At 37.8% G+C, this 72089-nt stretch overlaps 1 protein-coding gene across 1 annotated transcript; it reads left to right on the plus strand.

Moving 5' to 3' along the window:
- The first annotated feature begins 12701 nt into the window (after positions 1 to 12701).
- Positions 12702 to 58257, plus strand: QRFPR (pyroglutamylated RFamide peptide receptor). The gene is made up of 6 exons (XM_044225875.1): positions 12702 to 13041; positions 48395 to 48553; positions 51543 to 51604; positions 55495 to 55730; positions 56909 to 57006; positions 57761 to 58257. Exons 1-6 carry the CDS (start codon positions 12702 to 12704, stop codon positions 58099 to 58101), a joined length of 1236 nt encoding a protein of 411 aa, XP_044081810.1. The 3' UTR covers positions 58102 to 58257.
- Positions 58258 to 72089: the final 13832 nt, after the last annotated feature.

Consider the following 72089-nt stretch of genomic DNA (forward strand, 5'->3'; position numbering starts at 1 on the left):
CCAATATGATAAATTCCTCCCAGTGTTCAGAGCCAAAAAAAGGTTGGTCTCTTCTGACATACCAATATGCTTCTTTTCTTTCTGAGGTAATGAGGACTGCTGTACTCCTTTATATTTTTCATTTGGCCCTGACTCTCTAGTTGTCAGGAAGCTGACAGCTAAACATTTTATTCACCCACTGTAGCTTCCGATACTCGAGACTTGCTGGTATGACTAGAGGCTTGGCTTTTCTCGTTACCAGCCTCATGCCTCCATACCCTCCCTCTCCTTTTTCTTTTGTCTTAATAAGTTTGCAGCTTTTTGTTTGGTAGTAAAGGCAGTATGGGCTTAAGAGTCTGACCTCCAGGAATTTTGAGAAACAAACTAATAGTTTTTAACTGTGTGACCTTGAGCAAGCTTCATAATATTCTCTATGCCTCCCATTTTCACTATAAAATGAGGATAATAAAAACACTTGCCTCATATGGTTGTGAATTTTTTTCAGTGATAAAGTATGTTTCAAATGATGTTATTAATGTGATTTTTTTCCCTTTTAAAAAATCATGGGGGTGCCTGGGTAGCTCAGTAGGTTAAGTGTCCGATTCTTGGTTTCAGCTCAGGTTGTGATCTCAAGAGTCGTGAGATTGAGCCCTCCATCTTCAGCATGGAGTTTGATTAAGATTCTCTCTCCCTTTCCCTCTGCCCCTCCCTGCTGCTCTCACTCTCTCATTATCTCTCTCTCTCTCAAATAAATAAATAAATCTTTAAAAAATAAATAAAATAAAAAATTGTGATCAAATTTAATAATATAAAATGTAGTATCTTAACCAATTTGAAGTATACAATTTAATAGTGTTAAATACATTCATGTTATTGTGCTACCAATCTCCAGAACTCCTTACTTCTTGTAAAACTGAAATTCTATTCCCATTAAACAGTAATCCATTCCCTCCTACCACTAACTGCTGGCAACCAACATTCTACCTTCCATCTTCATGAATTTAACTACTCTGAATACCTCAGATAAGTATTCATCTTCTTGTAACTAGCTTATTTCACTAAGCGTAACATCTTCCAGGCTTGTTCATGTTGTAGCATGCATGTGCTTCCTTCTTTTTCAAGGCTGAATAATATTCCATGGCATGTATATACCACATTTTGTTTATTCTTCCATTGATGGACACGAGTTGCTTCCATCTTTTTGCTAGTTTTTTTCATGATGAAAGAAAATTTGTGAATGTTTGTGTTTTTTAAAGATTTTATTTATTTGACAGAAAGAGAACACAGTGGGGGAGCAGCAGAAGCAGGAGGGAGAGAAGCAGGCTTCCTGTTGAGCAAGGAGCCCCATGTGGGGCTGGATCCCGGGACCATCAGATCATGACCTGAGCCGAAGACAGACTCTTAACTAGGCCACCCAGGGGCCCACAGCTTTTAGCTATTGTGAAAAATGCTGCTATAAATATGGGTGTATAAATATATTTTTGAGTACCTGATTTTAATTCTTCGGGGTATAGACCCAGAAATGGTCATCTGGATCATCTGGTAGTTCTGTTTCTAATTTTTTGAGAATTATCATTCTGTTTTCTATAGTGTCTGCACCATTTTACGTTTGCACCAACATTGCACAAGGGTTCTGGTTTCTTTACATTCTTGCCAATTCCTGTTATCTCCTGTTTTTGTTTCTTTAAAAAAAAAATAATAACCATTCTAAGAAGTGTAAGGTGGTAGCTCATTGTGATTTTAATTGATTTCTCTAATGATTAGTGGTGTTGGGCACCTTTTCATGTGCTTTTTGGACATTTGTATGTCTTCTTTGAAGAAATGTCCACTCAAATCTTTTTCCCATTTATTAATCAAGCTTTTTGTTGTTGTTTTTGAGTTGTAGGAGTTCTTTATACATTCTGGATATGAACTACCTATCAGATATATGATTTAAAAATATTTCCTCTCATTCTGTACATTGCATTTTCACTATGTTGATTGTGTCTTCTGATGCACAGGGGTTTTTTTGATGCACAGTTTTAAATTTTGATGCATAGTTTTTAATTTTGTTGTAGTCTTATTTTTATTTTGATACATGTGCTTTTTGTGTCATATCCAAGAAATTGTTGCCAAATCCAGTGCTCTTTAGATTTCTCCCTGTCTTCTTCTAAGAGTTCTATAGTTTTTGTTCTTATAGTTTTGATTCATTTTAGTTAATTTTTATATATAGCATAAGAGTCTAGTCTTTGTCATGTGACATTCAGTTTTACCAGTTATTTTGTTGAAAAAATTTCCCTTTCCCCACTGAATGGTCATCCTTGTTGAAATTGTTTGGCACATATGTGAGAGTTACTTCTGGGCTCTCTATTCTGTCCCATTGGTCTATATGTCTGTCTGTATGCAAGTACAACCCTGTTTGGATTAATGTAGCGTCGTACTAAATTTTAAAATTGGGAAGTCTGAGACCTCCCACTCTGTTCTTCTTTTTCAGGATTGTTTCAGATATAGGGTGGATTTTTCTATTTCTCAAAACAAAAGAAAAGTTTTGATAGGGTTTGCATAAAGTCTGCCAATCACTTTGGGTAGTATTGACATCTTAACAGTATTCGGTCCATGAACACAGGATGTTTTTCTATTTATTTGTGTCTTCTTTCATTGGTCTCAGCAGCATTTTGTAGTTTTCAGTTTCCCTGGTTGAGTATCTCCTTAAGTATTTTCTTCTTCTTGATGATCTTGTACATCGAATTTTTAATTGTTTTCTTAATTTCCTTTTAGATTGTTCATTACTAGTGTATAAGAATAGAACACAACTGGTTTTTGTGTATCGATTTTGTGTCCTGCAACTTTGCTGTCTTGTTTATTCTTACATTTTTTGTGTATAGAATGGTTAAGGACGATTTTTTTTAAGGCATACGGTATCTCTAATTTTCTTTTATGATAGTTAATATGGATATAAAAATATCCAATATATATAATTAAATGATCTTATTTCCAAATTAGTGGACCTAGCTTTTACTTATTCAACTTCTTGCTTTCAACTTAGAAAAGGCCCTTTTTCTGTCTCTGTCTTTCTGCTTCTCTTTTTTGCTGTAAACACTTTTTACAAAAATTAGTTTATTGTAGGCCTTCCCAAGACCACTTCTGTTAGGTATAATCAAATGAAATTCCTGCTCATAATCAAATGAATTTCAGCTCTGTAGTAGAGTTCAGCATATTGATAATATGAATCCGTATAATATTCTGGGCCTGCTTTTTTAGTTTTTTCTCATTGTGATACACAACTATGTTGTGAGAAATTTAAATTGTGGAGCTGCTCAGCCCTCTTTCATCAGTTTCTATTCAGACCAAGAGATCATAGGGACCTTTCTAAATATCATCAACTGGGTTCTAGAAGCTTAGAATTCCCCTCTGACTGTATGTAGCATGTCCTACCTCACCTCATACTTGTAGTTGACAACAGCAATCTTCTCAGCAAGCTTTCTGTCTCTCTCACATCGCCATCAACTCTTTCCATATTGGCCAGAATGGAATACCAGTTCTTCCAGATACCTCTTCCTTCTGAGTGACAAAATCCTCAGCCAGGTGAAGAAAACATTTACTATATATTATGCTTTTAGACTGCTTATACCTTTAGCCAATGTCTGGTTAATCCCTCATCTCTAACAATCTGTAATCTTTTCTAAAAAAGACTTATTACACCCTCTGTCTGGTAAGATAAATTAGAACATTCCATAAAAGTATTGCTTGCTTCTTCTTTTACATTTATCCAATTCCTTTCTGTTGTGGTTCCTACCCTAAAGGGGAGAGAGCTCTTCAATTCTTTCCCTTCACTGGGTCATCTGATGTTTTTTGTTTGTTTGTTTATTTTTTAAAGGGACACTCTTTCACTACTATCTTCTAGTCATGGGTATCAGAAGCCAACCCCACATCCCCTGCTTTATATTTCTCAGTATTCCCTGTTTCTGGCATAATAATTTCTACATCAGTGCCTTTGCGGAGGCTGTTCCCTCAGTGTGAAATGAGTAGTCTTTCTTTCATCTCTACCTTTTCTTCTAGGCACAAGTCACACTGTTTTCTCTATGCAGCATTTGTCGGTCTGCTTTGCTTGAATTTCTAGAACGTTTCTTTTCTGTATATGGGTCTGGCTTTTATAACCTTTCTTTGGGCTATGCATATTTGTGTCCATCCTGCCTCTTTAACAAAATCAGCGGTTGGCAAACTTTTTCTGCAAAAGGTCAGTTTGTAAATATTTTCTGCTTTGAGGGCCATATAGTCTCTATTGCAAATATGCAGTTCTTCCATTAAAACATGAAATCAGCCATAGGCAATATGTAAACAATGAACATGGTTGTATTCCAGTTAAATTTTTTTTATTTTTATAGACATTAAAATTTAAATTTCATGCAGTTTACTGTCATGAAATATGTTCTTCTTATTATTTTTCAATCATTTGAATATGTAAAAACCATTCTAATGTGCTAATGGGCTGTACTAAAGCAAGGAGTAAGCCATGTTCAGCCTGGGCTGTAGTTTGCCGACCTCTGGTCTAGATTGTGAGCTGCTGAAAGGGTGGCTATATTTTATGGCCCTGTGTGCAGGTTACAATGCTCTGTCCATCAGGAGTTGCCTCCTCAGAACAGGGGCTGGGTCTTTTTTTTCACCACACCCTCAATGGTAAGTGCAGTGCATCCAAAAGGGTTACTGAATAGAGGAATAAACATTAATTTACTTTTTCAGTCTTCTGGAAGTAAGCAGAGATCTGATAGAGTGGTCCACAAAGAGTTGGTGGGGTTAGGATGGAGGAGAAAGTGAGGAACACTGGGACTGCCTATGAGATCAGATTTGGGTTGCCTTAATAAGGATAATTTCACATGGATGGGGACTGGAAGTGGATGGCTGAGATGGAGTGTGGATTGAGAGGATGGGGAATGAGGGTTGAAGAGGTGTGGATAAGTGATAGAAATGAAGGCTTGTGCAATATTAAGAAAGAGAAGAAAACAGAGAGAGAGTTTGATACCTTAAAGTTGAACTTTATCTTTCTCCATATTTAGCTCTAATTCAACTCTAACATCAGTTATGTATTACTTCAATTAAAATTCTTTGTGGGGCATTTCAGTACATCCCAAGGAGCCTCTGAGAGAGTTAATCTTTCTTTTTCATAACCCTCTGATTCTCTACTACCCCTTCACCTATTTTGAAGAGTGCTGCACAGGCCTAGGGCTGAGGCAGCCAGGTCAGTACTACTGCTGTCCAGAGTAACATGTGTCTACATAGTATCAGGAATTGAATATGGTGACATCAGGCTCACTTCAGCCTCCAAGAGATCCTGAGACTTCTTCTATGAATCACCTAGAGTTAGAATTGGTGCGCAGCTGTGCTGCTAGCCTTCCTTGATCCCAACACCAAAGACCTGGGAGAGGGAGGGCTTATCCCCCATTTCTGTGGTTTCTGCACCATCTGAGGGCTGCCAGCTATGACCCAAACCTTCAACCCACAGCCCAGAGAACCAGGCTCACAGGTGTGGACTATCATTCCTATTAGAGGTTTAGGTGAGTTAAAATCATCAGGACATCTTTTGGTATGCTTCTCTTCAATAGTTATAATGTTACCTTTCATTTATCATTGCGTTTTTGAATTCCAGCCATTTTGTATATAATATTGTAACATTGTTGCTTGTTTTTAAAAATTGGCATAACAACATTCCCAGACATTTGCATTAATATGTGGTATATGCCAGGGCGGGGTTTAGATAATGCCAGGTGTGGGTCATCATGTGGATTTCTGAATATTCATATTCTGAGTTTTTATATTTCTCAGTTTTTATGTTATCTTGAAAGTTAATGAGAGAGAACAATAACTACAAGATTTCTATCAATAAAGAAAAGAATTGAGGCAAAATTAGAAAAATTGGAAGTGTCTTAGTCTATTTATGCCATCATAACAAAATACCTAGACAATGTTACTTAAATAAAAATTTATTTCTTCAGAGTTCTGGAGGCTAGAAAGTTCAAGATCAAGGTTTTAGCTAATTTAGTTTCTGGTGAAGACTCTCTTCGGGACTTTTAGATGACCACCTGCTCACTGTGTACTCACATGGTCTTGATGCATGCACATGAAGAGAAAGATAGATATCTCTCTTTTTTTCCTCTTGTAAGACCACTAGTTCTATCGTATTAGGGCCTCATCTCTATGACCTCATTTAACCTAATTACCTCTAAATATTCTGTCTCCAAATATAGTCACATTTGGGGGGGTGGTGAGGGTAGGGAGAACACAATTTAGTCCATAGCAATAAGTGTACATTATAATACTTATATTATTATTTGAATGTAAAAGATGGGGAGGCAGTGGGGGGGATATAATGAAACAAAATTTTCCATAAAATTTCATTACAGCTTTCTCAGTGTCTAGAGATATCACCGTGAATTGCCAAAACTTCTGTTGCAAAATGGGCAGGAGAGTACTCCAAAGCAAATTTATAAATTCTTATATTTCTGGACTTCCACCCTTGCCTGGAAGTAATGCAGGGTATCTTCTATTCCCTTGATAGATGGGTGTTGATAGATGTCAACAAAAGGAGAATTAAATTAGATTCAGAGTCTTGTAACATAATACCTCCAATTTCCAGTTTTAAGGAAAAAATAATCAAAAATAATCTTTATTTCAATAACTGGCAATATTTCAACTTAATGCAAAAAGATTGGCATGAACAATGAGATGTTAGGGATGTTAGATTTATCTGATAAGAATTTTAGGGGCACCTAACTGGTTCAGTTAGTAGAGCATTCAATTCTCGATCTGAGGGTTGTGAGTTCAAGCCCCATGTTAGGTATAGAGATTGCTTAAAAATAAAACCTTTATTGTGGACATTGCGGCTATAAACATTCGGTGCACCTGCCCCTTTGGATCACTACGTTTGTATCTTTAGGGTAAATACCCAGTAGTGCAATTGCTGGGTCATAGGGCAGTTCTATTTTCAACATTTTGAGGAACCTCCATGCTGTTTTCCAGAGTGGTTGCACCAGCTTGCATTCCCACCAACAGTGTAGGAGGGTTCCCCTTTCTCCACATCGATGTGGTATATATACACAATGGAATACTATGCAGCCATCAAAAGAAACGAAATCTTGCCATTTGCGACAACATGGATGGAACTAGAGCGTATCATGCTTAGCGAAATAAGTCAAGCGGAGAAAGACAACTATCATATGATCTCCCTGATATGAGGAAGTGGTGATGCAACATGGGGGCTTAAGTGGGTAGGAGAAGAATCCATGAAACAAGATGGGATAGGGAGGGAGACAAACCATAAATGACTCTTAATCTCACGAAACAAACTGTGGGTTGCTGGGGGGGAGGGGGGTTGGGAGAAGGGGGGGTAGGGTTATGGACATTGGGGAGGGTATGTGCTTTTGGGTAAATTGGAAGGGGAGGTGAACCATGAGAGACTATGGACTCTGAAAAACAATCTGAGGGGTTTGAAGTGGCGGGGGTGTGGGAGGTTGGGGTACCAGGTGGTGGGTATTATAGAGGGCACGGCTTGCATGGAGCACTGGGTGTGGTGAAAAAATAATGAATACTGTTTTTCTGAAAATAAATAAATTGGGAAAAAAAACCTTAAAAAAAAAAAGAATTTTAAAGCAGCCATCATAAAAATGCTTCAACAAGCAATTATAAACACATTTTAAGCAAGCAAAAGGAAAAAAAGAAAAAGAAAAAAAGAAAAAGTGTCAGTAATGAAATAGAAGACACATTAAAAAAAAATGGAAATTTTAGAACCAAAAATAACACAATAACCAAAAGGCAAAACTGAGTAAATGGGCTCAACAGCAGAACAGAGAGGGGAGAGGAAAGAATCAATGAGGTTTTAGAAATGTAGAAATTATCCAATCTGAATAACAGAGAAAATAGACACCCCCCCCAATAAAAAGATAAAGGAAAAAAAGGGTAAAACAGAACCTCAGGAACCTGTGGAATTATAACAAAAGATTTAGCCTTCATGTTATCCCAAGTCCTGGAAGGAGAGGAGAAAGAGGTCAGTGTTGAAAAAAAAAGTGAAGTAATAATGACTGAAAATTCCCCCAATATGGCAAAATACATAAACTTACAGATTCAATAAGCTCAGCAAATCTCAAATAAAAGAGGTCTAAAGAAATCAATATCAAGACATAACTATACTTCTGAAAACTAAAGATAGTAAAAAAATTTTGAGAATAATGAGAGAAATGACAACTTACCTATAGGGAAAAACAATTTGAATGATAGTGAATTTTGCAGGAAACCATAAATGACAGAAGGAAGAGGCAAAGGCTTTGTCAATGCTGAATAAAACAAAAGAAAGCAAAAAAAAAAAAAAAACCAAAACACTAACAACAGAAATATTATCAATTTAAAATTCTATAACCAGTAAAAATATTCTTCAAAAATGAATGAGAGGTCAATACATTCTCAGAGAAAAGAAAAACTAAGAGAATTAATTGCTAGCAGACCTACCTGAAAAAGAACAATTAAGGATGTTCTTTATACAGAAAGGAAAGGATAAGTAAAGGGATCTGGGAATATCAATGAGAAAAAGATTGGTAGAAGAAGGAAAAATATGAGTAAAATACAATAGATTTTTCTTCTTCAGAGTTTCTTAAATTATTTTGATAGTTGAAGCTAAAAATAGAATACTGACTAATGTGGTTCTAAATTTATGTACAGGCAATACTTGAGATACCACCCCACACCAATCAGAATGGCTGGAATTAACAAGTTAGGAAACAGCAAATGTTCAGGAGGATGTAGAGAAAGGGGAACCCACGTACACTGTTGGTGGGAATGCCAGCTGGTACAGCCACTCTGGAAAACAGTATAAAGGTTCCACAAGAAGTTAAAAATATAACTACCTAGGACCCAGCAATTGCACTACTAAGTATTTACCCCAAAGGCATAAATGTAGTGATCCAAAGGGGCACCCCAATGTTTATAACAGCAATGTCCACAAATAGCCAAACTATGGAGTGAGCCTAGATGTCCATTGATGGATGAATGGACAAAGATGGTGTGAAATATATACACATATATAGATATATGTATATATATGTGTGTGTGTATGTATATATATATATATATCTCAAGAGAGACAGAGAGAGAGAGGAATATTACTATATTACTCAGCAATTAGAAAAGATGAAGTCTTACCATTTACATCGATGTAGATGAAACTGGAGGATATAATGATGAGTGAAATAAGTCAATCAGTCAAAGACAATTATCATATGATTCACTCATATGAGACATAGATGAAACAGCCCAGAGGATCATAGGGGAAAGGAAGGGGAAAAAGGGGAATTGGAAGAAATCAAGAGAGAGACAAATCATGAGAGACTCTTAACTATAAGAAAGAAACTGAGTGTTGCTGGAGTGGAGGTGGGTAGGGGGATGGGGTACTGGGTGATGGGCGATTAAGGAGGGAATTTGATGTGATGAGCACAGGGTATTATATACAACTGATGAATTACTGAACTCTGCATCTGAAACTAATGATATTCTGTATGTTGGCTAACTGAATTTAAATTAAAAAAAAAAAAACAAACCTCTGTGTCAGGACCTAGAATCAAAGACCAAATATTAGAATAAAAAATGCTCCTAGTGCTCTTATTACTTAGGAAATTACAAGAATTTCAGGAGCTCTGTGCCAGGAACTGGAGGCAGAGAGCTATATATATTTTCTGTTATTTTAGAATACCAAAACCCAACAAAGATAGTGCAAAAAGGGAAAGTCATGGATCAGTATCACTCACAAAGATAGACATGAAAATTCTTCAAAAAAGAGTAGAATTCAACAATATGTAAACAATTATATACCGTGACAAAATAGTGTTTATTTCAGATATTCAAGGTGGGTTCAATACTCAGAAGTCAACCAACGAGATCTACATTAACAGGATGAAAGAAAACAACAACAAAAAGACATGATTATTTTAATTAGTGCAGAAAAAGTATTTGACAAAATTCAACATCACTTATGATAAGGTCACTCAACAAATTAAGAATAGAGAGGAACATCCTCAAATTGATAAAGAACACCTACAGCTAACATCACCTTAGTGATGAAAGACTTTATAGTGAAAGACTGAATGTTTCCCCCCTCTGAGACTGAGGATAAGGAAAAGATGCCCATTCTCATCACTGCCATTTAACATAGTACTGGAAGCTCCAGCCATTGCAATAAGGCAAGAAAAGGAAATTTAAGTCATACAAATCAGAAAGTAAGAAATAAAACTGCCCTTCTATTCAAATACTATGATTGTCTATGTAAGCAATCTTAAGAAATTTACAACAAAAACAACAACAAAGTCTCCTAAAACTAATAAGTGAATTCAGCAACATGATAGGTTTTGAGATCTAGATACAAATAAATCACATTTCTATAGTAATGAATACATAGAACTAAAAATTAGAAATATGATACTGTGCACAAATACTTTAAAAAGATGTACTTAAGTGCAAATCTAACAAACATATACAGGACTTATATACTGAAAACTGAAAAATGCTGAAAAGAGAAATAAAAGAAGGCCTAAATATATGGTTTGGAAGACTCAACAGAGTAAAGATATTATTTTTATCAAAATCCCAGCAATGATTTTTTGTGGACATAAATAAATTTATTGTAAGATTTGAAAAGCCACAGGCCTTAGGATATCTAAAATAATTTTGAAAAAGAAGAATATAGTGGGACAAATCACTCTATCTGATTTGAAGACTTACATAACTACAGTATTCAAGATTGTGTGGTATTGGAGTAGACAGCCATATAGAGCAACACATGGAACAGAAAAGAAAACCTAAGATGAAAAATGTAAAATTATAAAAATTTTTAGAAAAAGACATAGAAGAAATTTGGGGGAAATAGGATTTGATGAAAAGTTATTAGATTGACATCAAAAGTATAATCAATAAAAAATTGGTAAATATAACTTATTAAAAATTTAAAACTTTGATTTGTGAGAGTCCCTGTTGAAAGGATAAATAACAAGAAACAGACTAGAAGAAAATATTTGTAAACCACTTATTTGACACAAGATTGGTATCTAGAATATAAAAAGAACCCTCAAAACTAATAGCAAATAAACCAAACAGTTCAATTAGAAAATAAGCAAAAAACCTGAAAAGACATTTCACTGAAGAAAATACTAAGCAAATAAGCACACGAGAAGATGTTCATCATTAACTATTAGGAAAATGAAAATTAAGGCTGAAGGAAATATCACTACACACTTATTAGAATGGCTAAAAAACTAATGGCAGTGTCAAATGGTGGTAAGCATGTGTAGAAACTGAATCTCTCCTATGTTGCTGCAGAAAATGTAAAATGGTACAGCCACGCTGGAAGGTAATTTGGAAGTTTCTTCAAAATCAAAAGATATAAACCATAGATTCAATGGTCAAACTTCTTGGCATTTCCCAGAGAAATAAATATGTTTGCTTGCACAAAAACCTGTATATGATTCTTTATAGCAGCTTTATTTACAATAGCCCCAAACTGGAAACAAGCAATGTCTCCTAAACATGAATGGTTAAACAAAAGGTGATACATCCTCAGCAATAGAAAGGAGCAAGTATTGATATACTTAACAACTTGTGTGGATCGGAATAGCAATCGCATTGTGCTTGAGTGCTAAAAAATACCAAAAGGTATTATAATGTGTGATTCTGTTTAAATAACCTTTTGTCAAGAGTACAGAGATGGAGGACAGATTAGTAACTGGCAGGAATTTAAGCCTGGGGTGGGAGGTGGGACTTGGTATGACTACAGACGTAGCAGGAGGAAGATCATTGTGGTGACAGAATCTTTTTCTCTCCTGGTTTTGGTGATGGTTACAGGAATCTACACTTGGGGTAAAATGACATAGACTTTACACACACACTGTACCTATGACAAATTCCTGGGTTTGTGTTAGACCATAATTAAATAAGATGTAATCAATGGGAGAAAGGGAGAAACTAGATAAGGGGTACGTGGGACCTGCCTGTACTATCCTTGCAATTTCCTGTGTGCTGTAATTATTATTGAAAATGCAGGAAAAATTAAAATAATCCTATTTCGCCTTGGGTAGCTGTGGCGCCTATTACTTCGTCAGAGGAGAAGCCGTGAGACCGTAGGAACCCCAATATTCGGTTTTAAATATACGCATGACCTGGAGCAGAAGAAAGTCGCTGTGCAGCACAATGTGGTGAGCCAAAGAGGTGTTTTCCCGGCCCTGAGGATGTGGGAGGCGGCGTCCGCGCCCCTGAAGCTGGGAGGGGAGTGGCGCGCCGCAGAGTTCCAGCCCCTCCCTCCGCCGCCCTTGGAGCCAGTGCGGTGCGCCAGAAGGCTGGGGAGGCAGAAGCGCTGGGACTCTTGAGCGGCGTTCCAGCATTCCCCACCGCCCCAGTCCCTCACCTTAGAGAAGAGCAAGAGAACTTTCTTTGAACTGCGAACATTTTTGGTAAAGGGATAGTCTCCCAGCCTTTGACTTCCCGCCTCTTGATTGCGGGTTTGATCCCGCGCTGCTTTCCTTCTCCCGATCATCCTGGGGCGCAGCCGGAGTCCTTTAGCGCCCCAGAGTCTGGAACAGAGGCTGCCCTGGCCTCCGAGTGTGAAGCGGCCCTCGGCCCCGTCTCCTCGCAGCCCCCACCCCGCCGCGCCTCGGTGCGCTTGTGGGGCGGTGGGTGGCCCGGCTGTAGCGAACGGCGCTCCGGGAGCTCGCGGCATGCAATCATTCAACATTACGCGCGAGCAGTTCTCCCGGCTACTGCGGGACCACAACTTGACCCGCGAGCAGTTCATCGCGCGGTATGGGCTGCGGCCCCTGGTCTACACCCCGGAGCTGCCTGGGCGCGCCAAGCTAGCCTTAGTGCTCACGGGAGTGCTCATCTTTGCTCTAGCACTCTTTGGCAATTCACTGGTGGTCTACGTAGTGACCCGCAGCAAAGCCATGCGCACGGTCACCAACATCTTTATCTGCTCCTTGGCGCTCAGCGACCTGCTCATCGCCTTCTTCTGCATCCCGGTCACCATGGTCCAGAACATCTCTGACACCTGGCGGGGGGGTGAGTCCACGTCCGCACCTTCCTCCCTAATCCCCCAGCCTTCCACGGGACACCCGCCCCTTTGTTCCTTACATTTCTCTCTCTACCAAAAGAATCCAGAGCTCTTTCTTAGAACTTCCTCGCCTGCGCTCACTTGGAGAGTTTTTTTGGTACTTGGTTCGGTGCAACGCTTCTTCTCCTTGTCGTTTAACGACACAGGTTTCCTTGCATTGCCCGGAGGACCACGGGGAAAGGGAGGGAAAACTGAATGGGAAGAAATCCGAGAGGGAGACAAACCGTGAGAAACTCTGGATCCCGGGAATCAAACTGAGGGATGGGGTGGGGGCAGGTGGGAGGATGGGATAACCGGGTGATGGGTATGAAGAAGGGCAGGTGTGGTGGTGAGAAATGGGTTGTTAAAAGCAACTAATGAGTCCTTGAACGCTACGTCAAAAACTAATAATGTACTATATGCTGGCTAATTGAACATAATAAAATAAAATTTTAAAAGACACAGGAAAATGCTAGGAAAAGTACAAGGCAGTGAGATGGGGAGTCCCATTGCACACCAGTTATTTTTCCATTGCACACCAGCTCCTTTTTCCATAACTACCAGGATTTTTTTCTGTTTTTTTTTAAGTAAAATAAAAATATTTCAAAAATAAAAATACCGATATCCACTCATCCTCCCAACTTACAGTCTCACTCCACAGATGCCTCTGTGCCTTCCAAACAGGTGTTTGTAGGTATTTGTACATCCAATTTATATAGGGACTTAAAACTAATTTTGTGTGTGTGTGTGTGTGTGTGTAACATTTATTATATATTATATGTAATTGTTATGTAATTATATAGAACATATATTTAATAGGTATATCCCCTGCAAATGGATTATATATATATATATATAATACATATATAAATATATATATTGTGTGTATAGTCATTTTTTTCAGATTGGATTAACAGAAGCAAGCAGGGAGTGTTAACACAGAAAACTTATCCCCCTCTTGACTGATAAAGGAGACATTGATTCCTTCTCCTTCCTTTAAAGGGGAGTGGAAATGGTAGGGAAGTCATTGGGAGTTATTGAGCTGGGATCCCAGTGTAGAGGTTGAGAAACGCTAGACAGTGCATTTCCTTCCCCCAGGTAATTCCAGACACACAGCTACAGAGCATGCTCCAGTCTATAAGCAGTAATGCCTTCTGTTGTCACCTGTGTTTAATGGTGTGTCTTGGAGATGAAGCTCTGGTTGTGCCCCCATTGTCATGGATGGGTGCATTCTTGAAACCACATCAAAATTCATAGAAAGTGGCTGCAAATACAGAGAACGTTACAGAAATTGATCATTATGCCTTCAAGCCCTGCCATTTCCATTCTTTTGCTACTTCCTTTTAATCTCACGGAGTTTCTTTTATCCTACCATTAACAAGTTGAGCTCTTCAATTTCTTTCCCTGACATTTTTTCTTTATTAATTTACATCGGGTTTATCTTTAGTGCATCAAGAGGCTAAGATCTTTGATTCCCATCTCATCTACAATGTAAGTATTTCCAAAAATGCACTAACCATTAGAGAACATAGCACAGATGTGAGAGTGCCACATAATGCAGCAAGTGGCAAACCAACTTATGACTTACAGCCTTTCTTACGCACTCTGATGAAATCATTGTACTTGGACCTTTTAAAGTTGTCCTGTGCAACTAACCCCATAAAATTAATGGGGAAAATTTTGATCATCTCATAAACCTAGTTTTTTGAGAAAAGGGCATAAGAGTTTCAATTTCTACATGTTTGTGAAGGCAGATTTATGAAGCATATATGTATTTCTGGATGATTATAGCTCTGTTTGTTAAGGTGAACATAATTTTGAAAAGTGGGATGCTATACTGGGAATCCAAAGACCTGGGTTCCTATTTTGGCTCTAATACATGTTGATTTAACACATCTGGGCCTCAGTTTTTTGATAAAATATTAGGAATTCTATATGCTTGGAAGTGAAATGAGGCAGATGTTTAGCCTCTAAGCAAATTGGGAAATCATGCCTTGGGAAGACTACAGAGTAGATCTTCCTTCTCAAGGACTTTGGTGGATGGTGTGAAAGTTTTTCTTAAACTTTCTGTTTTCCTTGCTTCCTAGTCCATGGAGCACATTTCACTTTAGCTTCTAAATGCTGAAAAAGGGTAAGGCATTGTGTATATATTTCACACTTTAGAGTGAGGATAAAGTGTATTAGTAAAAGTGCTTTGAAAAAATTGATTATATCATGAAAGTGTAAGGTATTCATTATGTTAAGAAATGTTTAATTTTAGGTGGCTTATGTTTATCTGGGACTAGATTTATAGAATAAATATTCTTACAAATCAAGTAAGTATATCACCAAAATTGAATATCATGGAAGAGGAAATAGTTTGCAGAGTTTCTGGACTTAACAATGCAAACAGAATTAACTTGTCCTTTATAGGATAGGATAATAATTTTAAAGCTCCCTTGATAAATTAGCAAAAGAGCTTTCAACCCTGGGATAAAAAACATTATATGTTTATTAAAAAAATTTAAAAATTAATTAAAAAAAGAGCTTTCAAGGGAAAGTAATCTAATAGTTCAATGGTAATTCACAATTTATTATTTCATAAGGCTATTGAGGACCTTCTTTAAGGCAAAGCATTCTACCTTGGTAATACAAAGAAAAAAAAAGGAATAAAGCTAATCTAATCCCTTTTTGGACCTCTGAAAATAACAAATATCCTCAAATGAAAAAATACAGGATGTAATGGAACGGGATCCATTCTGCTGTGGGAGTATAAAAGTCAGGAAGGTTTCTCCAAAGAGGAGAATTTCGAGCCACTTATTGAAGAATGATTCAGATTGTTTTCAGCAGAGAAAGAAGGATGGAGTGTGTCCCAGGAACAGGGGTCAATCCGAAGTTTGGAGGAAAGAATGAAGGTGATGAATTCCAAGAACACTGTGTAAGTGTTTTCAAGTATATAGTTTATATGTGAGGGATGGTGGGAAATGAGACAGAAAGGTAGGATAGTGCAACTGGGGAGGGAAAAGTATCAGCTATGCTAAACTTAAAGATGATTACCCCTCAAATTCCTCCAGGGTGAAGGAGGAAATATAAAGGAAGCAGTGGGAACTACTAGGAGGCAACAGTGGCAGGACAAAGTCTCAGGACCTCCCTTAAAGGGGGCAGGACCCCTGGAGGCAGGACTGTGTGCCCTGAATTGTCAAATCTTTTGTTGTTGCTGCTGTTACTGCCCTTTTTCTTCTTTTCTTTTCTTTCTTTTCTTTTTTATTTTTTAATTCCAGAGAAGCTGGAAAAATGGAATTTTGGAATTTATGACTTTGGCATTTAGTTCAAAATAAAATAAAATGCAGTTGGGTAAAAAAAAAAAAAAAACCTCCCTGGCAGTTTGGCCACAAATAATTCATGGACCTCCAGTTTGTGACTTTTCTTCAAAGTCTTCCCCTCAAACATTTCTGACAGAGGTAGGGCTATAAATGACTATTTTCTTCTTCTTTTTCTAGTCCACTTATCTCCCTTGCTAGGGACCAACGTTGCCTGTTGAGTCAAAGCCTGCATTTGGACAAGATCTCCAGGTGATACATAAGCACATGAAAATTTGAGAAGCACCACTATAAGTAATGATTCTCAGACCTGGCTACACAGAGAACCTCCTGAGGAGCTTTAAAAATGTTTTGTGCCAGCCTGTGTCCAAACTAGTTACATCTGACTCTCTGAAACCAGCTTGCAGACTTAAAGAGACCATTGTGCATATCTCTACCCTGTTCCCCATTCAGAGTCATGTTATTGGCTTGAAATCAGTCATGACAGGAATATTTACATTGTGGATGACAGCAACAAAAAATGTCTTAAAAACAAAACAAAACAAAACAACAAAACAAAACCATACAGTTGTTTTCTAGCATACCACTGAGCAAAGACTTTGAGTTATCTTTGGTACAGTGATGGCACCATAAATGACAGGTGCAACAAAGTGTATCCATAAACATTTAGCTTAAGAGAATTACACTCAATTTAGAAGGAGATCTAAATTCAGAATCTAAGTGTTGGTCAGCACTGAGGCAAGTGTATGTGCAATTCTTGTATATGTCTGGCATATGCCAACACTCTGACCCACGAGTTGATGTACTCCCACACTACTCCCCAGAACATTCAACACAGAGCTAGCAGGAACGGGGATTCTCTTCCCACAAGAACAGTAAATAGCATTTGTTTATGGTTTTTTAAAATCACTAATATGAGGATGGGGTTGTGTTGTTATAGCAATTAAGATCAGGCTTTGGAAGATCTGTGTGCATTCTACTTACAAATCTATCTGATCAAACTCTAGCAGTCAACTTGCCCATTGTACTCTTGGGGCCATGGAATTTACCTCTCCTTAAGTGCAATCTGCTCTTCCTCATTTTGTCTCTTTGTTCCTCCTCCTTTAATCTCTTGCTTTGAAATATATACATGCTCCTCCAAATTCACTGTCTGATTATGTTGTTTTTTTCAACTAAATTCCACAAAATAGATTTTGCTTCTCAACGATGCTCCAGAACACTTTTCTCTTTCTTTATATTCTACCCTTTGATGGTTTTTGTAATTCCTCTTAGTTTTTGAGTGTGTGTCCACTGAAGCCTAGCATGCGATTTCGTCTTTCATCACCCATTTCTGCATAGAGGTTCCAACCAGGACTCTCCTTTCTTTGCTGATAATTCTGAAGTCAGTATCTAATTATCTTAAGCCGTAATCCCCCTGATCTGAGACTGGGCATTTACACACAGATCTCTTATTAGCATCCAGCATTCTCTCACCCTACCTTATCTCTCTGTGCAGGGTCTAAACTATTATCATTAATAGTCTGAGTCATTTTTGTATTCAGCATTTTCCGGGTATCTGTTGTTTGCGCTGGGATATTAAAGGTGTAGAGAAAGCTGAGTCCTTATGGAATTGCCAGGTTTCAGTTAGAGCAAGACGGGGAGTGTGGCACTCAAAGAAAAAATGGAGAAGGCTGGGGATTTTTTTGTCAGAGTTTCAGAGAGCACTGTGGAGAAAGCACAGGAGAAGTGTTGGGAAACTGGAGGCTTGGCTCAGAATGGGAATGTTTAGAGCCTCGATTGGGTTCAGGGGCAAGGGATGGTCTAGGAGAACAGGACTCATGGTGACTCAGGTAAATGTGAATTTACAAAATATGGGAGGATTAATTCTGAAGAATTCCCAGAAGGAGGTAGAACATCAGATCTCATTCTAGCCTTTTTATTGCTCTCAGCATTAATGAATTGAGATGGGGAAGGGCTTGTTGGCCTTGTGGGAGCCACAGGACTCTCTGCCTGCTTTTATCCTGTTGTGGGTAGGGTCACAGTCAGAGGAAGGGAAGATCTCCCCAGGTGCATCCAGAGCTCTCTGCACTTCCCTGCGATCCTGCTGTGGGCACTGAAAAGAATTTTCTAAGGATGACTGGTAAATTGACTTAAAGCAATTACAGAAAAGGAGTTCCCAAAATAGCCTAAGTAATGGCAGCCTCACTGGGAAAAGGGCACTTTCGCTTCTACTTACTATACCTGAAGACTGCTTGCTTGGGTAAAAAAATGCAAAAACTCATTTTCTCAGCGGCTGATAGGAAAATTCTGCCTAGAGCGGTGGCTCTCAGTCTTGCCAACACATAGAATTGCTCAGGGAGTTTTTAAAAGGATGCTTGGTTTCTACCCTGGGAGATTCTGATTTAATTGGTCTGAGCACCCAGGTATTGGATTTTCAGAAGTTCCCCAATAACATAATTTGTAGCCAAGGCTGAGAATCACTAATGTAGAGCAAATGCTGACAATACCAAGACATGGGCTGTTGTGAAGATGAAAAGAAATAAAGGAGGCCAGGTGCTTCCGTAGCACAGCACCTGCCACATACACCAGCGCAAGGTTGCTCTACAGTGTAGGGGAAAAAATCGCCATCGGAGTTACAGTGCTTGGAAAATCAACACATAAGTTGTATAAAATGAAGCTTGACATGGAACTTTGAGGTGATTTTCCCATTATACTCATCAATTACGTCTCTACACAAGCCCTAAAGTTTTTTGGAGTCTTTTGACGTGGATTTAGAAAGAAGCCGAAATGATTAAAATTTTGGGATACCTGACATATGACAAAAGACTGAAAGAATTATTCTCTCGTCTGGAGAATAAAACTCTAGTTTTATTATTTTTTTTAAGATTTTATTTATTTATTTTACAGAGATCACAAGTAGGCAGAGAGGCAGGCAGAGAGAGAGGAGGAAGCAGGCTCCCTGCTGAGCAGAGAGCCCAATGCAGGGCTCCATCCAAGGACCCTCTGCCGAAGGCAGAGACTTTAACCCACTGAGCCACCTAGGCGACCCAAAACTCTAGTTTTAAATGAGCACACCCCCACAGCAAGATTTTCAGGGCGAGTTACCCAGAGCCTTGGTGGCTGGTGTGCGCAGGTGTGGAGCAGGCAGGCTCCCAGGCTTCACCAAAACAGCTCCCTTCTTTCTTTTTAATAAATGGGATTTTCCATTAGATTTCATATTTATAGAAAAGGATTTTACTGGAATGAAGATTGAAGGGAAGGAGGGTAGGAAAGAAAAAAACACTCACTGTACACCACACAAAAATTTAGGTGGGGGGCACCTGAATGGCTTCCTTGGTTGAGTGTCTAACTCTTGATTTTGGCTCAGATCATGATCTCACGGTCATGAAATTGAGTCCCACTGAGCATGGAGTCTGCTTAAGAATCTCTCTCCCTCTGCCCCTTCCTTGGCTCTCATGTTCTTTCTCTAAATAAAGAAATAAAATCTTTAAAAAAAATTAGGTGAGTTTTTAGAGATTTCAACCTGATAAATTCTGAAATCAGTTATTAAAGGAAGTTGTTGGGGTGCCTGGTGGCTCAGTCGAAGTGTCTGCCTCTGGCTCCGGTCATGATCCTGGGTTCAAACCACCCCCCAACTACTATCCTCCTCATCTGGCTCCCTGCTCAGCGGGGAGTCTGCTTCTTCTTCTCACTGTGCACACTCTCTGTCTCTGTCATGCTTGCTCAAATAAATAAATTTTTAAAAAATTTTTAAAAAAGAGGTTGTTGAATTATGTGGTGAAAAGATCTTAATTTGGGGGGCCAGCCCAGAGCAGAGGGATTAGACTGGAACATCTTCAGGTCTATTTTATTTTTTGATTAGTGGTTGGAAAATATCACTTATGATAATAATTTTCCCTTTTCTATAACATTTTAGAAACCTCAGAGTTCCTGGGGGAAACTAAATATGGTGAAACTGATGTAAAATCAACAGTATCATGAGCCTTTAAAAAAAAAAAACTTTAAACAGGAATGATGAAAGCTGCTGACAAAGAATAGACTCACTGAAGTGAAGAAGTTTAAAAAAATAAAAGAAGTAAATTGAAGAGAAGACCCAATGACAGTAGTTTGGAAGTCAAATCAAAAATTGTGCCATAGGGCCAGCTTCTGGGTGGTCTCCTCATGAATCAATTATGTGCACACTTTAAGAAGAAAAGATGCCAGGGTCAAGAAATATACTAAGTTTTCTCAGGAGGCTGGAAGGTGGTCCTATCAGCAATGGGATTTGTATGAGTCTCTCTACCTAGGACAACAATATTTTACAGTTAAAATAAGGACACAAAGAATTTGGCAATGAGAAAATTTGAAAAATTTCATTGTGTACTTAGAAAGCATAAAAAAAAAAATCCCTTTTCCATTTGCTTTCCTAGAACATAGCTTAGCATGTTCTTTGACCAGTGATTGGTTTATTAAGATTCTTGTTTGCCTCTCTGCCTACTTGTGATCTCTCTCTGTCAAATAAATAAATAAATAATCTTTAAAAAAAAAAAAAGATTCTTGTTTGCAAACAGAGAAGCCTGTCTAAAACTAACTTATGTAAAGGTGAGGGGGGATATTCTGTCTCATGAAACTGAAAAACTGAGGATTAGGTCCAGCTTCAGGCATAGCTGAATCTAGATCTCCCAACAGTGACTCCAGGGCTCTGCCATTCTCCCCGTCTATGCCCAGCCTCACTTCCTTCTGTAGTGCAGTTTCATTCTTGGGTTATTTCTGTCAGGTATTATGAAAGATGGTCCTGGAACTATTGGCTCATGTTTTCTTTAAAACTCCCAATTTCAGGGGTGCGTGGTGGCTCAGTCGGTTAAGCATTCAAATCTTGGTTTTCGCTCAGGTCATGAACTCAAGGTTCTGGGATCGAGCCCCATGTCCAGCTCCACACTCAGCACGGAGTTTGTTTGAGATGTTCTCTCCTTCTCCTTCTGCTCTTTCCCCTTCTCTCTCTTTCTCTAAAATGAATAAATAAACCTTTCTTAAAAAAGAACTCCCTGGGGGCTCCTGGGTGGCTCAGTGGGTTAAAGCCTCCACCTTCGGCTCAGGTCATGGTCCCAGGGTTCTGGGCTTTTCAGTTCCATGACTGCTGTCCTTTGACGGCTCTAGAGTGCTGGCACAGATTGTTGGGATCTGGGCAATTCTGACTGCCAGAGCCTCACTTGCACTGCAGAGAGATGGAAATAATAATATCAAAATGACCACCAAATGCCTAGGACTCACTATGTGAGAAGTATATTATCATCCCTGTTTTACAGAGGAGAAAATGGAGGCACAAAAAGATGGGGTTAGTACACCAGTTATCTCTTTCTCATTGCAAATTAGTCAAACCCTTGTAGATTAAAAAAAAACACTGTTTTGTTTTTGTTTTTGCTCCTTATTCAGTGTCAGTGGCTTAGCCATTTGACTTGTCTCTGCTGGGCAGTTCTTCTGCTAGTCTCCCCTGAGGTCACTCACGAGACGATGATGTCCTTCTGGCAGCCTGATGGAGGCTCACCACTTTAGATGACCTCAGCAGGGATGGGCTATCTCTGTCCCATGTGGCTCCCTTCTTCAGCAGGATAGTCCACCATTCTCTATGTGGAAGCACCGCGTTCCAAAAGAGTGAGAGCAGAAGCTTCAAAATCTCTCGCCCAGGATTGGAAGTTGCACCAGTGTCCCTTCTGTGATTAAAGCAAATCACACCATCAGTGGGGAAGGAGTCTCTCCACTTGGCAAAGTCACATTGATGCGGGCTAGGGAAGCTTGCAGACAGTGACAGGGGAAACTGGAGCCTTTTTTTTTTTTTTTTTAATTAATCTATCACATTTAGGACAGTGCTCATGCTCATATAAATAAGAAGTGCTACTGCCAGGACTTGAGGGCAAGAGCTATGCTTCTGTGTCGGGCTTTTCACCACAGCAGGTCTGCTGGAATAGGGCATGATTGTTCTTTCTGCAATGCATTGTCTCATCCCCTGCTTCTGCCCCGTATGTGCACAGTGCTGCCTGCACAGTTAGACCGCAGATACTTATTTCTGGGACCTGGAGGACAAAGTTATGAAATGAAAAGTTGTTCTGGTCTTTTCCCTCAAAACCTTCCTGAGAATGGATTCCTGTTCTTTGACTTTTAGTGGCTCTGGCCACCTGTCTACTGACGCTTGCAAAGTTAACATACACCAATTCACAGAAGTCCATATTGACTCCGGTTTAGAAGTCCTGTCAAGCGAGTCTACAGACTGAGCAACATGCTTGGCTTTTTAAAACTTTTCCTTTACCGCATCATCTATAAACACTGAAGAATTTATTTTTATTAGGAGGAATTTTATTGGGTCAAAATCTAATCTAAGTATCAATATAAACCTGATCCAAGCAGTGATTTCCTCAGCGGGTCTGAGGAAAAGACAGTGAAAATGTATTTTACAAAGACAGTTTTATTTAAAAAAAATAAGTAAATAAAAGGCAGGGTGATGAAACCTTGGAGATTGGTACTGATCTAATGCTTAAAACAGATTATATGAAGACATAATGAAATAAAACTTCACTTTGGACAAGATGTAGGTCTTGTTAAAATTTTATATTACCTATAAATAAATCCTTAGGTATAAAATACACATCTTCACACTGTGTTTGCAAGATGCAAAAACAGCTGGTTAATTCAGTGAGCACACTTTTCAAATTAGATTTTCAGTATTGAGGAAATAATAGATGTGAATTTTATGACTTTGAAGATACAATCTGTGTGTCTGTTTTTGTCTCCTCCACTAGAATATAAGCTCCATAAGGTCAAAGACTTGATCTCTCTTGTATATCCACCACTTAATTGCATAGCTATTGCTAGGTTATATGGTAGGTTCTTAATAAGTATTTTTTGAGTTATTAACGTTTATCACCTTATTTGACATTTATACTAATATTTGAGGCTTTTAAGAAATCAGTTGTATATATTTTTGTGACATACTGAAGAATGAGATTGTATTTATCTTCATGTCTGCTTTTTTGGTTGCAAGGAACAAAGATTCAACTTACCTCAAGCAATTGGAGCTATGGCAAGCCTGTTTTGTAGCAGTGAGGAAGAGGGGGCTTTCTTGAATTTCAGGACAGTAACAGGTCAGTCTCATGGAAATTGAAGGGGAATCTGAAGCAGCAGCTGTGTGGAGCTCAACATGAAGAATCCATGAATCTCCAGGGCTCGGCCATAAATACGACTTTGCTCCACTCCTCCCGTGGACAAAGGCTTGTTTATTCAGTCTGATTGCTTTTTACTGCCATAGATTCAATTGTTCAGTTTGTTCAATCGTTCTCCTATCATATATCTTCCACCTTCTGCTTTATACTCTTGGACAGCCAAATAAATCCTAACACTGCAACTGTCAAATTCAAAGAGGCTTAGTTCAGTGACCAACACTAGTATAAAATAATTTTTGATCTTTACTTATATGTCTCAGAGAAATTTTAAAAGATTTTAATTCATTTCTCGCAAGACTCTCTCTTAAAACCCCATTCTTCCATTTTATTCAGGTCTTTACTGTTACACTTAATAGTGTTCCACAGAACTTTTTTCACCTTGCAAAGATCACATGTCCTTTCAGGCCACCCCAGACAGTAGACACAATGTTGCCCCACTAGTATTAATACAAAGCCCTCACTGACTCACACCCCCATCTCGTAAGGCTGGACTTCAAGGTCTCTCAACTTCCCCATCCCACCCCAAGGAAACCTCCGTTGACTATGAACATATGCTTCAGTTCCTTGTGGACATTCTTTTTTTTAAAAAAAAAAAAAAAAGATTTTATTTATTTATTTGACAGAGATTACAAGTAGGCAGAGAGGCAGGCAGAGAGAGAGGAGGAAGCAGGCTCCCTGCTGAGCAGAGAGCCTGATGCAGGGCTTGAACCCAGGACTCTGGAATCATGATCTGAGCAGAACTCAGAGGCTTTAACCCACTGAGCCACCCAGGCAACCTCCTTATGGACATTCTTACTGCCTCCCTCTTTCCCTCCATCCTCATCAGTCTATCTCCCCTTCTCTCTTTGTCTCTCTCCCTCCACATCCCACCTTTTCTCTCTCTCTCTTTAAATCTCAGTCTTATTTATGCAAATTTCCCATCCTGATACCTGACCCAAATTATTCCACACACTCTGGTTAATAAAATGGCCCAAAGAGGGAACTATCCTGCAGGCATGTCTTTTAGTTAAGGAGAGAAGGAAAGAATGGAGGAGAGAAAGAAGCTAGGAAATCTCATACACTGATTTTATCTCTGTTTTATTTTTTAGAGTTTTTACTTTCTCATAACCCTTGTAGCCCCCACTCTTACTAGTTTTTTTTTTTTTCTGAAAAAAAGATTCACAGCAGCCATACTCTCAGTTTTGAAGAGGATAAAAATACTTTCTTGATATGTTAAAAATCGAATAGAAACAGAAAGAAGAAAGGGGCAATCTACACATAGATGAGGGCAATAGTAAGCAGTAAGGAACGTAAGACAGAATTACATCAAATTGGGTACTTAAAACATCCAACCTCATCAGCTGGGGAAGCCCCCTGAAGACAGTCATGTTGGAGTCTGGATCGAGAGGCCTGGGCGGAGCGTTCTCCCCTCTGGTGAGACTTCCAACTGACTATCCCCAAAAGGGCCGTGTTTATGGGGCAAATGAAGGTGAACATTTGTTTGCCTATGTGCTGTTTAGGAGTGGCTGCATTTCTGTGTTACCATGTCTTGACTTCTTCAAGGAGCCTGGGTTAGGTGTGCAGATCCCGTTCTGCGGGGACAGGCCAGCTTGGAGCCAGAGGGCGTATTAGGCAAGAATTACAGCTCTCAGCATCCAGACTAGGAGGGCCATTTCTGACCTGGAGGCCAGCTAATGTCAATTAACCAGGTTCCCAAGGACACTCAGGCAGCGTAAGTCTCACCAACAGCATTCTTTAACCTGCCTGCATATATGCAAGTCAAAGTGGTAGGTTATGCAGGACAAATCACAGAAATCTTCATCCCTACAATACAGGCTTTTCTGTATATCCACTGGCTTCATCTCACAGTGCATCCTTATACTATTCCCTACATCTTATTCCAAAGGCAAGGAATTCGACTGGCTTAGACTTTGGGTTCAGTCGACAAAGGGCTAGGAGGAACAGGTGGCTTCATGTGACTGTATAGGACTTCTTCTCCCACAGAGCTAAAGACACTGCCTTAGCCTGGCAGGATTGGGCTGGGGTAAGATGTAGTTTGGGCTCCTTCATTAGGAAATCCCTAGAGGCTCCAAAATGCACTAGGCTGGCATGGATCGCAGAGAGGTTAATTGACTAATTAATTTCTTTAAATTATCTGTGAAATTCTCAAATTTTTGAAAGAACAGTTCTCTGTAATGTGTTTTCAATGTTATTTCATTAACAATGATGAGAACTTTAAGTCAGCTAAGTATGAACTTTGGTTATAAATTGGCTTTGCTTTATAGCCTTGTCAGACTTCATTTTCAATGGTTTTTCTTGTAGTAAACATGTCGAAGAAAGATTTTTTCCCTGTATTTAAGTAACTCTGTACACCTGTGCCTTTTTTTCTCTTCCTGGAGAAAGGTATATATCAAAAAGGAAATAAAAGAAAACTCTCAAGAAGGGAGAGACCTGGGGAAAAAACACCCACACTTTTCTAATATAGTTGAAAATCTTGACTTACAGATGTTACTGACAGATGGGAAACTGACTACATGAGAAAGGAATTTGATTATCTTCCATTAAAAACCTTCAGAAAAACTCTAACAGAAAAAGAATTATTAAGTGAGAGGCATGCAAGTCAAAATTCTATATAGAGCTAGTTGGGTTCCGCATGGCTTTTATACATCCTTTCCCCCATGTTTTCAGCTCTAGGTAGTAGCAATGTCGAGTACAACTAAAGTTATTAATTTCTTTTAAGTTTCTCGCATAAAGAGATAAATTTTAAAAATGGCTGCTTCACCGGTAACTGAAAGATACACTATCTGGGGACAAACTGTACTGGTTCCTTTAATTTGAAAAGGGAAAAGAAACTCCTTGTTAGAGAAGCAGCCTAAGAGAAGGAGAGGCTGCTCCTTTGCTAAAACAGTTCTGCTGGCACAGTAGGTCACGAGGTCAAGTAGTTGTAGGACCCACTTGTGGCCCAGTTACCTCGGTAACACGAATGTTTGTGTCAGGAAATCATGACACAATTTTGCTAGGAGCAAAACAGTCTTCGATATACTGTGTATTTTCTTGCCACTTAGAATCTGCTTCGTGGACGGCAGCATCAGTATCACCTCGAACCTTGTTAGAAACAGTCTCAGACTCCATCCCAGACCTACTGAATCAGAATCTGTATTTTAATGAAATTACCAGTGTGGGCCCTATGGGGAAGGAAGTTTGAGGCTGGTTTATAAATATACCATTGCTGTGTTCCACTTTTGCTTCTGATGAACACAGGATAGATTACTTTGACCAATGATGAAAGGCTACTTATTAGCAAATAGATTGGCTAAATAGTTCTCTTTAATTATCTATTATACCACAGAGGTAGTTACTACAGTAACCAGAACTTATGTCATTTCAGCTTATTTTTCCAAATCATCAGTATACTGAGAAGGGCACAGAATTTAATACACAGTCAATTTACTTGTGGGCTTGATTTATTGATGACAAAAATCAAACTGACCCATATTAAATGGGTGAAAAATTCCTGAGTAAATAAGCTTTTATGGAATGGATTACTCTGGTTTTCAAAAATTACAGTTTTCCTTAATAAAGCTCTGGGTTATTGAATGCTTTTTTTCTTTTTCTGTAGCCAATGTCTGGGTTTGCAGAGTGAAATCAGTGAGATTTTATTGCTAAAGTATATTCCTTACATGTTGAACTTTCCATCTGTTCATTTACTCATGCATTTACTCATCCAACTGATATTTATTGAATACAGTAGTATGCCAGCCACTATGTTGAACTTGAAAGACAAGGGTGAACAGTACGTGGTGTAGATATTGTAAAGATTAGAGAGACCTCAGTCTTCCTGGAAAATATAAGTATTTCTGTAGGCCTGGACTTTAGCATTCAAAGGTGGAATGGTGAGTGATGAAACTGGAGGGAAAGGAAGACAGATCATGAAGAGCTTTCTACTGCTGTGTTAAGGAGTTTGAAGGTCATTTTGGAGCACAGACATCTCTGTTCTGGGGCAGTAAATTTCAAAGTAGGAGTTACAATGTCTTAATGAGTCAGGAAATTATTTGGTGAGTCAGGATTAGCAATTGAGAAAAAAAACATATTAGAATACAGAATATCAAAGAACATTTACATGGTAAAACTTTTGGTTGTGTGTATACATATGTGTGTGTGTGTATATATGTATATATGTGTGTATATGTATATAAATACATGTATTTCTGTGTGTGTGTGTGTGTGTGTGTATACACACACATCCAAAAAGAAATAACTTTATGGGTGTGTATGTGTATGTGTAATGGAAAGGTACTTCTTATTATTGTGGATTTTGGTTAAATTCACTGTTGGAAAGGGAGTTGGGTTAGAGCAAGTACAGGTGACCATAGACAGGTTAAACCCAACAGGACTTAGCAATGCCATGACTGGGGCCTATTGCTACACAGTGACTAAACTTCCTTTCAGCCAGCTTTTACAACTGGGTTACTAAACTGGAGAAACTAATGGTGCAATTTATAAGGAACACAGATAATTGAAAAATTGATTTACCTGCGGTTAGTTGCTAATAAACTAGTAAGTGTTTTATTCATCTTGGAATGTGTGGGTATAAATGAGACTGTGACAAAGGAGAACTGTTTAGATTAGATTATGGCAGAAGACACAACTGGTGGCTGAGTGGAAGAATGGTTATCTTATATATGATTTTTGCTTAGGGCCTCCTAGCTCTTTTTTATTTTTTTATTTTTATTTTATTTTATATTTATTTTTTATTACTGTAATAAAAACAGAGTTTTTGTGGGAAAAAAAAGTATCATGTACTCTTTCTGGATACTATATTTCAATTTTTAGACTGTGTGAAGTTGGAGATCAATAAATTATAGCATAGGAGCCCCACCATTCAAATAAATTTTAGAAAAACATTAATCCAGGGGCACCTGGGTGGCTCAGTTGATTAAGCAGCAGCCTTCAGCTCAGGTCACGGTCTCTCAGTTGAGGGTCCTGGGATCCAGAACCCTGTCAGGCTCCCTGCTCAGCAGGGACTCTGCCTCTCCTTCTGCCCCTCCCCACCCACTCGTGCTCTTGCTCTCTAAAATAAAATAAAATTTTAAATAAATAATAAAATCTTTTAAAAAAAGAAAAGAGAAGAGAAGAAAAACATTACCTCAATAAGATTTGGAAAACTAGTGTTACAAAAACAAGGTGGGAAAGGAATAGAAAATGTGAAGAATTTGTATATTATCAGATGTATAATATCAGAATTGGCTCATATAGTTATGGAGGCTGAAGAGTCCCACAGCCTGTTGCCTGCAAGCTGGAGACCCAGGCAAACCCCTGGGGGTGGTAGTTCAAAGACCTGAGAGCCAGAGACCCAATGTGTAGGTAGATTCTAGTCTGAGTCTGAATGGCTGAGAACCAGGTACCTCCAGAGTAGATCAATTACTCATCTCAAGCAGTCAGTCAGAGAGAAAACTTAACCTTCCTCTCGGCATTTTGTTCTATTTAGGCTCTCAACAGATTATAGATAATGCCCACTCACATGGGGAGTGCCATCTGCTTTATTCAGCGAACCAATTCAAATGCTAATCTCTTTTGGAAACACCCTCACAGACACAACCCGAGATACTGCTTAACCAGATAAGTGGGCATCCCATGATCCAGTCAAGCTGACATCAAATTAACTGTATAACAAGAATTCATCTATATTCTGTCTTCTCCTTCATTCATGCATTTGTTCATTCATTCACCTGTAGGTCACATACTACTTAAGACTACTTGAATACAGAGAAAGACAAAACAAACACTCCCATCTGTTCTTCATAGAAAGACAGCAGACATTAATATCCCACAAATAAACATTTAATTACAAAGTAACATTCCAAACAATTCAGTTTCAATACAGTCAAGGATAAAGGAGTCAAAATATTTAAAACCAAAAGCAAAATGTTGAACTAAAGTTGATTGAGAAATGACAAAAGAAAAATATGTGTTAAAGCAATATAGGCAAGTAATACTTAGAATGCTGTCTGTTGCTTTTTGCTTTTAAACCCGAAAGTTTAACCTGGGATCCTTTAATTCTATTATTTGAAAGTATAATTATTGCCATTAGTGGAGAGGAAAAGAAACCAAATCAGTTATTTTTCTAAAATGGGATTTGTAGCTATTAGAGTAATGAAAATTAGAAGAAAAATATCAGAAGACACATGATTTTACTGTACTGAACTTATTTTCCAGCACAAATATATACCCAGATGATTTGTCTTGTAAAGTAATTGAAGGAAGCACTCAGAGCAGAACTGCAGAGTTAGTATGAGTTTGGGCTCCATTAAGGAAAAACCTGAATGTTTTTCATCTCTAAGGCTCTACTCATTCTAAATCAAAGTCTTTGGGGGGACCACTCCAGCCCATGTGAATAGGAAATGTCAGTTGTCTTTCACTCTGCCACATTCTTAAATATGTAAAGGCAACTAAGGATTCATAGATAGTTTGAAGAAGGTTTGCAGAATAAAAGGGAACAATACAGATAAATTAAACTAGAAAAAATGGGTTATTAATAGATAAATTCAGAAATAAAACTCCAAGTAGTATTTTCATATTTATAGACATATCCTGAAAAATGTTTTCTCATTTAATATTTTCCCAGTAGAATTATTATTTGTTTTGTTTTGTTTTTGTTTTTAAGTAGGATGTAGAACCTGATGCAGGGCTTGAGCTCATGACCCTAAGATGGGGGCCTGAGCTGAGATCAAGAGTCAGATGTTTAACCACCTGAGTCACCCAGGTGCCCTTATTTGTTTTGAAGTCTCAAGCTTCGACAATAAATGTGTCATTCAGGGCTCGCTTCGGCAGCACATATACTAAAATAAATGTGTCATTCAGTGCCATAATATTTAAGCTGATGTTTACATAAGAAAAACTTATGTCCCCCAAATTAATAAAACACTTTAAACAAAATAATACATAGAAAAATTCATTTTTTAAAAGATTGTATTTATTTATTTGACAGAGAGATAGAGAGAGAGAACAAGTGGGCAGAGCAGCAGGCAGAGGCAGAGGGAGAAGCTGGCTCTCCACTGAGCAGGGAGCCCAATGTAGGGCTCAATCCCAAGACCCTGGGATCATGACCCGAGCCGAAGGCAGCCACTTAACCAACTGAGCCACCCAGGCACCCCTACATAGAAAAATTATTATTTTTTTAGATTTATTTTTTATTTTCAGCATAACAGTATTCATTATTTTTGCACCACACCCAGTGCTCCATGCAATCCGTGCCCTCTATAATACCCACCACCTGGTACCCCAACCTCCCACCCCCCTGCCCCTTCAAAACCCTCAGATTGTTTTTCAGAGTCCATAGTCTCTCATGGTTCACCTCCCCTTCCAATTTCCCCCAACTCCCTTCTCCTCTCTTTCTCCCCATGTCCTCCATGCTATTTGTTATGCTCCACAAATAAGTGAAACCATATGAAAATTGACTCTCTCTTTGCTTGACTTATTTCACTCAGCATAATCTCTTCCAGTCCTGTCCATGTTGCTACAAAAGTTGGGTATTTGTCCTTTCTGATGGAGGCATAATACTCCATAGTGTATATGGACCACATCTTCCTTATCCATTTGTCTGTTGGAGGGAATCTTGGTTCTTTCTGAGTTTTGGCGACCGTGGCCATTGCTGCTATAAACATTGGGGTACAGATGGCCCTTCTTTTCACTACATCTGTATCTTTGGGGTAAATACCCAGGATTGCAATTGCAGGGTCATAGGGAAGTTCTATTTTTAATTTCTTGAGGAATCTCCACACTGTTCTCCAAAGAGGCTGCACCAACTTGCATTCCCACCAACAGTTTAAGAGGGTTCCCCTTTCTCCATCCCCTCTAACACATGTTGTTTCCTGTCTTGCTAATTTTGGCCATTCTAACTGGTGTGAGGTGATATCTCAATGTAGTTTTAATTTGAATCTCCCTGATGGCTAGTGATGATGAACATTTTTTCATGTGTCTGATAGCCATTTGTATGTCTTCATTGGAGAAGTGTCTGTTCATATCTTCTGCCCATTTTTTGTTATGATTGTCTGTTTTGTGTGTGTTGAGTTTGAGGAGTTCATTATAGATCCTGGATATCAAACTTCTTGAGCTATATTCCAAATATAGTTGGTAGAACATCAAAAACAAATAGATGTTTTGAAAAGTATGCCTAGTGTCCACAAAGGGATGTGTGTGCCACATGTTGCTGACACTGAGAGAAGCATTACATCATTTTATACATTCTTTGCAACTGAGCCATTCTTCGCAACTCTTTGTTAACTCTTGCAGAAAAGTCTGGCTTTGAGAAGATGTGAATGAAGATGTTGAAGAATTCTTTAAATGTCATGCTGACCAATTACAAGTACTGAACTTGTTTAGAATATCACTTAGGGGGCCCCTGAGTGGCTCAGTCCATTGGGCATCTGCATTCAGGGCAGGTAGTGATCCCAGGGTTCTAGGATCAAGCCCCTAATGGGGCTTCCTATACAACAGAGAGCCTGCTTCTCTCTCTCCCTCTACTCTTCCCCCTGCTTGTTCTCCCTCTTTCTCTTTATGTCAAATAAATAAATAAAATTTTTTTTAAAAAAAGAATATCAGCTGGAAAAGTTAATCATTATGGTAACCTAGAAAGCATATAATTAAACCCCTAGATATTACTTGCTGAAAATAATTTGTAGGCTATACAATACAATGATAGTAATTATCTCTGAAGGAAGAGGAGATATTATTGCTTGATATTTCTTATAGCACCATGCAAAGAATTCTATAAACATGAACTAGAAGAGAGTAAATAAAGCTCCATTCTGTAGTTTTTCATCCTAAAGTGTCATCTGCCTCTCTGAAAATCCACTTAGCACGCCCTACTAGAGCAATAAAAAATCTGTAAACTTCTGAGTTTCATAGTTTGCCTGAAATAGTACCTTTGCAACCCATTTACTCATGACATCACTTTGCACCACCAATGACAATGATTATACCTGAGCACCCCTCCCCTTTCAAGTTTCCGGGCTGTTCCTTTCTTCATAAGTAACGGGACATCCAAGGTATTTGTCTCCTTGTTATGGCAAAATTTACCTTCACTTTTCTAATATATTTATTAATGTTTGCTATTTGCTATGCCTTATTGGAAAAGAAATATTTATGACATACCATGAAAATGCTGCATACAGAGCAGCATACATACAAACAGTTTGATAACAACCATTCTGTTTTTCTACCAAGAGCATTATTTTAAATATTTTATATGGTAAATGATGGTTTTACTGTGTTTTAGTTACAACTTACAGTCAAAATGTGTTGGGAGTTTAATTTGGCTTTTTATGTAATGAGGAATAGGCTACCAGTGCACATTTCACACAGAATGTCTTCTTTTCACAAATGAGTTACTAATGTTGAGTGGGAGATGTCTGCTTTTAAGGAGATGCTGACTTCATAAATCACGAGAAGTGTCTCTGAAAATAAACACTTTTGAGAATAAGAAAAAGTTCTTAAAAGTGAAAATAAGACTTGAATTAATATGAATAATATGTAATTAATATGTATTAATATGTAATTAATATGTAAAGACAAAGACAAGAGAATCTCCATAATATGAGCAAATCGATAAAGAGAATTAATAAAGCAAAAAATTCATATAAACAAAGGTAGTAAGCATAGGAAAATCAATCCAGGAATTCCAAAATCTGATTAATAGGAGTTCCACAAAAAAGTGCACAAAAGAAAGCACAGAAATAAATGAGTTAGAAGTCTCAAAATTCAAAAGGTGTACACAGGCCAAACAAAGAATAAAAAATGAAATATGCTTCAACATTTTCCTACAATATTTCAGAATTCTAATTACAAAGAGGTCAACAAAAGCTTCTAAATAGTAAAGGAGGACTTGTAAGGGACAAAAAAATCAGATGGACAATCTTTACATTCATTCTAAGAGTCAATAAAGCAAGGTCTTCAATATTCCAAAGAAAGGTGATATTTGAATTTCAAGTCATATTATAGCCATTTTCAGATATACAAGAACTTAAAGAGCTTACTTTAAAATCATTACTTTGAAGAAATTGCTTGAAAAAATTTTCACAAAACATAAGAAATAAGAAGCCATGAAATTGAAGAAACAGTGGAAAAGGAATAAAAATAAAGACAGCAGTCTTTAAAAAAAACAACAAATTAAAAACTTCAGTCATTAAAATTGGAAGTCAATAAGGGCACCTGGGTGACAAAGTCAGTTAACCATCTGACTCTTGGTTTTGGCTCAGCTTGTGATCTCAGCTTTGATTCATGAGCTTGAGCCCCACATCAGGCTTCAGAGTCTGCTTGAGATTCTCTCTCCCTCTCCCTCTGCCCCTCCCATTCATGCTCTCTCTCTCTCTAAAATAAATGAATAAATCAAAAAAAAATTGTGAGTCAGTAGTCTTCTAGAAGAATCTTAAAAGAACAAATATTGATGAAGTCCCAATAATTCATTTTTGCTTTTGTTTCCCTAGTCTCAGGAAACATCTAGTAAGAAATTGCTATGACCGATATTAGAATGGTTATGCCTGTGTTCTCCTCTAGGATGTTGATGGTTTTCTGCCTCACATTTAATTAGGTCTTTCATCCATTTTGAGTTTATTTTTATGTATGGTGTAAGAAAGTGGTCTAGTTTCATTCTTTTGCCTGTTGCTGTCTAGTTTTCCCAACACCATTTGTGACTGATTTGCAGTAAATATGTTAATGTGAAAAGTTGAGATAGAATAGTAAAAATGATGAGGATGCCAGTGATGGTGTAAATGTAGCTAACATTAATGAATGTACTTTCACATAGTGCCAGGCACTATCCTAAGCACATTATACTTATTATTTCATTTAATCTTCTAATGGCTATATAGGATAAGTATTATTATCATCAACTAAAGATATGAAAACCCAAGACACAAAGAAGTAAGATAATTTGCTTTAGGTTTCACAGTCAACTAATGGTAGATCCAGGATCTAAACCTAGGCAGTAATTCCAAAGCTCATACGATAAACCCTTAGACTGTGTTGAAAGAAGGTACATGTTTCTTCTTCCAACTAGAAAAAAATTCAATCAAAAACTCCAGGAAAAATTAAATAAACAAAATTCTTCTGCAAGAAAGTTACGGCCCAGATTAAAATATGGCATACTTTAGAGCAATAAGTAAATTAATAAGGATCTTAATTATTAAATCAGAGAAAGAGAAATGTATTTACATTGCAACATATCTATTGGCTTTGTCATAGTATTTAGTCATAATAATGAAAATGCTGTTTATAGTTTTAATCTTTTATAATTAAAATGTAGGTCAAGTCCAGAAGACTTAATATGGTTATGAAACAGAATGAAAAGCTGTCCTGGTTGATAAAGTAAATGTAAAGGCAAGCTGATAGAAGTTTGAAGGAAGAAGACAAAAGAAAAGGAGGAAGAAGGTGAGGTATCACTATCTTGCAATGTGGGGAAGAGGATAAACTGTTGGAAGTTGATAGGCCAGTGAATAGGGTTTAAGTATATTTCTCTATGAGTCTAAGATAGAGGAAACTACATGCAAGAATTTAGGAAATAATCTCCCATAACCTTTCCAAAGAAGTTACTGAAGAGTGCTATTATAAGAAAATTAAAAGCTATGGGGAGAGGGAATAAGAGGTGATAAAAGTGAACCAAAAGTTCATCTATCTCAGAAGAAAGTCAATATATATCATGGTAAAGTCCATAAATGAAGAAAGGCTATCTAAAACAACTTGTTTTCAAAATGTGAAGTTACCACTAGAAGAATCAAAAACAAGTAGATGTTGGGGACAGCAGGTGAGCAAGGGTGAATAGAGACCTATTCTTTTAAATTGTAGCCCTTCTGATTTTAAACCATATGCTCAAAATTCTGTGATTTAAAGGACATTTTTGGGGGGTTCCTGGTGACTTAGGTAAGCATCTGCCTTTAGCTCAGGTCATGATCCTGGGATCCTGGGATCAAGCCCCAAATTGGGTGCCCTGCTAAGTGGGGAGTCTGCTGTCTCTCTCTCTCTCTCTGCCCCTCCTCCTCCCTTCCCCCTTTGGTGCTCTCTCTCTTGCTTGGTCACTCTCAAATAAATAAAATCTAAAAAAAAATTTTTTTAAAGACATTTTTAAAAAGAAAGTGACCAAATAATACTTTGCAGCTGAAACTCTCCCAAAATGAAGTCTCCAGGCCCAGATAGTTACACTGGAGAATTCTGTGGGACATTTAAAGAATTAATGCTACTTTTACACAAACTCTTCCAAAAATTGTAAGCCAAGGAAACAATTATTAATTCATTTTATGAGGCCTTTATAACACTGATAAATCAACCAGAGAAAGACAGTACAATAAAGGGAGCACTGCAGACTGCTATCTTTTATGAACTTAGATACAAAAATCCTTACTATGTTAGCAGATAGAATCCAACAACACATAAAAAGGATAATTAAGTGGGATTTAACCTACTTATATAAGACTGACTCAGTATTGACTCAGAATTTATTAAAATAATCAATGTAATCTACCATAGCTAATCAATGTAATTAGCTAAAGAAGAAAAATCATATATATCCTAGCAACTGGCAGAGGAAAAACATTTTACAAAATCCAATACCATTCGTGATGAAAATTCACAGCAAGTTAGAAATAGAAACTTCCTCGACTTGATAAAGAAAATGTAAAAAGTAAAATGTAAAAACCTACAAGTAACACCGTATTTAATGGTAAAAGACTGAATACTTTTGTTCTAAGATTGGGAACAGGGTAAGGATGTTTGTTCATACCCCTCTTATGTAACATAGCTCTCAAAATTCAAGCCACTGCACAAAGACAAAGAAAGGAAATCTAATACATGCACTTTGGAAAGGAAGAAATAATACAGATGACATTATTTTCTGCACACAAAATCCCAAGGAATCTAGTGAAAACTCCCATAATAAGTGAATTCAGCAAGGTCACAGTATACAAGATCAGTGTACAAAACTTAGTGGTATTTCTACATATAACAAGTAACATTCAGAAACTAAAATGAAAAATACAATACTACTTATAATTAATCCAGGGAAAATGAAATACTTAGGTATACTACAAAACAAAACGTACAGGTCTTATAGGCTGAAAATTATAAAATGCTGATAAAGGAAGTCAGAGAATACATAAGTAAATGGAGAGACATACTATGCTCATGGATTGGAAGACTCAGCATATTTAAGATGCTTGTCTGGTTTTGGGATCAAGGTAATTCTGGCCTCATAGAATGAGCTTGGAAGTTTTCCTTCCATTTCTATTTTTTGGAACAGTTTCAGAAGAATAGGTATTTTTTCTTTCTTTCTTTCTTTAAATTTTATTTTAGTTTTCAGTGTTCCAAGAGAAATTGCTTATGCACTACACCCAGTGCTCCATGCAATACATGCCTTCCTTAATACCCACCACCAGGCTCACCCATCCCCCTGCACTCTTCCCTCCAAAAAACCTCAGTTTGTTTCTCAGAGTCCACAGTCTTTCATGGTTCATCTCCCCTCCAATTTTCCCCAATTCACTTTTCCTTTACTTCTCCTAATGTCCTCCATGTTATTCCTTATGCTCCACAAATAAGTAAATGTCTAAACTGCTCAGAGTAATCTACACTTTCAGTGCAATCCCGATCAAAATCCCACTGGCACCTTTCAAAGTGCTGGAACAAACAATCCTAAAATTTGTGTGGAACCAGAAAAGACCCCAAATTGCTAAGGAAATGTTGAAAAAGAAAACAAAGGTGGGGGCATAACATTGCCTGATTTTAAAGCTTTACTACAAAGCTGTGATCTTCAAGACAGCATGGTACTGGCACAAAAACAGACATATAGACCAGTGGAACAGAGTAAAGAGTCCAGATATGGACCTGCAACTCTATGGTCAAATAATCTTCAACAAAACAAGAAAAAATATCAGTGGAAAAAAGATAGTCTCTTCAATAAATGGTGCTGGGAAAATTAAACAGCTATGTATAGAAGAGTGAAACTTGAGCATTCTCTTACACCATACACAAAGATAAATTCAAAATGGATAAAAAACCTCAACGTGAGACAGGAATCTATCAAAATCCTAGAGGAGAACATAGGCAGTAACCTCTTCAACATCGGCCATGGCAACTTCTTTCAAGACATGTCTCCAAAGGCAAAAGAAACAAAAGTGAAAATGAATTTTTGGGACTTCATCAAGATCAAAAGCTTCTGCACAGCAAAGGAAACAGTCAACAATACAAAGAAGCAATCCAAAAAATGAAAGAAGATATTTACAAATGACATTACAGACAAAGGGCTGATATCCAAGATCTATAAAGAACTCCTCAAACTCAACACCCAAAAAACAGATAATCGTGTCAAAAAGTGGGCAGAAGACATGAACAGACACTTCTCCAAAGAAGACATACAAATGGCTAACAGGCACATGAAAAAATGTTCATCATCATTAGCCATCAGGGACATTCAAATCAAAACCACATTAAGATACCACTTTATACCAGTTTGAATGACCAAAATTATTAAGACAGGAAACAATAAGTGTTGGAGGGGATGTGGAGAAAGGGGAACCCTTTTACACTGTTGGTGGGAATGCAAGTTGGTACAGCCACTTTGGAAAACAGCATGGAGGTTCCTTAAGAAATTAAAAATAGAGCTACCCTATGACCCTGTAATTGCACCACTGGATTTTTTCCCCAAAGATACAGATATAGTGAAAAGAAGGGCCATATATACTCCAACGTTCATAGCAGCCATGGCCACAATCACCAAATTGTAGAAAGAGCCATGATGCCCTTCAACAGATGAATGGATAAAGATGTCGTTCATATATACAATGGAATATTATACCTCCATCAAAAGGATGAATACCCAACTTTTGTATCAATATGGATGGGACTGGAGGAGATTATTAATTCTTCTTTAAATGTTTGGTAGGCCTCCACTGGAAGGCCATCTAGCCCTGGACTCTTATTTGTTGGGGGATTTTTGAAACCTCTTTTTGAAATTTCTTTCCTGGTTATTGGTCTGTTTAGATTTTCTATTTCTTTTTGTTTCAATTTAGTAGTATATATGTTTCTAGGAATTCATCCATTTTTTCCAGGTTCCCTAATTTGTTGGCATATAATTGCTCATAATATTATCTTATAATTGTTTATATTTCTGTGGTGTTGATTGTGATCACTCCTCTTTAATACATGGTTTTATTTATTTGGATCCTTCTTTTTTCTTTTTGATAAGACTAGCTAGGGAGTTATCAGTTCTTGTTAATTTTTTCAATGATCTAGCTCTTAGTTTCATTGATTGGTTCTACTGCTGTTTGTTTGCTTTATTTCTAGATCATTGATTTAAGCTCTGTTCTTTATTATTTCCCTTCTCCTGCTGCACTTAGGCTTTATTTGCTATTCTTTTTCCAGGTCCTTTAGGTGTAAGTTTAGGTTGGGTTTTTGAAACGTTTCTTGCTCCTTTTTCATTTGCTTCTGTGTATTTTAAAAATTATTCTTTAATTTCCTGGCTGACCCATTCATTCTTTAGTAGGATATCCTTTAACCTCCATGTATTTGTAGTTCTTCCAAGTTTTTTCTTGTGGTTTATTTCAAGTTTCATAGCATTGTGGTCTGAAAATATGCATTGTATGATCTCAATCTTTTCATACCGGTTGAGTCCTGTTTTGTGATCTAGTATGTGATCTATTCTAGAGAATGTTCCATGTGCACTTGGAAAGAATGTGTATTCTGTTGCTTTATGAGGAAATGCTCTGAATATATCTATTAAGTCCACCTGGTCCAGTGTGTCATTCAAAGCCCTTGTTTTCTTGTTAATCTTCTGCTTAGATAATCTGTCCATTGCTGTGAGTGGTGTGTTAAAGTACCCTCCTATTATTGTATTATTATCAGTAAGTTTCTTTAAGTTTGTTATTAATTGTTTTATACATTTTGGCTGTCCCCAGTTAGGAGCATAAATATTTGCAATTGTTAAATATTCTTGTTGGATAGACCCCTTTATTATGACACAGTGTCCTTCATCTCTTATTACAGTCTTTAGTTTAAAATTGAGTTTATATAAATAAGGATGGCTGATCCAGCTTTCTTTTGATCTCATTGGCATGATAAATAGTTCTCCACCCCCTCACTTTCAATCTGAAGGTGTCTTTGGATCTAACATGAGTCTCTTATAAGCAGCATATTGATGGGTCTTTTTTTTTTTTTTTTTTTTAATCCTTCCTGGTACTCTGTATCTTTTGATTGGGGCATTGAGTCCTTTACAATCAGAGTAATTATTGAAAGATATGAATTTCCTGCCATTGTGTTACCTATAAAGTCCATGCAGATTGTCTCCATTTTTGGTCTTTTTTTTTTTTTTAAGATTTTATTTATTTATTTGACACAGAAAGAGAAAGCACTAGGAAGGGGAGCAGCAGGCATAGGAAGAGGAAGAAGCAGGTTTCCCACTGAGCAGGGAACCTGATGTGGCCTCAATCTCAGGACCCTGAGATCATGACCTGGGTTGAAAGCAGACATTTAACAGACCAAGCCAATCAGGCACCCCTTCCCTACCCCCCATCTTCATTGCTTTTGGTATCTCTTTATGCTTAAATGGTCCCTTGTAATATTTCTTGCAGAGCTGGTTTAGAGTTCATGAATTCCTTTAGTTTTTGTTTGTCTTGGAAACTCTTTATCTCTCCTATTCTGAATAACAGCCTTGCTGGATAAAGTATGGCTGCATATTTTTCTCATTTAGCACATTGAATATATCATACCAATCCTTTCTGGCCTGCCAGGTCTCTGTGGACAGATCTGCTGCCAGCCTTATATGTCTACCCTTGTAGATTAAGGACCTTTTTATCCCAAGCTGCTTTCAGGATTTCCTCTTTATCTTTGTAATTTGCAAATTTCATTATAATATGTCTTTGTGTTGACCTGTTTTTATTGATTTTTGAGGGGAGTTCTCTGTGCTTTTTGGACTTGAATACCTGTTTGCTCCACCAGATTAGGGAAGTACTCAGCTCTAATTTGTTCAAATAAAACTTCTGTCCCTTTTTCCCACTCTTCTTCTTCTGGGATTCCTCTAATTTGAATATTATTTCATTTTATGGAATTACTGAGTTCTCTGAATCTATCTTTGTGATCTAATAGTTTTATTTCCCTTTAAGCCCAGCCAGTATCTTTATAATCATTGTTCTGAATTCTAGTTCAGACACCTTACTTATATTGTATTGATTAAATCCCTTGCTGTGAGTCCTTTTGGGATGAATCTCTCTGTCTTGTTGTTTTGTTTAAAAAAAAAAAAGAAGAAAGAAAAGGAAAACAACAATAACAACAACAATAAAGGAAACTTCAGGAAGTGTTTCTGGTGTATGCTGTGTGCACTCTGCTGTTGCACTTTGGCTGCTCTTTCCTACTAGCCCATCCTCTAAAGAGTTAGTCCTTCTTAAGAGTGGAGAGTGTTTGGATATTTAACCAGGTGTGATTTGCTGGTCTTGGAGCTAAAGTAACTTTAACAAAAAAGAATACAGTGGGAGGACTCCCTTTAACTGATATTAAAGCTTCCCATGTACATAAGTAACCAAGACATTATGGTATAGAGAATTCAAAAATATATCTATACGTATATGCCCAACTGCTTTTGACAAGGGTGCATGTCAATGGAGGAAAGACTTACCTGTTCAACAATTGTTGCTGGAGCAATTGGCATTTGTAGGCCAAAAGAAACAAACAAAACACACAAGAACTCCTTAATTCTAAACACACAAGAACTTATATTAAAATTTTCTCAAAATGGATCATAGACTTAAATGTATATGCAAACTATAAAACTTATAGAAAAAAAAAAACGAGAAAATCTTCAGGATTGGACACAGAGTTCTTAAAATTCTTAACTAACACCAAAAGTACAATGCATAAAAGGAAAAATTAATAAACTCACCTCATCAAAATTAAATACTTACTCTGTGAAAGTCCTGGTGAAGAGATGAAAAGATAAGCTAAACTGGAAGAAAATACTTGTAAAGCATATATCTTTGGCTGATAAAGGACTAGCATCTAGATCCATATTAAGTACTCTTTTTTTTTTTTCTTTGAAAGAGAAAGAGTAAGTGAGAGGGAGAGCAAGCATGAGCAGGAGGAGGGGGAGAAGCCAATACAGGGCTTAATCCTAGGACCTTAGAATCATGACCTGAACCGAAAGCAATAGCTTAAGTAACTGAGCCACCCAGCCGTCCCCATATTAAGTACTCTTAAACCTTAGTTATAAAAAGGCAGTTTTTATAGAAAATGGACAGCAAAAGATATGAAGGGAATTTTATCTAAGAGAATATACAGACACACATGAAGACAGGAAACACATGAAAACATGTTCAGTATTATTAGAAATAGAGGAAATGAAAAAAATGCTAACACTCTGCAGCTAACAGAGTGACTAAAATTTTAAAAAATGGCAAATCTAAATATTGACAAGAATATGAAGAAACTGGGGTGTCTGGGTGACACATTTGACTCTTGGTTTCTGTTCAGGTCATGTTCCCAAGGGTTGCGGGATTTTGTCCCATGTCAGTTTCCATACTCAACACAGAGTCTGCTTTAGATTCTCTCTCCCTCTCTCTCTGTCCTTCCGACCTGTGCACTCCCTCACTCTCTCTCTCTTTCTCTTTCAAATAAATAAATAGATCTTGACAAAAAAATAAAAAAGACTGTAAAGAAACTGGGTAATTCATACTTTGCCAATAGGAACACAAAATGATACAGTCACTTTGGAAAATAGTTTGACAGTTTCTTATAAGTGTAAACGTGCAATTATCATACAACCTGGAAATTACATTCTTGACATTTGTCGCAGAAAAATGAAGACTTGCATTCACACCAAAACCTGTACACAAATATTCATAACTATTTTATTTGTAGTAGTAAAAAACTGAAGTAGCCCAGATGTTTTCAATGAATGAGTGATTAAACAAACTGGAGAATATTGGTAAGCAGTATAAAAGAATAAACTATTGATACATGCAAAGACTTGGATGAGTGTCCAGTGGATTATGCTGAAAGAAAAAAAGGACAGTCCCAAGAGATTATTTATTATATTACTCATTTTATGTAACATTTGTGAAATTTTAAAATTTTACAAATGGAAGACAGATTAAAAATGGAAGATTGTTTTCCAGAGTGGTTGCACCAGCTTGCATTCCCACCAACAGTGTAGGAGGGTTCCCCTTTCTCCGCATCCTCGCCAGCATCTGTCATTTCCTGACTTGTTGATTTTAGCCATTCTGACTGGTGTGAGGTGATATCTCATTGTGGTTTTGATTTGTATTTCCCTGATGCCGAGTGATATGGAGCACTTTTTCATGTGTCTGTTGGCCATCTGGATGTCTTCTTGGCAGAAACGTCTGTTCATGTCCTCTGCCCATTTCTTGATTGGATTATTTGTTCTTTGGGTGTTGAGTTTGTTAAGTTCTTTATAGATTTTGGACACTAGTCCTTTATCTGATATGTCGTTTGCAAATATCTTCTCCCATTCTGTCAGTTGTCTTTTGGTTTTGTTAACTGTTTCCTTTGCTGTGCAAAAGCTTTTGATTTTGATGAAATCCCAAAAGTTCATTTTTGCCCTTGCTTCCCTTGCCTTTGGCGATGTTCCTAGGAAGATGTTGCTGCGGCTGAGGTCGAAGAGGTTGCTGCCTGTGTTCTCCTCAAGGATTTTGATGGATTCCTTTCTCACATTGAGGTCCTTAATCCATTTTGAATCTATTTTTGTGTGTGGTGTAAGGAAATGGTCCAATTTCATTTTTCTGCACATGGCTGTCCAATTTTCCCAACACCATTTATTGAACAGCATGGAGGTTCCTCAAAATGTTGAAAATAGAACTGCCCTATGACCCAGCAATTGCACTACTGGGAATTTACCCTAAAGATACAAACGTAGTGATCCAAAGGGGCACGTGCACCCGAATGTTTATAGCAGCAATGTCCACAATAGCCAAACTATGGAAAGAACCTAGATGTCCATCAACAGATGAATGGATCAAGAAGAAGTGGTATATATACACAATGGAATACTATGCAGCCATCAAAAGAAACGAAATCTTGCCATTTGCGACAACATGGATGGAACTAGAGCGTATCATGCTTAGCGAAATAAGTCAAGCGGAGAAAGACAACTATCATATGATCTCCCTGATATGAGGAAGTGGTGATGCAACATGGGGGCTTAAGTGGGTAGGAGAAGAATCCATGAAACAAGATGGGATAGGGAGGGAGACAAACCATAAGTGACTCTTAATCTCACGAAACAAACTGTGGGTTGCTGGGGGGAGGGGGGTTGGGAGAAGGGGGGTAGGGTTATGGACATTGGGGAGGGTATGTGCTTTTGGGCAAATTGGAAGGGGAGATGAACCATGAGAGACTATGGACTCTGAAAAACAGTCTGAGGGGTTTGAAGTGGCGGGGGGGGTGGGAGGTTGGGGTGCCAGGTGGTGGGTATTATAGAGGGCACAGCTTGCATGGACTACTGGGTGTGCTGAAAAAATAATGAATACTGTTTTTCTGAAAATAAATAAATTGGGAAAAAAAAAAGAATAAATAAAAATTAAAAAAAAAAAAAAATGGAAGATTGCCTGTAGTTAGTGACAGGGATGGGCAGAGGCAGGAGGGCCTTGGGTGTGCTTATTAAAGGGCAGCAAGAGGGTGTTGGAACTGTTTAGTATCTTGACTGTTGTGGCAAATACCTAAATTTACACAAGTAATAAAATCATATAGAACACACACACACATACACACACAGAAAAGACTTAAAGCAAAACTGGAAAATCTGAATATAATCAGCAGATCATATTAATGTGTATATCTTGGTAGTAATATTTTACTGTAATTTTGCAAAATGTTACCATTGAGGGTAACTGGAAAAACTACACAAGTAATATGTCTGTATTATTTTTTACAACTGCATATGAATCTATAATTATCTCATAAAAATTTCAATTAATAAAAAGAAAGAAAAAATGAAAAATAAATCAAAGAATGTCTGTTACAGCGATTGTTATATACCAAACAACCCTCTTTTATTTCAGGCAGCATTATTTCAGTCATGTAAACCCAATCATCCCCAAGGGTTCTGTACCTCTGAGTTGACAATCTCCCCAAGCGATAGGCAGCACTTACAGGGAGTACCTCTGTGTGCCTTGTTCTAGGAAGGGCCAGAGTGCTGTTAGAGAGATTACCAGAATAAGAAGCTGAAAAAGGAAAGGAGGGTTGGAAATTTAATGAATGACAGAGGGGGAAAAAAAAAAATCTCTTCAATGCCTATTTTACTTTAGTCTTCTAAACCTTGGGAAAAAAATGTCCAAATTTAAAAAGAGCATACCAAAAATGGTTAGAATGAAAATAAAGATCCAAGATAAGACAGTAAATAGGAAAAGAGCATCTATTTATTTATTTTTAAAAAACTCAAAGTTTTAGCCTAAATAAGTACCATGCCATAACACTGAAGAAACTTGGCAGTGTGATCAAGAAAACACTGTCAGTATCACCTGGGTGTCTCAATTGATTAAGCATCCAGTTCTTGATTTAGGCTCAGGTCATGATCTGATCATGATCACGGGATTGAGCCCCACATTGGGATCCATGCTCAGCCCATGGAGTCTGCTTGAGATTCTCTCTTTCCTTTTTCCCTCTGCCCCTCCCTACACTTGCACATGCAAATAAATAAATAAATAAATAAATCTTTTTTAAAAAAGAAGAAAACATTGTCTGTAATTTCTTAAAATATTAGTTGAAGAAATGTCAGAAATAATGAGTTAAGCTAATGCTATCTGGGTGCCTTAAAAGGATAAGAGGACAGATTATAGAACTAGTACAACTTGGTGCAAAATTCTCAAGTAGATTATAAAATAAGATTATTAAACATTAATGAGACAAGAAATCTATGCCACATAACACGAGTGCATTAAATTAAGTGAAGGTGGCATAGAGAAAAGAACTAGATTCAGATGACCTAGTCACATGCCCTCATCTGTCAATAAACAGCTGTGTGGATGTAGGCAAATCACTTGAGTTTTTTGAGCTGCACTATCTTTATCTGGGAAATGTTATAAAACTAGCTATCCTTTCATGCATAGTTTAGAATCTATTCTCAAAAAAAATCTGTTAGCTCTAAACATACCAAATTTACCTCAATTCTTTTATGCAGGTAGTCTGATGTTAAAAGAGCTTTCATTTAATTTTTTTAAAAGATTTTTATTTATTTGACAGACAGAGATCACAAGTAGGCAGAAAGGCAGGCAGAGAGAGAGGGGGAAGCAGGCTCCCTGCCAAGCAGAAAGCTCGATGTGGGGCTTGATCCCAGGACCCTGAGACCATGACCTGAGTTGAAGGGAGAGGCTTTAACCCACTGAACCACCCAGCTGACCCAGAACTTCCATTTATTAAGTAACACATCTGTACTGGGTGTTTATGTGATTTTATAAAGCACACACTTCGGTCTTATGACAGATGGGTGTTATTAATCCCTTTTTACAAATGATGAAATCAAGGCTCAGAGTGAATCAGGTGACTCAGGATCACAATGTGTCCTGATAGCACAGAATCAGGTGACCAATTTCCCATGCTGTTATGATAGACAAGATGAATATATTTGAGATGGATAACACTACCATGATATAAGACTACAGTGAATGTAGTCTTATCTACTTATATAAACGTATATAAATATATATATATAAAATGTATATAACATATGTAAATATAATGTTTTTATATACAGTAAATAACATTACCGTAATAATTCTTAGTTGCTTGGATAGTTATACCTAAGCTGTGCTGATAATGAGTCTATGTTTATTTCATGGAAAATTTTTTCTGATGTTTCTTTAACCTCAGCCTGTCAAACTTTTTTATTTTTTTTTAATAAACAACTTGGTTAAAAGAATAGAAGAACTCATCAGATTTAAAAACAAAAACAAAAAAAGGAGAAACATTCAGATGAATAATTTATTCATATATTCCTCTATTCAAGTGTCACATCCAAAACAGGATTTAAGCTAATTTAATTCATTCACAGTGTGATCAGTATTCGAAGAGTGAAATACATTAGAATTGAAAGCAAATTTCTGCACTTAGCATATAAACTATCTTGCTAGATAAGGAAAGACCTTAACATTGAACAGGGTTGGGATTTGGGGAACAGGAACAGAGGAAAAGAGTGAGTGTGATTGACTTTTGGATTGAAATTGGAAGCTTCCAAAAAGGACTAGAAAGGGAATATCTAGTGATATCTACATACATTTTTTTTCTTAGTCACAAGATCTTGGATTAACAAAAATTTTCTTTAAAAAACAGTAGTTTTCTATTAGACCAATTTAGTTTATTCCAAGTTGATTTCAAGTGCAATGGAAACCAACCATGTAAAAATTCTAACATCAAAGGCTGATGTAAATTTTAGTTACAGTCACAGAAGAGGGTGTTCAGACCCAAGGAGGCAATATAATCTTGCAGTTTCTGCTTTGGCCAGACTGCATCTTGAGGATGGTAGGTTTCCTTCCTTTCTAACCATGTGTTTACTAACAAGAGGAAGTCCTTGGAAGGTGTCCAAGGAACTGAAAGTTTGAAAATCATGTCAAATGAAGAACAACAGGGACAATCCAAAAAGAAAAGACCTAAGAATCACATGAAAGTTTCTTTTGAATAGAAGAGAGGAGGTTTGGAAAAGATAGTTGGTTAGTTCTGAAACTTTCAGAAAGCGAAACTGGAAGAAGTGGGTAGAACTATTAAAAAGCACTTTCTCTAGTGAAAGAGTTATAGGAAAAGAGTAAAATAAGACCCAAGGGATGAGAGGAGGTGGAAAGGGAATGGGGCAAACCTTAGTTAAGGATATGCTGTCAGAGCATATGAGCCTCATTGAAGAGGCACTTGAGTGAAGACCATGGTGAAGGGTGGGAGGCAGTTCTCTGGGGGAAGAATATTCTAAGCAGAAGAAGGAAAAACAACAACAACAACAAAAACCAAAGCATCAGCTTGAGATGGAAATATGCTGGCCAGGAAGCCTCCTCTGCAGGTGTGTTAAGCAGAGTTTGGCAGAGCATCTGTGAGAGAAGCTGAAAAGACGATTTCTGGTTTTGGAGAGAGCTTGGATTCCATGACTTCTGAGGTTTCTTCCAACTTTTCATATTCCCTGAGCTTCCGATTATCTGATAAAAAGAGTCATGAGTTTGATAGCCATGAGTAAGATGGATTCAAGAGCAGAAACATCAAATCAGCGTTACAAATAAATGGTGAAAGGGCAAGACAAGTGGCGTAAACATTTCAAATGCTGATGATGTATTCACGTATTGCAAGAATATTGTGTAAATCATGCAAATCATGTTTGCAGACCGAATCTTGCCCAGGAGCCACCAGTTTGAGGCCTTTGCACTGGAGAAAGTGAAATCAGTTAAGAGTATAATGATGTAAGCCACACATAAGGTTGTGGACAGAAAATCAAAGGAGACTAAAAAATAAAAGAAGAGATTTTAGTCTTTGGTGAGAATTCTTCCTTTGTCATGATTTGACAGAGAACCAAAAAGGAAGAAATAATCAAAAATTACTGTGTGGTTGTGACTCTAGGAGACTGCCTTTGTTCTTTCTTAAGCAAGACTCACATTGCTTTTTTTTCCTGCCTATTATCAATGACCAGATATTTACTTGCCTTTTCATTGTCCTCTTATAGGTAATCACCTATAATTTAGGTACTTAGAGAAAATGTCAGCCAGTTCCACCTTTGTCAATTATGTTGAATCTATAATGTAATTATAGTCATAAAACTTTTGAACAGAGGCTCAGAATTAATTAACCGCAACAATTACAGAAACACAGATAAAACTTTCCCTCTTGATGTTTGACTGTCCTGTTTCTTTTTGCAGGTGCCTTCATTTGCAAGATGCTGCCATTTGTCCAGTCCACTGCTATCATGACAGAAATTCTCACCATGACCTGCATTGCTGTGGAAAGGCACCAGGGACTTGTGCATCCTTTTAAAATGAAGTGGCAGTACACCAACAGAAGGGCTTTCACCATGCTAGGTGAGGATGTACCAGTGGCAGTATGGCCATTCTTTATTACAGAGCACACTGAACTTCTTCAAAGTGAACTGTGTTGATGAACCACACAAATAGCGTCTTGTCCAGCTTGTAGGCATCACAGTGTAACTTCAGGATTTCAGACCTCTCCCCATTTACCTAGAACTTGGCTCCTTTTCTCCTTTAGGCCCACCCCCACATTTAAAATTTCGCATTTCAGAGTTAGTTCTTCAGTTCAAGTCTTAACCTTTTAAGCCCTACTTTCAGCTAATTTAAGATCACCCTTCAGTGGCATTATCACATTAACATTTGTTAGATTTGTAAACTGTCATCCTCAGATAAGAGGCCCTTCTTAGAGCAGGTAGATTTTGATATGGGAAGGAAAGATGCTTTTCAGAAAGGTAGAGAACTGGGGTGCTGCTCAGAGGTGACCCCAGTGGTGAGGCCACAATAGTAGAAGTTCAGAGGACTCATGAGAACCCTGGGTTTTGAGTGCTAGAGGTGCCTGATGAGCACAAATTCTATCCACTTCATAATTTTGCGCAGGCATTCCTGAATCCTCAGGTTTATGTAACCATTCCTGAGTGAACAAGTCATGATGAGCAGGTACCTCCTGATACGTGGCGAGCTCAAGGTGATGTCCTAAAGCCTAGCACAGTAAGATGGAAGAATTTCTCTATCTGATTATTATAACCAAAGCATTTAAAATCTTAATGTGCTTCCCAGTGGTTTGAATGTATGACAGCTCACCAATGAGAAGTCGAGGGAGCAACTAATGCGATAACTAAAGAGAAATTTTTACTAATATCTCACTTGCGAGGAATCAGTAAACGTTTATTACTGCTGTAAGATTCAGCCAGCATGGGAGAGTAGAATTACAGAAAGAGCTCCTGAAGGCTTTGCAATGCCAAACCCATTTTACATAGCTTGAAATGAACAGATAAATCAACAGGAAAAATATTCATTAGTTTTAGTTAGTTTCAAATGTATGGCATATCCTCCCTACAAGGAATTCAAAGGCTTCGTTGCTTTTAATAATTGACATCTTTCTACCTTCGAAAAATCTGAAAGGTGTGTGTGGGTGTGGAAAGCGGGTGAAAAAAGGAATATGTGGAGGAGGGAAGTTATTAAAAAAGGAAAGAGAAGGGACGCCTGGGTGGCGCAGTTGGTTAAACGACTGCCTCCGGCTCAGGGCGTGATCCTGGAGTCCCGGGATCGAGTCCCACATCGGGCTCCCAGCTCCATGGGGAGTCTGCTTCTCCCTCTGACCTTCTCCTCGCTCATGCTCTCTCTCACTGTCTCTCTCTCTCAAATAAATAAAATAAAATCTTAAAAAAAAAAAAAAAAAAAAATTAAAAAAAAAAAAATACATTATAAAAAAAAAAAAAAAAAAAGGAAAGAGAAGTAGAGAGTCTAAGGATCTGAAGGCAAAGTCAATAACAGGCAGTCAAGGCAATTTCTACTTGAAGGAGTCATGGGAGACAGAAAGGGTTTTAAACCAAGGAGTCTCATGTCCCTATGGGGCTTGCATGCAGTGTTGCCTGACATCTTTCTCTAGCTCTGTTACACTGGGAACCAGCCCTGTCCTCATGCCCAGTACCTCCTAGCTGAGACTGCCTTGCCCCCAGGACATCAGCAATGACCTGCTAGACTCACTTGCCCACAAGATTTCACAGATTATACCAGTAATATAAATCTAACCCTGCCCCTGCTATCCCAAAACAGGTAGTAGACACAGAAGGACTGTCAATGAATTAAGCCAATTAGACTCAATTCCTCCAGAATTTCTACTAAAGATTGGAGAAGTGATTGGACTTAAGATAATATAAGATAGTGATTGGACTAAAATAGAATAGATGTGTATGGCAATGTGGAGAGAGATTGATTTGTGAGTCTTAGAACCATTTTAAATCTTTGACTCTCTATAGACAGTGCCAGTTCATGTGTTTCTTTATAATAAGCCCCAGCTACAGCTTAAGTGAGTCTCAGTTTCTTGAAACCCAAGGCAATAGATTGTTTTCTACTCAATACAAAAAGCACAAGAAAAATTTGAGCTGAGAAATTGCTCTCAGAATTGATGTTGAGTCTCTTGGTTTTGGCCTTATACTAGTCTGTTCGAATTCTCTTTTGTTCCTGGCTCAGGACACATCACTAAAGCAATTCCCTCAACAAAAACATGGTGGATGGGGAATTTGGAAAGAGCACTCTTGTTTCTGATGTTTTAAGTGTTCGTTTTTGTAAATAAGGAAATAATACTCATGTTATGATGCTTGATCAACACCTACTGAGGGCCAGGAATTATCCTTGGACTCTTGTTTGGGGAACAAAGAAACAAAACAAGTAAATTGCATTGTCTTTGCCCTCAGAGAGTTTAGATGAAGTTGAGAAGAAATGACTAAGGGCAACAAATGACTAGAGGGCACATGGAGACAACAGGGAATTAGCGATCAGTTCTACCTGGAAATGATGGCGACCTTCAAAGATTCCCTAGAGAAAGTGACATTTGAGTCAAGTCCTGGAAAATTAGTGGAATAAGGTGCCATCTGGGGTGACAGTGTCAGAGCACCTCAATGCATTCTGAGATACAGGGCCTGAAAGCAAATCTGTACATTCCTCAGTAAAGGATGCTGTTTTGAAGAACATGGACAGAAATGTAAGAGGAAAGAGTGGCAAATGACAGAACCCCAGAAACCAGGTTAAGGGTTTGGGTTTTATCTTGAAGTCACTGAAACACTATTCAGGAGTTTTATTGTTATTGTTTTAAGAAGTTTTAATTAAGCATTTAAAAATGTTTCAGAAGACTGTTCCACCAGCAATTTTGAAGATGATGGAGGAGTGGCCATGAGAACGGGTAGACCCCTGCTCTGCTTGAGGGCAAATATGATTGCATATAAGGAGTCTTTATGTTCAGAGCATCTGCTTTATACATAAGCATACATGTGTTTTGCTTTGCTGTTGGAACCATATTCTGATGATTGTAATGTTTTGGCAGGTGTGGTCTGGCTGGTGGCAGTCATCGTTGGATCGCCCATGTGGCATGTGCAACGTCTTGAGGTAGATTGGGACTGGGATTGATAGTCATGTTATTGAAAGTTTTCCCAGCCCTCTCAGTGATAATCCAATTTCTTCCTGCAAATTTGTATGATCCCAATTATTTCACTGGAAATTTTCCAAGTGGAATAAAAAAATTTGTTTTAAGATCCTCCCCTTCCCCCATTTATTTAGCTCTCCCTTGATCTTGTATTATTAAGATTTTAATGCTTAAAAGAAAATTAACCAGGGTCACATTCTACATTTTCCTGCAAGCTGAGCATGCCTTTCCTAGTGGCCTCCAGTGTCTTGTTGCATTTGAAGAGTTCAATGGTTGCTCTAGATTTTTCTTTTGTTTTTGAATCACATTAAAAAATTGTCATCAATTATCTGCTTATTAGTTGATTCTCCTTCATAAGTCTTTTCTTATTCATCTCCCATACATTGACAAACTGAAATTTGAATTGGAGTGTGTGCCAGGATCATCTTATCTGACCTCTTTCCTTCCCTCACACCTTTATTTAATGGGCCCAGCATTGCATGGGGATTCACAGTGGAAGAAGCATGGTGCTGTTTTTGGTGACCCAGTCTCGCCAATGGGGCATACATACTTCAACGTGTCCTGCATACGCGATCTAGCCCAGATAGTAGTGTTCAAAGGCAGTAGGATGTTGTTCACACACCACTAAGATAATCTTTTAGACCATGTATCCTTTTTATACCTTTTTAAATTGACGGAAGCAAATGTGAAACTGGATTGGATATGAGGTGTCCAATGACAAGGATAACAAATGAACTCTCAGGCAAGGGTACATTGAAAACATGACTTGATTTTTTTATGTAACCTGTGTATTGAATGAGCCGGACTCCATAGGTGAGAGCAGAAGGTAATTTTATTCTGTCCATTGCTGCCTGTAAAAATGTGACCTGAGGACCTCCTAGTACTCTGATGCAATGCTGTGGATGAAGCCCTGGGTAGGCCCTGTTACTCTTCCAACCATTCAGAGCGCAACATTCCTCTGGTCACTTTCAGTCACAACAAAAGTGTTAGTTCTGTGGTTAAATGCCCAGCCCAGTGTCCCAACCACATAAATCCATACTTTCAATCAAAGCAAAACAACCCCTTCCCTCAACTTAAGCTATTTTAGGTCTAGAATCCTACAGTATGGAAAAGGGACATAATCCACTTTATCTCCCCTTCCTTACTGCGCATTTCTCCCTTCCCGTTCAATGGACTGCCTCTGGCTCTTTGGGAGCTTGTGAGAAGGGTGAGGGGAGGAAGGGGCAGGTGTACCCTGGTGTCAGTGCCCTCTGCCCGTGACTATTGCTCACGATCAAGTCTTTACTTGTGGGTTTTTCAAAGATAACATCACTGAGGCTTCTGACTGCTATTCCCTTCTCCAGCAGGCTGTTTATCATGCCCCTCTAGCTTCCACACACAACTGTATGTGGCCAGCTCTTTTCTCCAAGGCTGCCCTTATCCTAACAGGAATCCTGTAGCAATGGAGTCCTCTCCTAAGTGACCCAACCCAGTAGTCATTTGTGGGGTTCATTCCTGGCCCATAGACACAAGGGTATTTGTCTGTTTCTTTAAATAAACTTATTTTATCATCTGCTCTAAATATAGTTTAAATATGTAACTCATTCAGCTTGTAGAAAATGCATATGAAATGGGCAAAGCCAGTCCTCACTGTCACACCAATCAGCCAAGTCAGATTTGCTTTCTGTCAGGAAGAATTGTGATTTCATTTTTCATACCAGATAAATCTATTAATATGCATCCTGTGACCACCTTCTCACTCCTAAAATTCTACTAGAGAGAGTGTGTGTGAGCATGCAGAAAGGCTTGATGTCTCACCTGGGTGAAACGAAGCACCCAGACGTCACCATTTCCACCCACTGAAGTTCTCTTCACTTTGCTCTCACTGGGCTCTCTCTCAGGAGTGATGTATTTGACAATTTTTCAGGGGATGGAAGCAACGAGGTGGTAAAATTAAAATTGTCATCACTTCTGCCCCTTCACTGTATGAAAAATGTAAATTCACAGCATCTCAACATCTGTCAAAACACTTTTTCCTAATGCCAAGCTTTACCCTGAAAGAAATGTGTTTAATACAGGGAAAAGCACAAAGCCCTGTCATGTATTTATGGTTTCTTGATCATTGGTGGCTTCACTGACATCAGTAATTCTAGCCACCTCCTTTTTCAGTGCCTCATAGTAAGACTGTGGTTGGGTAAGAGATCTGGCTTTTGTAGCTGGGGAGAAGAGGGATTAGAAACAAGAAACTGGGAATATAGAGAGAGCACAACACTCTGTTTCAGGCTTCTCCAAGGCAGTGGAATCTTAAAGATTTTATTTATTTACTTTAGAGAGAGCTAGAGAGCATGAGTGGGGAGAAGGAACTGAGGTACAGGAAGAGAGAGAATCCCAAGCAGACTCCCCGCTGGGCATAGAGTCTGACAGGGGGGCTCAATCCCAGGACCCCGAGATCAGGACCTGAGCCAAATAAGAACCGGACACTTAAAGGCCTGAGCTACCCAGGCACCCCGAGGTAGCAGAGTTTTAGAGAACTGTGCAGTTGCTAATAGAAGATCTGAAATTGGCTCTCTTAAAGCCATCTGCCTGTGCCCTCAGAAAGTCTGTGCTTGTCTCCAGGGCAACATGCACCTATTTGGAGACTGCTGGGGTAGTTTGTGCCTTACCATGTGCCAGTGTGTTGCCCCCATGGCTGTGCCTTTGTAGGCTCTTCCTCCATTAAGTCAGAATGAATTTCACTTTATATCCGGTTCCCAGGGAGTTTGGATTTGAAATTATTATTCAGTAAGTGTTTTCATCCCTCACTATATTTGTAAAGAACAACCTTGATCAGAGCTTGAATTTTCTTAACTTTGATGAGTATACCAGAAAGGTTGTTTCCCAATTCAACTGACTAACAATTGATAATAAAATTTGCAGGAATGAAGGCAAAAATATGTCTAAGACCTAGGTGTTCTTCATCTGGAAAGCTCTAAAATGACCAAAATGGCAGTAGTTTTGCTAAATTCTCTTTTTTTCTTATTATCCAGTTAAATAACTCTTGAATATGCTTTTCTAAGTTTGTCCTTTATTAACATTTGCTGTTATTATTAATACTGCTATTAATAATATTTTGAACTCTTGAGTCTGTCAGAAATAATATTAATAAGGAGACATTGTCTTTCTGTAAGATATCTACCTCAATTGAGGTAGACATTATCATGCTCAGAGCTGAGTCTGAATATTTGTAGATTGACAATACTTTGAATCTCAATTTCTTATTCATCTCAGATCTTAAAGCTATCAGTTACATTTCTAAAATCTTTGCAAACAACCTGATCATTCCAATCTGGAATAGCTGTAACAAAATACAAGCTTTCACTACTATCAATTGAGAGATATCTGATGCCTTGCCAAAATTTGTCTCTTCAACAATTGAGGAAGCAAAATAATGTAACGTTAAACTAGCTGGCATGCAAGTACAAAATATTTTTTTCATACAATACTTTGGTTGTTGTATTTGTAGTGTATTCTCCACCTGGAAAGCAACGTTCTTCATCTGGACTCTATGCATACATACTCTGGTCAAAGAGCATAGCTCTCTTTTACCAAATTGAAAAAAAGTTGTGGGAGATTAAAAAATAAAATAAAATAAAGAGGTTATTGCCCTCAATTCCATTTTAAAATAGAAAAGAAAGTATAAAACTATTAAGAATGTAAGGAATGAAGGAAAAATGACACTTCACAACAAAAGAACAATCAAAAATATTTCTCATTTGAAATATGTCCCCACAGTAAATATGTAAGGATCTGAAAAATGCAGCATTACAATAGTAGTTAGCTGCTTTCTTTCGATGCTGATTCTGGTTCCTCTAACTGAATTGTTCTTGTATTAAAGATTAAGTATGACTTCTTATATGAAAAAGAACATGTCTGCTGTTTGGAAGAGTGGGCCAGCCCTGCACACCAGAAAATCTATACTACCTTCATCCTTGTCATCCTCTTCCTCCTGCCTCTTTTGCTGATGCTTATCCTGTATAGTAAAATCGGCTATGAACTTTGGATAAAGAAAAGAGTGGGGGATTGCTCAGTGCTTCGAACTATTCATGGAAAAGAAATGTCAAAAATAACCAGGTCCGTTTAATGAAATATTCACCTCTGTTTAAAATATTTGTAATTAGTTGTGCTTGAAGGAGCAGGTGCTAGAAATCTCTCAATTCCTGGGAAATTTAGCCAAAGTGCCATTTGTAATTCATGTTTAGGACATGGGCTGACTTTAAACTTTGGAGATTTTAGGTATGGCAGGAGTTTAGAAAATTTGGAAAAGTGTTACATTTTCATCTCCATGTCAGCATAACATGGGGGTAAGTGTTGTGGTCTTCTCTACCCCACAACTCACCAGCCACTGGAGTGGACTAAGGCTCCTGCTTTCCTCCTGTGTAGCAGGGAGCTTAATAAAAATCCATCCTCACTTCCTCCTACCCAAAAGTGATGCTCAAATGCATGAGATATATATATGGAAATCCTTTGGTGGTCAGTGTATGCTATTTACTTTAAATTAATATTATTGATATAACACTAAAAGCTTTCTTTTCTGAACATATTCACTAATAATAAAAATAAAACAATTTACTGATATGGCACTTGTAGTCCATATGTTTATTTTATAATCTACGTGGAATGGCTATTACAAACAAAAACAAAAACCTTCTAAGGAGTTTTGTGGTTTGGTGAAATTGTCTCATTTTTCAAGTGTGCAGCGACCTCTGGTGCCCAATTTGTATGAAGCACTCCTCCCTGTCAGCGTGGGTACTGGACTATTGAGCACTTGGGATTTACTGCTGATTTAGCTCTCCCACTTCCTCAGAAGAATGCTCTTCAGTATGAAGGGAATAAGAGCTTAATACTGAAGTTAAGCTGTATAACTTTAAGGCCACTCTACCCCTTACAGTTTAAATACCTTACTGGTCATCCGACTTTACAAGTGACATAAACTTCTCCATGCCTCAGTTTCTGCATCCATAAATGGCTTACTGAGAAGATGAATGACATAATCCACACCAAGCATCTAGCCAAGTGCTTGACCTATTATAAGCACACATCATAAAGATGTTTATAATATGAGAAATATAGGGAAATGGGTAAAAGCAATGGGAAAAATGAGCAACAGCCCACAATTAACCTGTCATGAGCTTTATTAATATTTGAAAAATTATAGTGGAGAAATTTAGGCTCAAACTTGAATAACTTTGATATCAATGTGACAAATTTTCCAAGAAGTTAACTAATACAATGTATCCTTATGGGTCCAGGAAGAAGAAGCGAGCTGTCATTATGATGGTGACAGTGGTGGCTCTCTTTGCCGTGTGCTGGGCACCTTTCCACATCGTTCACATGATGATTGAATACAGTGAGTGCTTTCCATTCTCATTTTATAGAAGTTTTAGTTCATTTCCTGCTAGAATGGATAATGTAATGAATCATAGAAATTTATTGTTATTCACTTGGGTAATCAAATATCAAACATTTTGTGGGTTTCTTTCATGTTTTCAAGACCACCAGATCATTACACGGTAGATAATTATGTATGACTTTGACCAAATTTTTAATAATTACAGAAGATACAGAAACATGTTTGAGTTTCTTTCATGCCATGCCTCCCATTCTCCATAAGCCATTCAGACACTGGAGAAGTGTGACATCCTATGAGTGTTCTCCATTTCGATTAGAATACTGACTTGAACCACATAAATTTAATAACACCTAGGATTTCAGTCAGACCCTCACTGTATTACCTTTGATAATCTGAGACTTAACATAATTCTCAGGTGATGTGTTTCCATAACACAAGCAAATATGTGAATGGTAACTTCTGCTTCCAGTTTATACAAAGCTTAGAATAAAGTAGAAATGCAGTAAGCTCCCTAATATGTGCTGGGCGCCAGGCTGTGCTTGTGAGGCAAGATTCTCTATGAATGAGGACACATCACAGAGCTTATTTTTCTTCTGACATGAGATGGCTCTTCCCAGAATTGTCTTGAGACTTTTACATCTTTATCCACTTGTCAAAGTGTAAGTGGTCAGTAAAGACAGATGATAAACAGAAATTCTATTTTCTGCTCGTTACAACATAATACATTCTAGACTATTAATTTTTATTTTAGGTAATTTTGAAAAGGAATATGACGATGTTACAATCAAGATGATTTTTGCCATAGTGCAGATAATTGGATTTTCCAATTCCATCTGTAATCCCATTGTTTATGCATTTCTGAATGAAAACTTCAAAAAAAATTTTTTATCTGCAGTTTGTTATTGCATAGTAAAAGAAACCTTATCTCCAGCACGAAGGCATGGAAATTCAGGAATTACAATGATGCAGAAGAAAGCAGTGTTGTCCCGGAGACAGAATCCTGTGGAGGAGACCAAAGGAGAAGCATTCAGTGATGGCAACATTGAAGTCAAATTGTGTGAACAACCAAAGGAGAAAAAATATCTCAAATGACATCTTACCCTGTTCAACTCTGAACTTTCTGAGAATTCTGCTTTAGGCAGCAGACTCTAATTATAACAAGGCCTTCATAATTAGTACCATTCATAGCTTAATCAGAAGAGAAACTTTTTATTTTTAATTAACACATAATGTATTATTTGCTTTAGGGGTACCTGTCTGTGAATCTTGAGTCTTACACAATTCACAGCACTCACCTTAGCACATACCCTTCCCAATGTTCATAACCCAACCACCCTAACTTTCCCTCCCCACCCCTCTCCTCCAGCAACCCTCAGATTGTTTCCTGAGTTTAAGAGTCTCTTATGGTTAATTGGCCACACTAATCCAAAAGAAACAAAAGAAAGCCCAAATTCATAAAATTATGAATGAAAAGGGAGAGATCACAACTAACGCCAAGGAAGTAGAAACAATCATCAGAAGTTATTATCAACAGTTAGATGCCAATGAGCTAAGCAACCAGATGAAATGGATGCATTCCTGGAAAACTATAAACTCCCAAAATTGAACCAGGAAGAAATTGACAACCTGAATAGACCAATATCTAGTAACGAGATTGAAGCAGTGATCAAAAACCTCCGAAAAAACAAGAGCCCAGGAACTGATGGATTCCCTGGGGAATTCTACCAAACTTTCAAAGAAGAAATAACACCTATTCTCCTGAAACTGTTTCAAAAAATTGAAGCAGAAGGAAAATTTCCAGACTCTTTCTATGAAGCCAGCATTACCTTGATCCCCAAACCAGGCAAAGACCCTACCAAAAAGGGGAATTTCAGACCAATATCACTGATGAATATGGATGCTAAGATTCTCAACAAGATCCTAGCAAACAGGATCCAACAGCACATTAAAAAGATTATCCACCATGACCAGGTGGGATTCATTCCTGGGCTACAAGGATGGTTCAACATTCGCAAATCAATCAATGTGATAGAACCAATTAATAAGAGAAGAGAGAAGAACCACATGGTCCTCTCAATTGATGCAGAAAAAGTATTTGACAAAATCCAGCATCCATTCCTGATTAAAACGCTTCAAAGTATAGGGATAGAGGGAACATTCCTGAACTTCATAAAATCTATCTATGAAAGACCCACAGCAAATATCATCCTCAATGGGAAAAAGCTTGTGTCCTTCCCGTTGAGATCAGGAACACGACAAGGATGCCCACTCCCACCACTCTTGTTCAACATAGTATTAGAAGTCCTAGCAACAGCAATCAGACAACAGAGAGAAATAAAAGGTATCCAAATTGGTAATGAAGAAGTCAAACTCTCTCTCTTTGCAGATGACATGATTCTTTATATGGAGAACCCAAAAGACTCCACCCCCAAACTACTAGAACTCATACAGCAATTGAGCAACGTGGCAGGATACAAAGTCAATGTGCAGAAATCAGTGGCTTTCTTATACACTAACAATGAAAATACAGAAAGGGAAATTAGAGAATCGATTCCATTTACTATAGCACCAAGAACCATAAGATACCTAGGAATAAACCTAACCAAAGAGTTAAAGGATCTGTACTTGAGGAACTACAGAACACTCATGAAAGAAATTGAAGAAGACACAAAAAGTTGATGTTCTTGGATTGGAAGAATAAACATTGTTAAAATGTCTATACTGCCTAGAGAAATCTATACTTTTAATGCCATTCCGATCAAAATTCCACCAGTATTTTTCAAAGAGCTGGAGCAAATAATCCTAAAATTTGTATGGAATCAGAAGAGACCCTGAATTGCCAAGGAAATGTTGAAAATCAAAAATAAAACTGGGGCATCACATTACCTGATTTCAAGCTTTACTACAAAGCTGTGATCACCAAGACAGCATGGTACTGGCATAAAAACAGACACATAGACCAGTGGAACAGAGTCCAGATATGGACCCTCAACTCTATGGTCAAATAATCTTTGACAAAACAGGAAAAAATATACAGTAGAAAAAAGACAGTCTCTTCAATAAATGGTGCTGGGAAAACTGGACAGCTATATGTAGAAGAATGAATCTCGACCATTCTCTTACACCGTACACAAAGATAAACTCAAAATGGATAAAAGACCTCAATGTGAGACAGGAATCCATTAGAACCCTAGGCAGTAATCTTCGATATCAGCCACAGCAACTTCTTTCAAGATATGTCTCCAAAGGCAAAGGAAACAAAATCGAAGATGAACTTTTGGGACTTCTTCAAGATCAAAAGCTTCTGCACAGCAAAGGAAACAGTCAAGAAAACAAAGAGGCAACCCACGGAATGGGAGAAGATATTTGCAAATGACAGTACAGACAAAAGGTTGATATCCAGGATCTATAAAGAACTCCTCAAACTCAACACATACAAAACAATCATATCAAAAAATGGGCAGAAGATATGAACAGACACTTCTCCAATCAAGACATACAAATGGCTATCAGACACATGAAAAAATGTTCATCATCACTAGCCATCAGGGAGATTCAAATTAAAACTACATTGAGATACCACCTTACACCAGTTAGAATGGCCAAAATTAACAAGACAGGAAACAACATGTGTTGGAGAGGATGTGGAGAAAAGGGAACCCTCCTACACTGTTGGTGGGAATGCAAGTTGGTGCAGCCTCTTTGGAGAACAGTGTGGGGATTCCTCAAGAAATTAAAAATAGAGCTTCCCTATGACCCTGCCATTGCACTACTGGGTATTTACCCCAAAGATACAGATGTGGTCCATATACACTATGGAGTATTATGCCTCCATCAGAAAGGATGAATACCCAACTTTTGTAGCAACATGGACGGGACTGGAAGAGATTATGCTGAGTGAAATAAGTCAAGCAGAGAGAGTCAATTATCATATGCTTTCACTAATTTGTGGAGCATAACAAATAGCATGGAGGACAAGGGGAGATGGAGAGAAGAAGGGAGTTGAGGGAAATTGGAAGGGGAGGTGAACCATGAGAGACTATGGACTCTAAAAAACAACCTGAGGGTTTCGAAGGGGCAGGGGTTGGGAGGTTGGGAGAACCAGGTGGTGGGTATTAGAGAGGGCACGGATTGCATGGAGCACTGGGTGTGGTGCCAAAACAATGAATACTGTTACGCTGAAAAAAATAAATTAATTTAAAAAAAAAAAAGAAGAGAGAGTCTCTTATGGTTTGTCTTCCTCCCAATACCATCTGGTTTCATTTTTTCCCTCCCTACCTTCCACAACCCCTGCCCTGTCTCTCAAATTCCTCATATCAGGGAGATCCTATGATAATTGCCTTTCTCTGATTGACTTACTTCACTTAGCATAATACCCTCTAGTTCCATCCATGTCATTGCAAATGGAAAGATTTGGGGTTTTTTGATATACATAGCATATATATTACATAGCATATATATATGCTATGCAGCCATTATATATGTATATATATATGTATATATGTATATATATATATATACACCACATCTTCTTTATCCATTTATCTGTTGATGGACATTTAGGCTCTTTCCATAGTTTGGCTATTGTGGACATTGTTGCTATAAACATTTGGGTGCACGTGCCCCTTCGGATCACTACATTTGTATCTTTGGGGTAAATACCCAGAAGTGCGATTGCTGGGTTGTAGGGTAACTCTATTTTCAGCTTTTTGAGGAAACTGCATGCTGTTCTCCAGAGTGACTGCACCAGCTTGCATTTTTACCAGCAGTGTAGGAGGATTCCCCCTTAGAAGAGAACATTATTTTGAGCGAATTTTGAAGATTTTTTTTATTCTTGGAATGATAAAAAGAAGTAAATCATTTTTTTCATAAAAATATGACAGACATGAAAGCACAGTTTTGAAAAATTAGTAAACTATCCTAGATCATGGATTTAAGAAAAAAACTGTACAGAAATTAATGTTCTTGGGTAGTAGTATTTCCCCGAATGCAGTCCATGTAATACGACTTTTTTAAAAAAAAAGATTTATTTATTTTAGAGAGAGAGGTGGGGTGGGGCGCAGAGGGAGAGAATCTCAAGTGGACTCTCCATTAGGTGAGGAGCCCAGTGGGGAACTCTATCTTAGGACCCATGAGATCATGACCTGAGACAAAAGCAAAAGTCGGGTGCTTAACCATCTGAGTCACCCAGGCACCCTTGTAATGTGACTTTCTATGTATTGCTAAATTAGATGAGAAAATGATTTTTAGAATTTAGAAATAAATTTAGAATTTAGAATTTAGAAATAAATTTAGAAATTACTCCTTCTTTCTTAAGTTAATAGCTGAATACAGTAATGTAATTTTCAGTGTAATTTTGGTAATACAGTCTTTTACAAATGACTTCTGTTCAATAATCATAAAGTCAGAGAAGAGGAAGAAGCTGCAAAATGACAGAAGAATGAGATTAAGAGGCAGATGCCCAGGTTTGAGCTACTCACAGGCCTATCAGCTACCATAGCCTTGATGACCGGCAAGCCACTGAACCACTTTAAGCCTCTGTATTTTCCCTTGTAACCTGGGATGGTGCGTCTTCTGCCTTGCAGGACCACTGCCAGTGCTTTGTATTCTAAAGCAACCTCAAGTTCTGAAGCATGTTCCAGGCCTCCCCATTCTGTTCCCTTTTGCTTCTCGAGAATGGCCCTCAACCCTGTCAAGCTTTCCACCTCTTCCTGGTTGGTAGCTGGATTCCCTCATCAAAAAAAAGGAGATTTCTGTGATCCTCATGTATAGGTTGACTGTAATATACATAAGCTAATCTATCTCAGCTATTTCTATTTTTAAACCCCTTATTTTACCAGAGGGATGAAAGACTGATTGTTATGTAAAAGGACCTATTGATGTGGTTAGTAGATGAAAGAAAATCAACTCCAAGACCATGAGATTTTACTGTGCCTGAGACTGACCCTCAGGAGAGCAAGGTCAGGAAGAACAACAGAGTTCCCCATCCCTGACCTAAATCTCACTTCAACTTAACCCCTTTTCTTTCCAGTCTTCTCTTATTACCTTCAAATGTCATGGAACTGGTGACCACATCCCAGGGCCTATCACTTTCCCTTTAACATCTGAGATTCCCAAAGTCCTTTCAGAGCCTCTTGGGTCAAGTGTTTCTTCTGCCTCCAGTTTTCTAGCACTTACTCCTTCTGTCAGGAAGGACAGAAAGGAAGAGAAGCTCAAGAATTCTCAGGGTATATTACTTGTGAAGCTTTAAGGTTTGGGAACCAGAGAAATCAGGCCATAAGGACCTTTCAAAATATAGGCATTTAACTTTATAGGTGTGTCACTATAAGGATGAATAAAGAAACAAAAATGAAGCACTGCATGGTATTAAGAAAAAATGGCAATATAACACAAAATTAACAAGGTCAAGAGAAGAAAACTGATGATTTGGTTTGGGCTAAAATGGACTTATGGGTTATGTATGTGCACCTCCTGTTATGACTAGTTACCCTGAGGCAAAACAATAATTGTCACCAAATCATTAAGCCATTAAATATAAATCAGATTCTCTGATTTTGGATATCCTTATTTAATCAGTAAATATCCATCAGACTCTTCCTAAATTTGATGTTCACATGTTCTTAATATAATTTAATGATGAATGGATAAATTGACAGTGTTATTAAACATTTAACTATGAAGATTAGAGATTTTTTAAATTCCTAAACATTGCAGAACTTGATCTAAAAACATTTAGGTATTAAATTATAATTGAAATAATTACTCTAAAATGTCCAGACATTTTATGAAAGACTCCACCCCCACATTGAATTAATGCCATTCTAGAAACAAAAATAGAACACTTTTTTAAAAATTGTCCTATAAACATGCAATCTTTTTACTCTGTTTTAAAGGTTTCGAAGAGAAAACTGGTTTAATTCATTATTGAGAAACTGTTACAATTTGTCAAAGCAGCTCTCAGTCCAGTCTGGGCACTGAGTCCTGACTAAGCTGTAACACAGCTGACAAGCCCACAGAGAGTTCACCTTGGATTTGCAAAATCCAAGTCTTCCTTTTGCTTTCCTCTGACTTTGCAGCCCCCTTAGTCTCTTAGGCCCTTTGTCCTCCACCCAGGCACCTGTTTTTCCCCCTGTTTTTTTTTCCTTTGCCTTGGGCTGTCACTCATTTTATTCCATATGATTTCCCCTTAACTTGTGTTTGAAGTGAGAATTGAAAAGGTGTTTTTTGAATCTGGGAGGCAGGGATGTGGGGGGTTCCAGAAAGCTAGGCATTAAAACCATTCATTAGCATTTGGTAAAATGTCTATGAAGTCAGTGAAAAGATGTGCATTACTGTTCAGGCCTCTAAGCCTTTTATTTCATTATGGATCATTATGCCAAAAAGAGCTGTGTCTTTTCTTCTTCTCTACCAAAACAAAAACAAAAGGTAAAAAAAAAAAAAAAAAAATCACCTCTTTTATCGTAGTTGCTATGGATCAGGACATCAGCATTCTGCATGCTAGTTTGACTAAAGACTAATTTCTAAGCCCAAATATGTTTTAAAAAGAAGAATGGAGTTGCAGGGCCCATGCTACCTTGTTTGAAGACCTATTATAAATTACAATAATCAAAAGAGGGTGGCATTGGCTTAAGGATAAACATATAAACAATTGCAAAAGAATAGATACCAGAAGTGGATGTGCATAGATATGGACAACTTATTTTGACCAAGGCAGCAATATTAATGCAATAGACCTTCAAATGTTGAAACAGACCCACCCATGAAAAAGTGTAGACTGCCTACACTCTTTTTCTTAGATGTTGCTCTCATTCACTTATTTAATAATATTTTTGGAGTTCCTGCTATGTGTCAGAACTAGACACCCTATTTCCATTTCAAAATCAAGAAAATCCTTTCTACTCTGAACCACATGAGGCTAAACAGTGTTGGCTGCAAACGAGAGAACAGCGGGAAGAAAGTTACAAAATCACGTGAATCTACATACTTAAAAAACATGCATAGCTTTACGGGCTTATATCTCAGGCCCTTTGCCCTCTTTTTCACTCAGATTTTTGTTTTCTAGAACTGAGATTATGATTCATCTATGAAAGTAAAAAATCAGAAAGAAACAAGATAAAAGGACATAAAAATATTCCAATTTGTATATTTAGAATCCTGAGAAGACAGGACTTAGTGAAATACTGTGCCAATTCCACTGGTTTCTGGTCACCATGTCAGATTCCTGGGCTGTTTCTATGTTTACAAAACTGTGTTAACTCAGGAAAACCTAGATATGAAGAAACCGTTTTTAAAATTTAATTTAATTTAATGTTTTATTTATTTATTTTTTTAGAGCAAGCGAGAGAGAGAATGTCCGTGAACACAGGCTATGGGGAGTAGCAGAGTGAGAGGGAGAAAGAGAATCTCAAGCAGGCTCCATGCTGAGCCTACAAGGCTCAATCTCATGACCTTGAAATCATGATGTGAGCCAAAATCAAGACTCAGATGCTTAACTGACTGAGCCAGGTACCCTGATACCATTTCTAAAAGGAATCTTTGATGAGCTGGCAAAGGCAGTTTTTTAAAAAGGAGATTTCAATGATAAAGAGCATCTGGGAAACCTATAATTAAAGCTCTTCTTTATAGGAAGTAGACAGTTTGAGTGTCAGTTTTTCTCTAGGCTCCACAGCCTGAATGGGTTCAAAAATAATTAAAGAATTTTTTATGTAAGATAGCAGATTGTGTAAACATATTTATTTTCCCTACTGAAATCCTACCAGAATGATAACAAAAGAGTAATGAAATGTATAAACCCACAGCATTGATGAAAAACAGAGGGTAATCACCATTGATGAGAATTTTCAATAAATTTCTTGAAAACAAAAATTAGATGTTGATTATGAACATCATAATCATGAAGAAAAACAGAGGAAGTTATAGGTTAGGATATACCCAGAGAAGACCAAAACAAGAAAAGGAAAATATTCTCTTTAGCCGAATCCTGAAGAGACTTGGGATATTTTAGATGGTATCTTAGAGGGAGAGTGAGAGAAAAAAAATAGGTAAAAGGGGGAGGAATACCTTGATGATTTGTCTACATCCATCCCATTATTCATCATGTACAAAATGGACATAACAAAAGCGTTTACTTTTTAGTACTTAACACTTCCTCCCTGACCCACAAACACACAGGTTTCCTTTTGAATGATTTTGGAGAACTACAGCAGTTGGTATGACCATTGGCAGAAGCCACAGGGTTCTGGAATACCAGAGGTTCCTAGTGTAATGAATCCACACCCCAATCACCCTAATCAAAGCCAGCCACTTGCCACCATCATCCAGTGTTCACGGAACTCTTGGCCAGTTCTCATTTCTGCCTCCTTAAAGGGTTGTTGAACATTTTAGAACACTCTGAAAAATGAAGGAATGAGACTATGATATAGATAGAATACTAACTCTAGAATAAGCAAATAATTCAAGGTAACAAAAGAAAATCTAGAAATGAATTTAATTAGTGCTATTCTCACAGAAATGTAAGGAGATACCATCTTTATAAAACCATCAATAAAGCATGCTACAAATGGAAAAAATTGGATTAATAAAACTCTAAAAATTTAAAGATAGACTGCTAAATTTTAAAATAGATAATTTACTCATCTTTATTCCCCATACACTTAAGAGGAGCCCAGAAAATTTCCTTCACATGTGTTTCCTAGATTATATTTGTATGGCAAACCTCTTGAGGCTATGTCTCATTCAAGGTGTTGTCTAGAGACAGATGGTACATTCAAATGGAGTAATTCGAGGTGGCATTAATAAAAGGACAATTTACAAAGGAGTGAGCAGGGTGCAGAAAAACAGAAGGGTTGGTGCAGTACCAGCTGCCAATTATAGCAAGGCAGTGTTCCCATCCCTAGGCCTGAAGGACAGACAAAAAGATTGGGGAAGATGAGCAGGAGGAAGAAGAGGAAGAACAGGAAGGGGAAAAGAAGAAATTGAGAGACAGTGAAAGATCTGTGTGTAGGGAGCCATCTACTGAAGCTGTAACCGTAGGGTGGAAGAGTGAGCCAGCCCATGCTTCCAACCAGGCACCCAAAAGTTGGTGTTTGTTTGAAGGCAGGTTAATGAGAATACGTGTTTATAAAAGAGGACTACATGGGACATTCTTCGCAGGAAATGTGGCTGAAAGTGATGGAATGTGAGCTTTCAAGGCATATCAAATGCAGGTGCTTCATGGCAGGTGCCATGGACACAAATGCACCAACTGGACTCATGCTCCCTCTAATCTGCAAGGGGTCTCCATTCCCCAAAACAGTCAAGAAACAAAGGAGCCCCCTTGATCCGGGCATGGAGGAGAATGATGCAGGTAGGTGATTCTGGGTGGACAAACAGAAAATATCCAGTACATGAATGCCTGAACATCTTCAGTAACATGTTCATACTTAAATGGTGGTTAGGTAGATATAAAAGTCTAAGTTCTCAGTTCATTTCTTGCACTACGTCTAAATCTGTGATGTTTGTTTGATTTCAGTGAGGCTGTTTAGAATTCTGATGTCGGTTTGAGATATCTTCTTTCTCTTTGGCATTTCTTAAAATTTGCTCTTTGACTTAGATCCTGTAAAATTTATCACCATGTATTTAGATGTGTTTTTTTTTTTTTTCCTTTGGTACTGTTTGAGTACTTTCAGTCTGAGGTTTTGCATCTTTATTTCTGGAAAGCTCTAGTTATTATTTCTTCAAATATTTCCTTCCCTCCCTTTATTTTTGGTTTTTTTTTTTCATTCCAGAATTTCTATTCTATGGATTTGACACTGTACTTCCACTATCTGTTTCACTTGATTTTTCATTAATGAATTTTTTCATTTCTTTAAAACTTCCTTGATGTCTTCTGGGAGAGTTTCTTAATTTAATATTCTTGCTCAATAATTTTTTCTTTTTCTCTCTCTACTCTGCCTTTTGATCTTGTCTTATGATATTTTTATTTCAATTTTATATTTTTCATACACAGCATATCCACTTGATTTTTCATTGTAACTGTTTCTTTTCATAGCACCAGAAACCTCCTTAAGATTAATAAAAATTTTTAACCAAAGTATAGGTGAGCTCTGTAACATTTTTTGAAGAATATTTATTATGCTATTTTTTTCTAAAAATATATTTATTTATTTATTTATTTATTTTTGAGATAGAGAGAAAGAGAACGTGTGTGAATAGGGGGAGGGAGGGGCAGAGGGAGAAAGAGAGAGAATCTCAAGCAGACTTAATGCTGAGCACTGAGCACAGAGCCTGATGTGGGGCTCATTCTCATGACCTTGAGGTCATGACCTGAGCTGAAATCAAGAGTGAGATGCTCAACTGACTGAGCCACCCAGGTGTCCCTGTTATGTTTATTTTAAATTCTTGATATCCTCATTCCATTTATTTTGCATGGCTACATAGATTGTTTATTCTACCCTCATCCTTTAATAGTAGCTGTGTTTTTCAGACGTTTCCATAATTTATTCTGTGTGTTCTTATTCCCTCTTAAAGTGTTAGAGATCTTGGCTAGTAATATGCAGGAAGCCTGAAAGGGGCTGCATCCAAGTGCTACCCTCTTTGTGAGTTTACAGAAAGAGAGGATGTCCCTCAAGGGACAGAGTTACTAGCACCGTAATTCAGACTATTCTGTCCTTGTTTATTCCTCTCCCCCTCAGGTAACCTTGGCCTTTATCCCAATGTCAATTGAATTCTTTTTTCCAAAAGGATGAAGTCATCACATTTTTATTCTATTTATCAATCCATCCAATATATATTTATTGAGTGACTTCTATATGCCAAACCTACATTTACAAGATAGCTCTACTCATTAGTTATTAGTCCATAGAATGGGCTTTGAACAAAACTGACTGATCATCTTGAAAATAAGCAGACACACATAACATTACTAATTAGTCATTCTCAAAACTTTCGAGAAGATGATAAAGCAAGAATTTATAAAATGTGCAAAATCTTACATACTCATGCTTGTTAAATAATTATTTATACTTTAAAATGCAGCCTTATTTTTTATTAATTACTTTTATTAACATATAATGTATTATTTACCTCAGGGGTACAGGTCTGTGAATCATCACACTTAAGCACTTCATAGCACTCACCGTATCACACACCCTCCCCAATGTCCATATACTAACCACCCTCTCCACATCCCCCGACCCCCAGAAACCCTCAGTTTTTTTTATGAGATTAAGAGTCTCTTATGGTTTGTCTCCCTCCCAATCCCATCTTGTTTCATTTGTTCTTTTCCTACACCCCAACTCCCCCATGTTGCATCTCAACTTCTTCATATCAGGAAGATCATATGATAATTATCTTTCTCTGATTGAGTTATTTCGCTAAGCATAATACCCTCTAGCTCCATCCATGTCGTCACAAATGGCAAGATTTCATTTCTTTTGATGGCTGCATAGTATTCCACTGTATATATATACCACATCTTCTTTATCCATCCATCTGTTGATGGACATCTAGGTTCTTTCCATAGTTTGTCTATTGTGGACATTGCTGCTATAAACTTTCGGGTGCATGTGCCCCTTCAGATGATTACATTTGTATCCTTAGGGTAAATACCCAGTAGTGTAATTGCTGGGTCATAGGGTAGCTCTATTTTCAACTTTTTGAGGGACCTCCACACTGTTTTCCAGAGTGGCTGCACCAGTTTGCATTCTTACAACAGTGTATGAGTGTTCCCCTTCCTCTGCATCCTCTGCAACATCTATCATTTCCTGACTTGTTAATTTTACCATTCTGACTGGTGTGAGGTGGTATCTCATTGTGGTTTTGATTTGTATTTCTCTGATGCCGAGTGATGTGGAATGCTTTTTCACGTGTCTGTTGGCCATCTGGATGTCTTCTTTGCAGAAATGTCTGTTCATGTTCTCTGCCCATTTCTTGATTGGATTATTTGTCCTTTGGGTGTTGCGTTTGGTAAGTTCCTTATAGATTTTGGATATTAGCCCTTTATCTAATATGTCATTTGTGAATATCTTCTCCCATTCTGTCAGTTGTCTTTTGGTTTTGTTAACTGTTTCCTTTGCTGTGCAAAAACTTTTGATCTTGATGAAGTCCCAATAGATCATTTTTGCCCTTGTTTCCCTTGCCTTTGGTGATGTTTCTAGGAAAAAGTTGCTGCGGCTGAGGTCAAAGAGGTTGCTGCCTGTGTTCTTCTCAAGGATTTTGATGGATTCCTGTCTCACATTGAGCTCTTCATGCATTTTGAGCCCATTTTTGTAGGTAGTATAAGGAAATGGTCCAGTTTCATTTTTCTTCATGTGGCTGTCCAATTTTCCCAACACCATTTGTTGAAGAGATTGTCTTTTTTCCATTGGACATTCTTTCCTGCTTTGTCAAAGATTAGTTGACATAGAGTTGAGGGTCTATTTCTGGGCTCTCTATTCTGTTCCATTGAACTATGTGTCTGTTTTTGTGCTAGTACCATACTGTCTTGATGATCACAGCTTTGTAATAGAATTTGAAGTCTGGAATTGTGATGCCACCAACCTTGGCTTTCTTTTTCAACATTCCTCTCAATATTTGGGGTCTCTTCTGACTCCATATACATTTTAGGATTATTTGTTCCATTTCTTTGAAAAAAATTAATGGTATTCTGATCGACTCTGCATTAAGTGTGTAGATTGCTTTAAGTAGTATAGACATTTTCACAATATTTGCTCTTCTAATCCATTGGGCATGAAATGTTTTTCCATTCTTTGTGTCTTCCTCAATTTCTTTCAAGAGTACACTTTTCTGAGTACAGATTCTTTGCCTCTTTCGTTGGGTTTATTCCTAGGTATCTTATGGTTTGGGGAGCAATTATAAATAAGATCAACTCTTTAATTTCTCTTTCTTCTATTTTGCTGTTGGTGTATAGAAATGCAAGTGACTTCTGTGCATTGATTTTATATCCATACACTTTATTGAATTCCTGTGTGAGTTCTAGCAGTTTTGGAGTGGAGTCTTTTGGGTTTTCCACATAAAGTATCATATCACCTGCAAAGAGTGATAGTTTGACTTCTTCTTTGCCAATTCGGATGCCTTTTATCTCTTTTTGTTGTCTAATTGCTGAGGCTAGGATTTCTAGTACTATGTTGAATAGAAGTGGTGATAGTGGGCATCCCTGCCATGTTTCTGACCTGAGGGGGAAAGCTCTCAGTTTTTCCCCATTGAGAACAATATTCACTTTGGGTTTTTCTTACATGGCTTTGATGGTATTGAGGTATGTGCCTTCTATCCCTACACCTTGAAGAGTTGTTGTTGTTGTGTTTTTTAAGATTTTATTTATTTATTTGACAGGCAGAGATCACAAGGAGGCAGAGAGACAGGCAGAGAGAGAGGAGGAAGCAGGCTCCCTGCTGAGCAGAGAGCCTGATGCAGGGCTCAATCCCAGGACCCTGGGATCATGACCTGAGCTGAAGGCCGAGGCTTTAACCCGCTGAGCCACCCAGGCACCCCAACACCTTGAAGAGTTTTGATCAAGAAAGGATGCTGTACTTTGTCAAATTCTTTTTCAGCATCTATTAAGAGTATCATATGGTTCTTGTTCTTTTTTTTTTTAATGTATTATATCACATTGATTGATTTGTGGATGTTGAACCAACCTTGCAACCCAGGAATAAATCCTACTTGGTCATGGTGAATAATCCTTTTAATGTATTGTTGGATCCTACTGACTAGTATTTTGGTGAGACCTTTCGCATCCATGTTCACCAAGGATATTGTTCTGTAATTTTCCTTTTTGAGGGGGTCTTTGTCTGGTTTTTGGGATTAAGGTAATGCTGGTCTCATGAAATGAATTTGGAAGTTTTCCTTCCATTTCTATTTTTTGGAACATTTCTTCTTTAAATGTTTGGTAGAATTCCCCTGGGAAGCTGTCTGTCCCTGGGTTCTTGTCTGCTGGGAGATTTTTTATGACTGCTTCAATCTCCTTACTTGTTATGGGTCTGTTCAGGTTTTCTATTCCTTCCTGGTTCAGTTTTGGCAGTTTATATGTCTCTAGGAATGCGTCCATTTCTTCCAGATTGTCAAATTTGCTGGCGTATAGTTGCTCATAATATGTTTTTATA

Source organism: Neovison vison, chromosome 11, assembly GCF_020171115.1.
Source record: "Neovison vison isolate M4711 chromosome 11, ASM_NN_V1, whole genome shotgun sequence".
Lineage (NCBI taxonomy): Eukaryota > Metazoa > Chordata > Mammalia > Carnivora > Mustelidae > Neogale > Neogale vison.

What these genes read in the sequence shown, in the direction of transcription:
- QRFPR (XM_044225875.1), top strand. Translation starts at nt 12,702, where the DNA reads ATGCAATCATTCAACATTACGCGCGAGCAGTTCTCCCGGCTACTGCGG. An exon ending in GGCATGTGCAACGTCTTGAG is followed by an intron (nt 51,605 to 55,494) that starts GTAGATTGGGAC and finishes CTTGTATTAAAG; the next exon opens with ATTAAGTATGACTTCTTATA. An exon ending in TCACATGATGATTGAATACA is followed by an intron (nt 57,007 to 57,760) that starts GTGAGTGCTTTC and finishes TTTTTATTTTAG; the next exon opens with GTAATTTTGAAAAGGAATAT.